Source organism: Zingiber officinale, chromosome 4A (assembly GCF_018446385.1).
Source record: "Zingiber officinale cultivar Zhangliang chromosome 4A, Zo_v1.1, whole genome shotgun sequence".
Taxonomy (NCBI): Eukaryota; Viridiplantae; Streptophyta; class Magnoliopsida; order Zingiberales; family Zingiberaceae; genus Zingiber; species Zingiber officinale.
In genome coordinates, this window is record NC_055992.1 from 88,934,867 (window position 1) to 89,006,955 (window position 72,089).

General features: G+C 37.3%; 3 protein-coding genes and 1 long non-coding RNA gene across 10 annotated transcripts; 2 read left to right on the forward strand and 2 right to left on the reverse strand.

Annotated features, from left to right (window-relative positions):
- The first annotated feature begins 23,347 nt into the window (after positions 1 to 23,347).
- On the forward strand, positions 23,348 to 31,296 carry LOC121970111 (AT-hook motif nuclear-localized protein 10-like). Of its 6 annotated transcripts, none has more exons than XM_042520578.1 (7): positions 23,348 to 23,483; positions 24,038 to 24,147; positions 24,244 to 24,647; positions 25,950 to 26,002; positions 28,299 to 28,430; positions 30,136 to 30,297; positions 30,801 to 31,296. In XM_042520578.1, the coding sequence occupies exons 3-7, from the start codon at positions 24,278 to 24,280 to the stop codon at positions 31,038 to 31,040; spliced, it is 957 nt and encodes a 318-aa protein (XP_042376512.1). In that variant the 5' UTR covers positions 23,348 to 23,483; positions 24,038 to 24,147; positions 24,244 to 24,277; the 3' UTR covers positions 31,041 to 31,296. The 6 variants fall into 6 exon arrangements, with proteins under 6 accessions (XP_042376512.1, XP_042376514.1, XP_042376508.1 ...); XM_042520580.1 differs by having other exon boundaries at positions 24,041 to 24,147; XM_042520579.1 differs by lacking the exon at positions 23,348 to 23,483 and adding an exon at positions 23,752 to 23,924.
- A 162-nt stretch (positions 31,297 to 31,458) lies between these two features.
- Positions 31,459 to 32,543, reverse strand: LOC121970112. Of its 2 annotated transcripts, none has more exons than XM_042520581.1 (2): positions 32,036 to 32,543; positions 31,459 to 31,896 (listed from the first exon to the last, which is right to left on the reverse strand). In XM_042520581.1, exons 1-2 carry the CDS (start codon positions 32,434 to 32,436, stop codon positions 31,578 to 31,580), a joined length of 720 nt encoding a protein of 239 aa, XP_042376515.1. In that variant the 5' UTR covers positions 32,437 to 32,543; the 3' UTR covers positions 31,459 to 31,577. The 2 variants fall into 2 exon arrangements, with proteins under 2 accessions (XP_042376515.1, XP_042376516.1); XM_042520582.1 differs by having other exon boundaries at positions 31,459 to 31,875; positions 32,036 to 32,541.
- A 9,319-nt stretch (positions 32,544 to 41,862) lies between these two features.
- On the reverse strand, positions 41,863 to 44,067 carry LOC121970113 (pentatricopeptide repeat-containing protein At2g03880, mitochondrial-like). The gene has a single exon (XM_042520583.1). The coding sequence runs from the start codon at positions 44,029 to 44,031 to the stop codon at positions 42,145 to 42,147; it is 1,887 nt and encodes a 628-aa protein (XP_042376517.1). The 5' UTR covers positions 44,032 to 44,067; the 3' UTR covers positions 41,863 to 42,144.
- Positions 44,068 to 44,188: 121 nt separating this feature from the next.
- On the forward strand, positions 44,189 to 45,407 carry LOC121973427. The gene is made up of 2 exons (XR_006109599.1): positions 44,189 to 44,536; positions 45,007 to 45,407. It is a non-coding gene; the product is annotated as an uncharacterized LOC121973427 (long non-coding RNA).
- Positions 45,408 to 72,089: the final 26,682 nt, after the last annotated feature.

Sequence of the window (72,089 nt, forward strand, 5' to 3'; positions counted from 1 at the left end):
AATTAATTTAAACATATAGATTCTTACTTGGAGCGGCAGGATGAAGGCTTGACATGTGTGTAGTGAAAAGGCTAAACCTGGCTCTGATACCAAACTGTAACGCCCCGCCCCTTCCTGCTTAAGCTGACGGGGGTTACTCATCTTTTCTTCTTAAAAACAGCGGAAGTCTTATCTATAGTATATATATATATATATATATATTAAACTTTTCTTTTTACTTTTCAAATCATCATCACTAACTACCTATCATATGATTCATATAACATACTTAACTTAAATTAAAACCATAATACTAAAGGGCATGATGAAGTGTCATAGAGTCATAAAAGAACAACATGAACATAATTCTTATTAACTAGAAGCAGGTCTTTCTCTTTAGCCAAGTCACTACTACACACGTCCTTCTTGCCCCCTCCTACTGCTCCCTTAGTACATCCAATCCTTGCGTTTATCTGTGGTACAAGAAAAGTAAGCTGTGAGCACTCAAGGCTCAGTAAGATCCTTTCCTACTCACAATGACCGTATAGCATAAATAAAACTCCAAGGCATAAAGCATAAAGACAACTCATCATATCATGTATAGAAACATCATATCATAACATAATCGTAATATATCATGGCATATCATAATAAAGTCATAAAGTGCATTCTAGCATAACATAATCATGATCATAACATATCCTAACATAATCATAAAGTTCATCCTAACATAACATAACATAATCATAAGCATTATGACATATCATGATAAAATCATATGGTGCATTCTAACATAACATAATCATGATCATAACCTATCATAACATAATCATAAAGTTCATCCTAACATAACATGTCATAATCATAAGCATCATGGTACATCGTAACATAATCATAAAGTGTTATGCGAGATGACTTTCAAAAACATGATTCATGCAATAGTGTATGCAACATGTCCTTTGAAAACTTATTACTTACATACTTAAACATAATCATAACATGGTTAGGGCCCCGGCTTGTACCACATACATAAATACGCGCGTCCTATATAGGTCCAAGGTAGCAAGTCTTGAACCCTACAAGGCATACATACTAGGCCCGTTTCTTAGTCCATCGACCTAGGGGCACTTAGGAGCCCATCCCTAACGAGGCCCGTTTCTTAGTCCATCGACCCCGGGGCGCTTATGGAGCCCACCCTTGGTACAAGCCATATAAAGTAAAGTAGCATGTCATACATATCATGGTTCTTATCATTTCTTGCACATCGTATTTCTTATCATATCATACCATATCGAATTTGGGCACACAGCTCATCATAATGTTATGTAAAATTTGGGCACATAGCACATCATAAATACATGCATAGTTTGGGCACACAGCTCATCATAAATAGCATGCAAACTTGGGCACACAGCTCATCATATATATCATGCATAAGTTGAGCACACAGCTCATCATAAATAACACACAGCATAGCATAAGGGTTTCCATCATGTATAGATCATAAGTGTGCATAATTAAACATAGAAGCATAGCAATCTCATAAAACATGGCATATAAGATACATGGGAAACATAATTAGATTTCTCACCCTAATGTCTTATAGTGACCGAAACATATAGTTGGGTTTTAGGTAAAACTCCATACCAACATGTGAACCCTAAACAAGTATCATTTCTTATACCATAAGAAAAACACCATGAGCAAGTTTAGGTAGAGTTCTAGGTTCCTCAAGATTACAACTTATCATGGTCGAACCTTATCAAGCATACATTGGGTTAAAAATTATCATTCAAGCTTGTGAACCCTAAACAACTTTCATAGCAATTATTTCAAGGAACAACATGAGCATAGTTGAGTTAGGTTCTAAGTTTCCTAGGCCCTTAAACATAATGTGGCCGAAACATGTAGGGCTTAAAGCTAGGGTTCAAGTGTCATAAAAGCATGAGAACCTTAAACAACTTTCATAGCAATTATTTCAAGGAACAACATGAGCATAGTTGAGTTAGGTTCTAAGTTTCCTAGGCCCTTAAACATGATATGGCCGAAACTTGTAGGGCTTAAAGCTAGGGTTCAAGTGTCATAAAAGCATGAGAACCTTAAACAACTTTCATAGCAAATATTTCAAGGAACAACATAAGCATAGTTGAGTTAGGTTCTAAGTTTCCTAGGCCCTTAAACATAATGTGGCCGAATACATATGAGCATGGAATGAAGTTCAATCATCATATGAGCATAACAAGTTAACAACTTCCTCATCATGAGGCACCTATCATAAATCAACAATAAAAGACATGCTTGGTTTGAGTCTTAGCTTACCTATTTTTCTTTTTATTCATGTTTATCTGAGAGTCTAGGGGTGTGATTCTAAGTTCTAATCAACATTCTAACATATGAACATGAGATAAATCCCTACCATAAAAATACATGTCACAAGGAACATATTGAGCATGTCAAAATTTAGATTTTTACATTTCCTAGGTCCCTCTTTTTGGTCTTATCTTGGCCGAAATTCTTCATGAGGTTTTTCTTAGATTTTTATGTAACCAAATCTCATAGAACACGCAAAATCTATTGTACCACAGGTGAGGGAAACTTACATCCTTTCGCTTGTGGTTTTTCTTAAGGAGAAAAGTATTCTAAGTGCCAAGGAAGGAGAAAGCTTCTTCTTCTTGTACCTCCTTTTGCTTCTTTTTGATTGGAAGGGATAGACCTTGAAAGCTTCTTCTCGGAAATTAGTTTTCTTGGAGGAGAACTTAACTTAGCTATTGGAATGAGGAGAGGGAAGGGGTTCTTGGTTCGGTGAAGAATGAAGAAGGAGGAAGGAGGAAGAAAGAAAAGGACTTAATCTCTTGTTTTTCTTCTCCCAATCTATTTATTCCTTTTGCCAATGAAACATGTCTTCATTCATTCACTCAACTCCTCTTTTCCCCCACTCTTTTAATTCCCACGAAAATAGAGAGAGAGGGAGGGAAGTAGGCAATTTACCCTTTGCTTGCTTCTTCTCTTAACCAAGAGGAAGAGGAGGTAAGCCACTTGATTTTCTCTTGTTATTTTATTTAGTTTTCTTTTATTTCCTTCTCACCTTTAACTAAATTTTTCATTCCTTTCTATCCAAATATTATTCCTTATCCTGGTGGTTATCATGCATCAATTTATCTCCATTATTTGTGGGAGGTTCAAGGTTCAATCCTTGACCTCACCTCTTCTTATTCTATATTTATTTCTATTTCCCCTTTTTTTTTTCCTCTTATTCTTTTTATTTCTATGCTCTAAAGAAAACAATACTTATATACTTATCTTATAATTTCGTGGGTGTTACAGAAAAAGTAAGGAAAAAAATCTTATTTAAGCAATGATAAACATGTTAGGAGGTTTAAAAAAAACATATGTTAATATTATAACTTGTTTTGCTTGTAATGAACTAGGACATCTATCTTCTTCATGTCCAACTAGAAAAAAAAACTTATATACAAGAGTGGCTAAGTTAGTCTCGTATACTAATTTGGATTTAATAGAAATACAAGAGGATGTGTCAGATAGCTCCTCTATCTATTCTATTATTTTTTTAGAAGATATAGAAGAAATTATTAAATCAAGACGCATGTGAGAGGAGGGGGGGTGAATCACGTGGTTTTCAAAAACTTTTTATTTTCATTTTCAAATCAAAGTATGCAGCAAAAAAATACAGGAAAAAATAAGTAAAAGGACAAGTTCAGTTTTACTTGGTTCGAAGTCTTCGGTGACTCCTACTCTAAGACCCAGGTCCCGCGGACCTATTGACGGGTAATCCACTAAATAACTTCTTTTGGAACCACCGAAAGAGGGGATCGAATACAAAAGAATCAGAATAGTGTAACAAGCTATACTTTCCGCTTGCAGAAATTAATTACAAAACTTTAATTTTTATTACTAAACACTTTTGCAGACAGTCAGCTTAAGCTCGATGTTTGGACAATTTCTCAGCGGTAGTCAGGTATATATATAGTAGAGTCATAGCAGGAAGATAGAGTAGTTAGAAAGCCAATTGAATACGTAGAAGCTCGTATATAAGTTGATGTTGAATGCTTGATCGAGACACCCTTATAAAGAGTGTGAAAGGTGTCTTCCATAGTCTTGAAGGCGTCTTCCATAGATAAAAATCTATCTAGAATTCGTTGCTCTTTATCGCCAACGAGTTTTAAATTTTTTCCATTGGAAGGTATGTTCCATAGCACTGAAGGTGCCTTCTATGAACAGTACTAAAGGTGTATTCTAATGCTTGAAAGTGCCTCGGGTACTGTTCACCTGAGACCTTTTTGCTCATTTTACCCTGCAGTTAGGTTAGTCCAACACGATAATATCTAACCTATAAAATAAAGTTACCACAATAATAATATGATTAATTTATGACTTAAACCCTATCCTCGAGAGAGGATTTAGTCAGGGTCTCAATTTTATTTTTCGGAATAAACCTAAATTGGACCGACGTCAATTGTCCCTTCAACTGGGACGCGTCCTCACTTAGTCACTCTCCTCCAATGACTTACCTTCACTTATCGTGTGTCAAGTCACCTCCTTGACATCAATTTGACCCACCAGGTCTTCTTGCCAGAATCGCACATCTAAACTTCCTCTTGTCGGGAATCAAATATCCCGATCTCCTGTCAGAATCGCACATTTGAACTTCCTCCTACCAGAATCCCACATCGGGAATCACATATCTTGACTGGACTTTCTACCTGGTGTCAAGTTCTCTTGACCCGTCAAGTTAGTCAACTGTACACACTCAGTAACAAAGTTAGATTATGATAATACCTAACTTAACTCAGTTGTCATTCATCAAAATCTGAGTCAGGCCGTTAATACAAATTGTACCAACAATCTCTCATTTTTTGATGTAATGACAATCTGAGTTAAAATTAGGAAAAGATATGCATGAATGAAATATTAATGACATGATTCAAGAGAACTTAAAATTAAGTAATTTAAAATTTTATTTTATTCTCTTGATCATTTTAGGGTTAAGATTATCAAAAGATTTAGTTGTCTCTTTCTTACTTAACACTTACCCTCTCCCTTTGACATTCATCAAAAACAATGCATATAAACATAGCAAATTAAAAATTGTACCGAAACTCTAGTAAATATAGAATGTACAAATAAAACACTTTTAAAAAAAACACGAATATTGTAAAATAATTTAAAGTGTGTCCAAAGAAATTTTGCTAAGTAAAATAAGTTTGAAAGTATTAGAATCCACTTAAATTTTCTGATTTTTCAAAAAGTTTTCAATATTTTGAAATTTGACTTTGTAAAACCAACCATTTTGTACAAATAAATTTTGCAAGATTTATACAAAATAGAGTTCAAAATATATGTTAAAAAGAATAGTTAGTTTGAAAGGTATGTTTTAAAATTTTAATTGTTCAAACCTCCTTTTGAAAAGTTTTGCAAAGAATTTGTCTAAGTAAAATAGTTTTGGAAGTATTTTCAAAACTAGATTTTTCAAAATGGAAAAAAGCACATGTTAGAAAATAAGAAGGTTTACAAAGTAAATATCTTAAAAGTATTTTGCTAAAAAAAGTTTGAAAGAAATTTTCAAAGTAATTTTTGCAACAAGTATTAGGAAAGGAAATAAATTATTTTAAAAATTATTTTTAATTATCCTCCCCTGACTCTAATATATTTTTAAAAAATATTCAAAAAATTTAGCCTTAAATGTCTAATCATTAGTTACTAACTAACTATCAGAAGATAGCAGTGTTCACTTGGTTAGTCAAGTTAAGTACATGTATTCAGTTAAAATTTGACTAAAATGGATTACTCAACCTTATTACTCTAATTTTGATATTTTTTTTTATCCAGACTTATGTTGATGCACTGATATAAGCATCTGAAGTCCAGACAATAGGTTTATGTATCTCACACCGTTCTATGTTTTTGGATACACAATCAAGATAGACCTAGTGTGTTTGTGAGATGCTTGATACATAGATCCATCAGAATATATTTTCTATGGATTTGATCTAGTCTAAGGCCGAAATTAATTTTGAAATACTAAGGAAATGATAATTTATAGAAAATATAAGTAAAAAATTGTCCTAGAATTTGCAAATCATTTGAAAATTATTTTAAAAATAGCAGTCCTAATCTAAAAGGGAATTTCCTAGATTATCCAAATAAAGTGGCAAGAAGCAGCTAAATGTATAGATGAAGTCAAGAAGATAAATAATGTATATCATCAGCAGGAGGAGGTGGGGGCTACTTAGGTACTCGCAAAGCCCGAAGAATCTATCGAAATATAGTGGTCATCTCCTCCCGAAGAGAGGTAAATTCAGTGGTCATCTCTCCCCGGATAACACTTAATCTGTCCGAGACTGACTGCTGAATCTGTACGAGAGACTCCTTAAGTCGAGCAAGTTGGTCCTCGACGAATAGTGAAGTTAAGGGCTAGGTCGGAAGACATCCAAAGAACTCCTCAGCCGTAAACGTTGGCATCTCCTCCCCCTCGTCCGGAATGATAGGTGGAAAATCATCCTTGGTCTCGCCTAGAATGTCTAGTTGTGGTCCCACTCTTCAAGCTAGTCCCCCCTGAGCGGTGACATCTATATGCACTAATGCAAGCTGGCGTTGACCAATCTCATCATATGCACTAAGGGAGGTGGACATACCCTGGGTCATATCTACCCCTATGATCAAGAATATGTAAGTCAAAATATGACAGTAGGATATATGAACCTATCGTCTAGTGATGAGACTGGATGCATGGATGACATTCTAAAGAAAGAGTGCGAAGGCACAATGCATATAGGAAGAAAGAGTGTGAAGGTCACATCATCACAACATTGCGAGATGTGATCGGCAAAATACAAGCGGTCAGGACTCGATATAGGATATAGTCCTGAATCCTAAGAGTGACGACCTGAAATCAATCACAGTAGGTAGTCTTTCCTCCCCCAAAAATATATATAGATAGTATGCAATGTAATATGGGAGTAGGGTTTACCAAATGGTAAATCCCTACTAGGATAATATAAAAATGGACATGCAAACCTCCTAAAGCTTAAACTATCATACAATAGAGAGGGTGAGAACGTAAAGTCCTTACCATCCACTCTAGTGGAATATGCCAGGTCGTCGATTTTAACTAGGTTGTTGTAAAATTGGGCACATAAATCTAAGTTTACTGGAATGACTACAATAAACTAGCATATCTAACTAATAATAGTCAATAATCTCTATGATAGGGGTATAGTATCATGTGAAAAATAATCTACTCATAAACCTATATTTAAGTGCTATATATGAATACTCTAGGAAATCTAGCCTAAGTTGCTCAGTGGGAAATCTAGCATCGGTAGAGGGGATGCTACTCAAACTAGGCTGGGATGGAATAACATTTCATTGTTTCCTAACGAAATTTATACATGCAAACATTCACAAAAAAATATACAAGTAGCCACAAATAACTAGTTAGATTGAGTTAGAGTGTACCGAGGAGGCATTATTGGGAATCTTCGAAGAAAAAGTGTAGAAAAGGTGGAAAGATCCAGCTAGAAGGCTCCTTGAAGGAAGAAAGTTTATGAACAGAGAAAGCCTCTGTTCGCTATAAAAATCAGGGTTGAAGGCACCTTCAACCCGATGGAAGGCACCTTCCATGCGCTATGGAAGGCGCCACCAACCCACTGAAGTCACCTTCAGTCGGTTGGGGCGGAATTTTTTCCACCCTTTCGAGGGTGCCTCCGATGGCAGTTTTTTTTATTTAAGTTTTAATTTTAGTTAAGTTTGAAGTTAATTTGTTAAGCTTATAATTGTAATTTAATTTTAATTTAAATTAAATTTAAATTTATTTTAATATTTTAATTTAATCTTAATTTTAATTTAATCTTAATTTGAATTTGAATTTAAATTTAATTTGAATTTTAATTTAATTTAAATTTTAATTTGAATTTAAATTTCATTTTAATTTAATTTGAATTTGAATTTAAATTTAAATTTCATTTAAATTTGAATTTAAATTTTATTTAAATTTAAATTTAATTTTAAATTAATTCTTATTCATCTTACCCGATCTATATTTTCAATCAAGGAAACTTATAATTTTATGAGATGAGTTAGTTTGAATTTTAGGGTTTGGTTTAACTTGTGTTAGATTCAAGTTTAGCTTTGAGTTCAACAAACATGCATTCTTTGGATAAATTTTTAAGCTGTGGCGAGTCACCTGGATATCATTAAAGTAACCACGCTTTTGAAAATTTTCGAATAATTCTATCCACTGAATTTAATACAAAACTTTGGTCCAACCAATTAGAATTAGTAAGGGTAGGTTCAGTTAGTTCCATTAAGTCAAATGCACCAGGTCGAAGATATATATTTCTAGACATGCATATGTAGAGCTTCCCTAACCTACTATTATCCAAAACTTCTCTAGTACTGTTTATCAAGTTAAACTTTTATCCTTATTTATGTTAGTCTTGATTACCAGTCGGATAACTTATTATTTTTGGAGGTGTCAACTAATTTGGAGTCTCCTCCTAAATTACTAAACTTTTAGATTTTAGGTTTGTGTCGATTTGCTTTATAGTTATAATAGACTTGGTTATAGTTTGAGTTTAGATTGATTTTGTTTTTTTGTTTAATTTAGATTGATTTGATTTTTTTTAGGGTTTAATTTTTGAGGTTGAGAGTGATTTATTTGATTTATGTAGTGAATTTTATTTTTGGGTACATAGTATTGATTGAGTCTTACTTGTGTGGTTAGGCATGTTTTCGGAACCCAAGCTTTAGTTAATTTTAAATTTTGAGTTAGGGTTAAAAATGATTTAAATGTAGAGTTGGACTTGTATCCAAGTCCGATTTTATTATACACAGCTCTTTGGGATCCAAGTGTCATATTTATATACTTGGATCCTGAGGTAAAATTTTCCAATTGTTCCTTTAACTCTTTAACTTAATTTTTCAAGATAGATTTTTCTTCCTCAAGATTTGTAGTTTGAGTTGAATTTTTGTTTTGAATTTGGTCAGTTAAGGAGATCAAGCTCAGTTGTTCCTTAAAGATGTTATTTTCCTTAAGGAGGAGTTTAGCGTGTTCCTCAGTTTTTTTTATTTAGGCAAGAAATAATTTTAAAAAATTTTACGGTATAATTAAATGTTACCCCAGTTGGTTCATTCGAATTGGATGTGGATCCGTTGCTTGACTCGTAGTTGGACTCTTCTTTTGGATTTGATTTGCCTCCGGTTGCCATCAGCGCGAGGTAGCTAGCTTGCTTCGGTTCGTCAGCTTTTTATCCGTCCGAAGAAGACTTATCCCAAGTCACCTTTAGTGCTTTCTTTTTCTTTGTCTTCTTAATCTTATCTTCATTCGAGCATTTGTGTTTGAAGTGTCCCTTCTTGTTGCAATCGTAGCATGTGATGTTTGAGTTGTTGGATGCATACTTGGGCATCTTCTTCATGTCGTGTTTGGTGAAGTTTTTCTTGTGTCTAGTGAACATCTTCCTTACCATGTTCACTAGTTTTTCTTCTTCATCTGATTATGATTCAGATTCAGTTTTTGCTTCGGGTTTAGCTCCATTCAAAGTGCCTGCAAGAAATGCAATTCTTTTCTCGACTTTTGGGCTGTTAGTTTGTTCGTGCAGCTCCAATTCACAAAATAATTCATCTAACTTTAATTTTGAGAGGTTCCTCGAAACCTTATAGGCATCTATGATCATGCCCATAGTGAGTTTCGAGAGAACGAGTTCAGAGCGTACCTAATAACATCGTGATTCTTGAGTTGATGTTCGATCATGTGTAGACTATTGAGGATATCCTTGATCCTTGCGTGTAGTTGGCTTGCGGTTTCTCTGTCCTACATTTTAACATTAAGTAAAGAATTCAAAAATCAATCGCGCTTTATTACCCTTTGATTCGGTAGTTCCTTCATGTAGTTCAATGAGCTTGTCCCATAGCTCCTTTACATTTTCGTGCAGACTGACTCGATTGAGTTCTTCTTTTGTGAGTTCACACTGAATCATGTTCAATGCTTTTGAGTCGATCTGGGCTTTCTTCTTATCTTCTAGACTCCATCTTTCAGGATTGAGGGGGTACTTTTGTTGCTTCTTCTACAAGCGCCCGATATCCTTGTCGGATGATGAACCTTTGTTCGATGTCTGTCTTCAAGTAAACGTCCATCCTCTTCTTTCAATATGAAAAATCATTTTCATTGAAGAGAGGAGGACGAGTGGTGTTGAATCCTTCAAGTTAGGCCATTGATTACTGAAAATAGAAAACAAAAAAGAGGTGTTAAGGTTTGGTCTTGGATAGTAGTGCTTGAGAGAAAAATATGTCGACGATTCTAGTAGTGTTGCACCAATTTCAAGTACAAATCGAATGAGAAATAATTATTTGAAGAGGTAAACTTTACCAATTCAACTAAAGTATAAATAATTGAATCCAAAAAGAAATAGAATAATTCCCCTGGCTTGATTGGTGGTTGCACCAATTCATAACATAACTTGCTCTGATACTACTTGTTGGATCGAGACGCACGTGAGAGAGGGGGGGTGAATCACATGGTTTTCAAAAACTTTTTCTTTTCATTTTGAAATCAAAGTATGCAGTGCAAAAACAAAAAAAAACAAAAACAAGTAAAATGACAAGTTCAATTTTACTTGGTTCATAGCCTTCGGTGACTACTACTCCAAGACCCAGGTCCCACGGATCTATTGATGGGTAATCCACTAAATAACCTCTTCTGGAATCACTAGAGGAGAGGATCGAATACAAAAGAATCAAAAGAGTGTAACAAGCTACATTTTCTGTTTGTAGAAATTAAGTACAGAACTTTAATTTTTGTTACCAACCACTTTTGTAGACAACCGGCTCGAGCTTGGTATTTGGACAGCTTCTCAGTGGCAGTCGGGCATAGTAGAGTCATAGCAGTTTAGCAACAACAGGAAGCCAAAACAGTTGGAAAGCCAATCGAACGAGTAGAAGCTCATATAGAAGTTGATGTTGAATGCTTGGTTGAGACACCCTTATAAAGAGTGTGGAAGGTGCCTTCCATAGCCTTGAAGGCGCCTTCCATAGGCAAAAATCTATCCCTAATTCGTTGCTCTTTATCGCCGATGAGTTCTAAATTTTATCCATTGAAAGGCGCGTTCCATAACACCGAAGGCGCCTTCCATGAACAATACTAAAGGCGCCTTCCAATGTTTGAAAGCATCTCGGATACTGTTCACCCGATGCATTTTTGCTCCTTTTGTCCTGTAAGTTAGGTTAGTCTAACACGATAATATCTAATCTACAAAACAAAGTTACTATAATATTATATGATTAATTTATGACTTAGACCCTATCATCTAGACCAGGATCTAGTTAGGGTCTTAATTTAAGTTTTCTGAAATGGATCTAATTTATACTGACACCTACTGTCCCGTCAACCGGGATGCGTTCTCACTTAGTCACTCTCCTCCAGTGACTTACCTTTACTTACTGTGTGTCAAGTTACCTCCTTGACATCAATCTGACCCACAGGTCTTCTTGTCGGAATTGCACATTCAGACTTCCTCCTGTTGGGAATTGAACATCTCGATTTCCTGCTAGAATCACACATTCAGACTTCCTCCTGCCAGAATCCCACATCTGGATTTCGCCACTCGGGAATCGTACATCCTGACTGGCAATGTTTGAAAACATGGGATAGGCGGCCGCCTAGGCGCTGTGCGGAGGTAGGACGCGCCAGAAAACCCCCAGGCGGGTGACCTAGGCGGCCCAGCCGCCTAGGCGGCTCTCGGCAGGCCTCAGTGTAGTTATTTAGGTTTTAACTTTTAATATTTTGTACCAATTTGCTATTTCCGTCGTCGTCTCTCAGCGCCGCTTCATCTTCTCTAATCGTCACTGCGAGCCTGCGTTGCTGCGTCGAAGGCTTCGTCACTCCGGAGCTCCGGTAAGTTTTTACACATTTTTTTTTCTTACGTTCTGTTAATTTTTGTATTCCTGTTGAGTCATCGTCACGGGCCTCACAGCACGTCTCCGGCGGCACCGGACATGTCCGCAGCAGTCGAAAGCGACGCAGGACGCGTCTGACAACATCTCGTGATGCTTCCAGCGGCACTGGAAGCTTTCCGCGATGCTTCCGGCGCCGCTGAAAGCAACGTTGGACTTCGCCGGACGCGCCAGAGAAAGTTAAACAATGGCATAATAAATTTTTTAAAGATATATAAAAAAAATATTTTCAGACTTGTTAATGACTTAATGTTATATTTCATTATTTTGTATTGTATGCCTGTATGGTATAATTAAATTTTATTATCATGTTATGTCTTGTTATATATAATTTTTCAGATTATCTGTTATCAATGGCAAACAATCCATCTTCGACAGCATCTGTCACTCAACCCAAATCTGAGATTCTTAGAAGAAAGTCAAATGACATCGGATGGGAGTTTGGGATATTGATTGATCCTAAGAACCTCAACAAAATTAAATATAAGTTATGTGGAAAAGCAATGTCAGGGGGAGTGTATAGGATAAAGGAGCACATTGGAAATATACCTGGAAATGTATCTGGTTGTCGAAAAGCATCTCAAGAAGACAAAAATAAGTGCAAACAAGCTATTTTAGAAGGGAGGAATATTAAAAAGAACAAAATAATGGAAGAACAAAGTTGTAGAGAAGAGTTATTTCTCTAGATGAAGAAGAAGGTCTTGAAATTGAAGGGATGGATGGAATTAAAAAACCTCTTCCACTTGGCCCCATGGATAGATATGCATCGACAATTGCTCAAGAAAATACAGGCTCCAGTGGAAGTAAAGTGTTTCGCCAAAAAAATATAAATGAGGCTCTTTTCAAAAAGAGAACTCAACAACTTCAACAATATGTTGGGAGATGGGTTTATGAAAATGGAATCTCATTCAATGCTATTAATAATGATAGCTTCAAGCAACTAATGGAAGCAGTGGGTCAATTTAGACCAGGATTCAAGCCTCCAACTCAATATCAACTTAGGGAGCCTCTATTGAAAGCCGAAGTTGAAAGAACAAAATAATTGCTGAAGAAACATGAAGAAGAATGAGTAAAGAATGGATGCTCGATCATGACAGATGCATGGAGTGATAGAAAAAGAAGAAGCATCTTAAATTTGTGTGTTAATTGCAAGGAGGGTATTACATTTTTAGAGTCTAAGGAGTCTTCAGATGAGGCGTATACAACTGAACTTATTTTTGAGTATGTTGACAAGTGTGTTGAACAAGTAGGAGCTCAGAATATTGTTCAGATTATAACAGACAATGCCATCAACAATATGGCTGCAGCTAAATTGATGAGAGAAAAGCGACCTGAGATTTTTTGGAGTTCATGTGCAACTCACATGGTTAATCTCATGCTTGAAAATATTGACAAACTTCCACGATATAAAAAGGTTATTGAGCAATCCAAGTCTTTTACCATTTTCATCTATGCTCACCATAAGACTTTGTCATTGATGAGAAGTTTCACGAAGAAGAGAGACATAGTCCGACCAGGAGTTACCAGATTTACATCAAATTTCCTCACATTGTAAAGTTTGATTGAAAAAAAAGCTAGTTTAAGGGCCATGTTTGCAAGTGATATGTGGGAGAAATGTAAATGGTCAAAAATAAACAAAGGAAAATTGGCTTACTCTACAGTGATGAGCATGAGTTTTTGGAATGGTGTGACACTTTGTTTGAAAATAATTGCTCCTTTGGTAAGAGTTCTTCGATTGGTAGATGGAGATAGAAAGTCATCGATGGAGTTTCTATATGGGGAGCTTCTTCAAGCTAAAGAAGATATCAAGGTGGCTTTGAAGAACATGGAATCAAATTATCAGCCTATCATAGCCATTATTGAGTCAAAAATGAAGGATAGACTTGATACATCATTGCATACCACTGCTTTTTTGTTGAATCCTTATTTTTACTATAAAGATAGTTCTATTGCTCTTTATGAGGAGGTCGCGATGGGGATTTTTGAATGCATGGAAACATTGCATGCCAATGAGTTAGATCTACAAGATACAATTAGTAACAAAGAATTTCCAAAATATAGAGATAAGACAGGGTTATTTGGGAAAACATTGGCAGCAAAAGCATGTGAAAAAAATGATGATACATTTGATCCATGTGCATGGTGGAGTACATACGGTGCTCACACACCTAACTTGCTAAGGGTGACATTGAGGATACTTTCATTAACTACAAGTTCATCTGGGTGTGAAAGAAATTAGAGTACATTTGAAGGAGTAAGTTTTAAACTTTCAGTCTTTAATTAAATTAGCTATAATTTTTAATGTCTATACTCTATATTTAGGTACTAACTATAATATTTACTTTCTCTATTTTTTTTAGATTCATACAAAGAAAAGAAATAGGTTAGATGCCAACAGGTTAAACAATCTAGTATTTGTCCAATTTAATGCTAGATTGTTGAATAAACAAAAAAGAGAAAAAGAAAGGAATGTCGATGTCCTTCTTGCAAAAGATGCTTCAAATGCACAAGGTTGGATTGTGGATGGTGAGGAAGATGATGAAGTTGAACTAGATTTCGGGCTCACTTGGCAAATGGTTGATGAAGCAAGTGGAGTAGATGAAAATCTACAACCTCGAAGAAGCTCTAGAGTGAGAGAACTTCATGAAGATGATTTTGAATCTGAAGAAGAAGACGAGGATCACAATAATATTATTGAGTTTGTGTCTGATAAAGAACAAGTTATTGAAAATTATGGAGAAGAAGAAGTAGAATAAATATGAGTCTATGAGATATTATTAGTTGTGTAATTTTGAACTCATTTTGTTAGGACACGATTTATGTTATTCAACAATTATATTTTGCTTAGTGGTTAGTGGTTACTGGTTCACAATGCATTGTAATCTTGAATTGAACTATTGCTACTATTTTCTAATGTTTTCCACCACTAAAGTTGTTTTAGCTTATAACAAGGTTTTAAAATTTGAGTTGGATATATGTTCTACTGTTTACTACATGATTATGATAACTTACTTTATGTTCTACTGTTCAACTGTCCACAGTCCACATGAAACAAGGGATACCGAGTGATCCGGCGGTTAGAACGGGGGACCCCCATTCTGAGGGGTCCATGCCACGCTGGAGTCAAAAGGCCAAGTGGCCGACCGGATAGGCAGACCAACCGGTGAATAGCTGAGGCAATAGGCGCCCCGACTAAAGTTGGGGTTCCGACGCTCAATGAAACAATGTCTAAGAGCCGAGCGGAAGGCACTCGCCCGGAAGTCTCCCCAGTATTTCAACGCAAGCGACAGGCGAGACGTGAGGGGCGTGCCGCCCGGCCGGCGCAGGGGATGAAGGCCGTCCGGACGATGGTCTCCGTCCAGCCGGCCGGACGTACGTCCCGGCCGGCGGTGGGTAAAGGAGAACAGGAACATCTTCTGACAGCCGTCAAGTCATATGGCTAAGCCATACTCCTAGTCTGACAGCGGGGTGTCTTGTTGTCCCATCGAAGGCGCGATGGGACTGTTGCAGTATGGCGTCAGGTAAGCTTTCTGACAAACACATACCGAGGTATGGGTTGCGGACACATACGCGCCTCGGTGGGCATGTAGAGGCTCTTTCACCGCTCTATATAAAGAGCCGCAGACTTCGCCGGAGGTACGCATTCTACAAGTTTTGGAGCCATATTCTTTATCATTTGCTTGCCTGACTTGAGCGTCGGAGGGTCGCCGCCGGGAACCCCTTCCCGGCCCGACTTCTGTGCAGGGTCGCCGGAGCTTCGTACGACCAGTCGAAGACCCACATCCGCAACCGGAGAGCGCCACGTGCCCAGCGTCCGTTGAGTCAGCCGTTCGGACAGGATCACCGAGGAATCCACCTAGTGGTGCCTAGTCCCCGCCTAGTCGACCTAGGCGCTAGGTGTTGGTCTGCCGCCCGACTAGCGCCTAACAAATTTTAGAACCTTGCTGACTGGACTTCCTGTATGGTGTCAGGTCCTCTTGACCCGTCAAGTTAGTCAACTCTGTACACTCGATAACAAGGTTAGATCATAGTAACACCTAACTTAACTCACTTATCATTCATCAACACCTGAGTTAGCCCGTTAGTACAAATTATACAAACATAAATAAATACTTCCTTTGATTATAGATGTTGGTGCAACCTTAGGTCAAGGTTGACCTGGTTGACCCGACTCGAGTTGACCTGACTCGAGTTGTATTTTGATGTTTGACAAAACCAGAAGAGTTGTATTTTGATGGGAGAGTGTTGGTGCAACCTTATGGTCAAGGTTGACCTGGTTGACCCGAGGTGAATTGACCTAACTGGGAAAAGTCCAAGCAGGGAGCTTGGCACGGGAAAAGTCCAAGCAGGAAGCTTGGCGTGGGAAAAGTCCAAGCAGGGAGCTTGGCACGGGAAAAGTCCAAGCAGGGAGCTTGGCATGGGAAAAGTCCAAGCAGGGAGTTTGGCATGGTGAAAAGTCCAAGCAGGGAGCTTGGCACGGGAAAAGTCCAAGTATGGAGACTTGGCACGGGGAAAGTCCTAGTGAGTGAAGCTAGGCAGTTGGAAAGTCCTGGTGAGTGAAGCCAGGCAGTGGGAAAGTCCTGGTGAGTGAAACCGGGCAGATTGGAAATCCTGGTGAGTGAAGCCAGGTGAAAACCCTAGTGAGTGAAGCTAGGTGAAAGTCCTGGTGAGTGAAGCCGGGCAAGGGAAAATCCAGATGGATCAAGGATGATCGGGCATCTGGTGTTGAGAAGGTCAAGTAGGTCAAGGGAGTGACCGGATACTTGACACGAAGAGAAAAGTCCAAGTGGGTCAAAGGGATTGACCAGACACTTGGTGGGGAGTCTTAGCAGGTCAAGGGAGTGACCGGATGCTAAGCATGATGTACCAACAGGTCAAGGTTGACCGGATGTTGGTTTGGGAGACTTGGGACTTGGTTTGGGCAAAAACCAAGCTTTGGATCGGTCTGCGCAGACCGATCGGATACGTTGTGTATCCGACGGCCGGTGACCAATCGATAACAAACGAAGACGATCATGGTTCTATGGGCTTACTGATCGGTCCGGGGCCCGATCCAGCGGGACCGATCAGGGACGCTACCACGAGGTGGGATCGGTCCAGGACCGATCAGATTCCACGCAGAGTTGGGCAACTCTCGCTGAGCCTTCCGATCGGTGCCGGGACCGATCAGACCTGGCCTGATTGGTCCCCACGACCGTCAGGAGGCCCGATCAGGGTGAAGCACGATCGGTGCGGATCTAGCCGTTGTGAGTAACAACGGCTAGGTTCTGCGTCTTCTGTCTTCGTTGCAGGTTCTTCGCAGACACAGGTAATATAAAGAGGTCGAGGGCTACAGGGCTGACTCTCTCTTCTCCCTCTCCTTCTTCTAGCTTGCTGCTGCTTGCGATCTGAGCTTTGTTTGAGCTCTCCCCAGTAAGCTTCGTGTGAGCTTCCAGTCGACGGTCAGCTGCTGCTGTTGTCCGAGAAGTTGTTGCTTCACAGGCAGTCGACGAGAAGGCGAGTTAGTGTTTGTACATTGTTCTTGTCTTTCTACTTGTATTTCTTGTACTCCTTCTTGTTGTTGCAAGTTTTGTGGCGAGGTTTCTCCACCCAGAAGGAGTTCATATTAGCCGGTTTTACGGGGGCTCATCCACCGACGGATTGACTGGACTCGTCCACCTTACGGACACGTCGAGGAGTAGGAGCCCTAATCTCCGAACCTCGTTACATCCTTGTGTTAAGGTTTGGTTTTCTTCTCTTTCGTTTCTTTGTTGTATTTTCCGCTGCGCTAACTTTGAAGGCCCATACCTATTCCCATCATCACTAATAAGGATATATCTTCAGTATCCACCTCTATTACTGATAATGATACATTCCACTTTATAAATAAGACTTCCTATAAGGTTCCTGTTTATTAACGCATGCACTATCATATGCATAAGCATTCCATGAACTATAAGAAAACTAACAATACTTAGATGTACAAGCTTTTATAAACAGGAAACTCTTATAGAAGATCCTAGCAACTCAGACCTTCCAAAAGATTTACTCTCTCCCACATATTTACTGAACTTAATAAAGACATTACCAGACCTAGATACTTTAATATCTTGATTAGAGCCCCCAGGGCGTAGTACAGACGGTGGACGTATGACATCTCTGGCATAATGGTCAGGGGTCGATTCTTAGAAACTAACGACCTGGGATTTATCTCACCATGCGCCTGAAGCTTGTGTACCTACATGTATCTCCCTCCATATCCATGGGGTCAGCACTAGGGGTGTCGTTAATGTAGCGGATCTACATTTTTTAATATCTCGATTAGAAAAACTAGAAATCATATGTGAGAATCTTACTAAATATTAAGAACGAGATAAGATCTATTATAGATTAGCAATAATAAACCTAGACCTTACCATAAAAGCCCAAGACTTAAGATAAACCAATTGGGAAGTAGAAGAATGCACAATGCATATCAAACAATTACTAGCTCTCGGAGCAATCCAAAGATCTACTTCAAGGCATAGAAGTTCAATTTTTATAGTAAATAAAGGATGTGATTAAAAATATTGACAACCCAAGATGATTTTTAACTACAAAAGACTTAATGATAACTGTCAGAAAGACAGATATAAGATACTTGACAAAGACCAACTTCTAAACAAAATACAAAACTTAAAATGGTACTCAAAATTTGATATGAAATCAGGATTTTGGCAAGTTAAAATGCATCCTGATTCTATAGAATGGATGACCTTCTCATGGTCAAAAGAATATTTTGAATGGTTAGTCATGCCATTTGGACTTAAGGTAGTACCTCAAATATTCCAAACAAAAATGGATAATATATTTAGAGATATTTCTTTATTCACGTGTGTGTGTATTGATGACATTTTAGTTTTCTCAAAAATAAAAGATGAACATTGCACCCATCCCCATATTATCTTTAACCTATTTGAAAAACATGACTTTATAGTATATCCTGTAAAAAGATGAAACTAGCCACTAAACATATTGAATTTCTAGGAGCAAAAATCGGACAAGGAAAAATTTCACTTTAACCTCATATTACCTCCAAAATCTTAACTTTCCCTAACAAAATGGAAGACACAAGCACACTCAAAGCTTTCTTAGGACTTCTAAATTATGCCCGGTAGTATCTAAAAGATATAGAAAAAATTAGTATACCATTATACAATAAGACGACAAACACATGACAGAAATATTTTAACCAACAAGATATCGAACTAGTAAGATAAATCAAATCAATGGTTAAAAATATTTCAGTCTTAGTACTTCCATTCAACACTAATTACTTGGTGATAGAAACATATAGATGTGAATTAGGATTAGGGGAGTGTTATTGAAAAAAACCTCAAAGAATGATCCTAAAATCACGCAAGCTTTATGTAGATATGCTTCAGGAAAATTCAAAGAGAAAGACCACTTGACTTTCTTAGATTATAAACTCTTAACGGTAATTTATTGCCTTGATTTATTCATGCTTTTCATTTGCAATAAGTAAGAAATTATCATTAGAACTGACTGCGAAATAATTGTGAAATATAGCAAGCAAACAAAATGATTAAGAAAAACTCTAAGCACCAAAATATGACTTAAATTTATAGATACAATTATAAACAAAGGAATCAATTGGGAACATATCAAGGGAATAAACAATTTCCTAACATATACTTTATCTAGACTTTTACATTAAACTTCACTAAATATATCAAGATTATGGATAGACAAAAGAAGGTACGAACTTTTCCCAGAAAAAACCTAAAGTTTGGCAACCAGGACTTACAACAATTCACGCAATACAAGGACCAGTTCCACTTCCCATTAAGAGAAAAACATGACCATGTACAAAACTGTCTACTCAACAACATCTAGAACATCCCTACAATACCAGGAAGTTCTAGTTACAAAATTGTTGTGATCAATGTATTATCCAATTACTTCTTGACAATAATACAAAGACCTATGGGTAAAAAATTCTCTTGTTTCTTATTATTTTTCAGAACACAAGCTGGAGTCTACCATGATTGAGATGAAGTCCACCTAGCAATACAAGGATGTGAACATCCCTCTTACAAAGGCTTTTACTCTCTTGAAGAAGTTTTCACTTATGTCAGGGCTAGGCTACGCCCTAACTATTTCATCATTACTTTACTAAACACAGAAAAAAAATCCAATGACAACTATTCAGACAGATAAATCATATGCACAAGTTACTGTTGAGCCTGAGCTTGAGCTTGGAACAATGGAAAAACAACCTTCAGGCCTAATCCATAGGCCAAATTACTTGACTTTAGCACAACTTAAAGCCAAAGTGACCAGTACATCAACTCAACGAACTTCATAATCTATACTATTGGGCTTTCCCAACAACTTTCCTGAAGACATTAATACATATGTTCATAGTTTAGCATAAAAATCAACATTTCAAATTTTTCTGGACTTATGTGAATTACTCGAAATCCTATATACAAGTCCACTAGAAGGTATGACCATAGTTTATGAAGCCGAGTTTAGTTATAAACTTAAGTGTCAAAAACTTTTGAAAACATTTGACCAAACCATGAATTATGGTTATCCATGCTAGTTACTTTACTCTTTCAGAAGAGCAAATATTGATTATGAAAAATATGTTCCTCGGAACATTAGGGGAAAATTAATTACTCCCTTTACTCTAATGGACTATGAACTTTTATATGAACTTTGGGTTCATGATTTGGACTCTGTAAAAGACTTTCCTAAGAAATTAGGTGATATCTTGGCTCAGGCCCTTGAAGAAGAAGATTTTGTCATTTGTACCTTTGACAATTATCCTCCAGAATTGATAGATTTAAAAATTGAGCCAGTTAGACGCCTGATTAAAATTTATATTCATGAAATGAATGGACTCCAGCTAGACATATCATAATATCCTTCTGACCCAGATTTAAAATGGATAACACCTATTGACCCTACTAATCAACTAAAGCACCGGTGAGCTCTGTCTAGGGAAACAATTGGTTTTGGAGATCAAGTTCATAACCCCTCAAAATATCTTCTAGTTGGTGAAATATATACAGAGAAGATCTATTATTCCACAGATATGGATACATAATTTTTTTTCTTTTAACTTTGCTACTCAACACAAGATTCTATACCAACACTCTAAGAAGAAAAATACAAAATGGATAGGAAAGAAAATAGCTAGCTCAGCCATATATGCTACAGCCTAGTTAGAGGCCCAAAATAGAGATGATACTCAAGCCAAGGCCACCAACTCCAGAGCTCTGTCATTAGACTCCATTGGAGAACATAACTTGGATAATATGCTGGAACCTTGAAGAAGGCATAAGCAATGACATCATGATATTAAAAAAGTAAGCCATGACGACAAAAAATGATATTTTCTACTACAATATTACCTAGTAATGGACAATTTTACTCACGGGTAGCAACTTTATTCTTCACTATCTCACTTCATTTTCTATTTTTCTAACACCTCATCTCTATTAAAATTGTCCTCCCTTCAACTCATCTTTTCTCCACCTCAAAGCAAACTCTACCCCTCCTTCTATAAATACCTCTCTTCTCCAACCACTGAAGGTATCCAAGAAGTGTACAAGTGTGTAAGAGTGTAAGTGTGTTTCTAGTTTTTCTATAATTATCTCCTATAATGTCCTTGTATTTTCCTTATATAAGTAGCTAAGTTAATGTTCTTGTAATATTCTAATGTAAGTCAGTAACTAGCTTTCAAATTCCTAGTTTGTATGCTTTCTTGTAAAATTTTTATGACAACTTAATAAAGATGTCTTCGAAAATTAGAAATCATCTCGTGATTTAAGCTTGTAAAGCCTGTGGCAACTAAGTTAGGCAACAAGAGCTACTAGAAGCTCGTTATAAGACTCATAAAAGTTAGGGTAAAGTTTGAACAATTAGATATAACTAAAAATGGAAGAAAAATGAGAAAATATCCTAATTTAGCAATCATTGTTGTTTTTTATTGTTTATAATTACTATTTAAGATTACTGTTTATTTTTTTCAAACATTGTTTAAGATTACTATTTATAATCACTATTCATTTGCACTGTTCACAATTATTGTTCACAAACATAAAATATTAGAAAACATAACTCTTCGACACGAACTAAAATATCGATTTCACCTTCGCGCGTAAGGGTCGCCCACGCTGATTGCCCAATGTGTACACCCATTCAATGCACACTCCTGGGCGACCTTCATAAGTCTGTCGCCCAGAGTCACTCTTGAAAGCCCCAATTTATTTTTGGAGGTCCAGATGTCTGAGGATGACTTTGGGTGCTCGGACTTGGAGTGTGCACTGAATGAGTGTGCTAGTAATATATATATATATATATATATATAAAAGAATTTGATATCCTGCACTCGCACAGTGCGCGTGCGCAGGATATCACTAGTTTTAGTTTTTTATTTTATTTTTTATTTTAATTTTTGAATTAAAAAAAATAATTAAAATATTTTTTTAAAATTTTATTTCTAGGGTTCAGGTTTTGGGTTATAGTATCAAAGCTATTTTTTTTTAAGATTTTACGTCTAGGGTTCAAACTTTGGGTTATAGTATCAAAGCTATTTAGGGTTCAGGCTTTGGGTTATAGTATCAAAGCTATTTTTTTAAGATTTTACCTCTATGTGGTTTAGACTTTGGGTTATAGTATCAAAACTATTTTTTTTTTTATATTTTACCTCTAGGGTTCAGGCTTCCCAATTAGGTTATAGTATTTGGTTTAAAAAAATTAAAATAAAATTAATTTAAGTATTTATTGAGTATTGTAATATGTTGAGGGGATAAATTAATGTATTAGAAATTTATATAAGGAAATGTTAATTTTTTAATTTAAAATATTAAAAAATAAAAAAATAAAGCTATTAATTAAGCTATTAATTGATCTCTTGCGTGACGTGCATAATCAATACTATATATATATATATATATATATATATATATATATATATAATTTTAATAAAATGTTTATGATTTTAGATTTTTTTTTTAATTACTGACCTATTTATCAAATTAAACAAATTTAGCATCTGGGCAGTGGAAACATTTATTTCGGAACCTGCACCCGTCGTAGTCCTCGGCATCCTCGAGATTCGCGTTCACGGATCTCAACGCAAAAGTCCGTGGAAGCCAAAGTAATAATGGCGTGTTATGACCCCACTCGGTCATTGAATACTAATTAATTAACTTAAATTAAGTTTGTTTTTTTCTTTAAAATGTTTTTTTTCCTGGAGCAAGAGTATTTATCTATCCAAAAAAATATATATATACAAACAAAAATAAAAAATAAAAAATAAAAAAATCCATATTCATTTTTTCACTTTCTATTATCTGCTAAGAGGGGTTTCAAAATTAAAGATATAAAAAAAAAATTACTTTTTGAAAATGATTAAAAAAGTAATTTTTGATAATGGAGTAGGAGAAATATTAGGGCAGGATTTTGCCCTCTTTTATTTGCCTCATCTAGTCTGATGTGAGTGAGTAGTCTCGGCGAGGATTTGGAGCGCGTACACGAATTAGGTTTTTCTATTTACTTCTGTTTATTTCCTTTTTTTTCTTCGCGGAGAAGTATTTTTTTCGTCACACTTCCGCTATTTTTTCCGTATTTCTCGGCATTTCCCCCTCAAAATTCATAAATTTCTGACTTTTACGGGAAAACTCCGTGAAAAAATGGAACTTTGGCGATTAATTTCTTTTTTCTTTTGTGTGGTTGAGGAATTTCTGCGGTTTAGACATACTTCAGGTTTGTTTTTCTTTTTCTTTTCTTTTCCCTTTTTCTTACTGTTTCTCGCATCAGGTCTAAGCGTATAGAATTATTTTAACTTTTTCGGTCCAGTTTCCACTGTATTTTGCACTGTTTCTTGTGGTTTGATCTTCCGGTTGTTGCTAGTTACGCCGCTTTTATGGTTCTTGTTTGTTACTGATGTGAAGATTGGACTTCGGTGCTTAGGGTTTTTGAGGGTACTTGAGTTACTTCTTGCATCTGTGACTTTGAGCTTGTTTGAGTAGTTTCTTGTGGTAAAAATTCAAACTTTCGACTGATCTCTCTCCTTGGTTGCTGGATGTTCTCTCAGTAGTGTACTTTCTGGAGCCAGTGGAAACGTCTTCAAAATTAGATCTTTGGCTACGCGCACGAGTCTGGGGCGTGCACTCGGTTCTGTACTTCCTCGGGAGTCTTTGGCTGGTAGGACTTTGGTTTGACCTTCTAATATTGTTCGAGCTTCGTCGTCTTTCCCATGGAAGTGAGATCAGAGCCTGGAATTATGCCGTTCAATTCCAGTGTACAGAAAAGCCCGGTGCAAACCCAGTCGCCGATGCAGAGTATGCGATTGGTTTATTCGCAGGATGGCACGGCGTTGTACAAGCCAATTACTACTACTGCCAACACCTCGCCTCCTGCGCCTGCACCTGTTCCTACTCCTGCTCCAGCTCCTGTACCTGTTACTTCCACTTACGAAGGCGGAGGCGGGGGGAGCAGTGGGAGTCTTGATGTTCCCTCGTCGGGGTTGCCATCACAAGGCTTGAATATCAACACCGGGGAGCCGCTGAAGCGGAAACGAGGGCGACCCAGAAAGTACGCACCTGATGGCACCATGGCTCTTGCTTTAACTCCTTCACCCACTGGAGCAACAGTGAAGCGCCGACCTTACAACTCTAAAAAGAAGCAGCAGTTGGCTGCTCTAGGTAATCCCCGTTGTATATTTATATTTCATATCTTTTATCCATAGGTCTGATTAATGCTTGATCCACTAGGGTTCCAATGATGCACCATAGGAACTGATTTGAGTAGTCATTCTAATGCTGCATCTGCCTCATGAAAAAAACAAATATTTCTAATGAGAAATATAATCTCAAATTGGAAGAAAAATTATATAAAAATGTGTTCGCCAATTGCCATCACCCTTTAGATTATATATATATTCACAATGGCTGATCCATTTCTTTCCAAAAAACAAGAAAAAATTATTGTTTTGTATGTTAATTGCTCCTATATTTTTGGAAAATTTATCCCAAGCATGTTTTCGCAATATTCAACCTGTGAGTTTATATAGACTGAAATAGCCAAATAGGAGGGGAAGCAGGAAAGCAATAAAATTTCCAATTTCTCTTGGAAAGAAGAGAGGAGGAAGGTACTTTTTTTTTCCCTCCATTTTATGTCACACATATCAGATGAAAATGGAGGCAAAGGAAGCTTGAGTTTCTAACAAATACAGCACAAGGAGCATTAATCTTTTCTTTCCAGTTTCATCCAAGTAAACAAGATGGGTCAAAGTGAGTGGAAGGAAGATAATTATTCTTTTCCCCACTTAATACTTTCTTTTTCTCCTACTTCCTCTTTTGGGAAGCACAATATATACAATAATTTGGAAAATAAAAGGGGTATTCTAAAGCAGCACAAAACCTGGATATTGGTATAGTTGTTTGGTACCTAACTGATTGCAGAATATTTTCTAAATATGGTTGGAAACTTGGAACGAGTGGTCTCATTCAAATGAGTAAACAATGCTGATTGAATTTGGTGGTGACTCAAATTTCTGGTGGATCTGAGAGTCTTATTGACACATCTAAATTAAATTAGTCACATATTTTATTTTATTTTTTAATTGTTTGATTTGATGATATAATGCAGTAGTTGCTTACAAAATCTAATAGTTTGTAGTAGTATGCAATTTTAAGTGAGATTGTACATCAGCTATAGAAGTTTTATCACCGCTGAATGTTTTGTTGTTTTAACTAGCAAACATTTTAAACTGCAACTTGCTGAGTGTTGTTCTTAGTAAGACTTCAATTTACTTAGTTTTGTTGAAAATCATTTTTTTCTTTGTATGCATAACATTAAAATGGGTTCACCTTAAATTCCTGAAAGATTTAAATTTTTATTAGCTAAATAAGTATTTTTGGTTAAGATCTTTTCAATATTTCCTCATATACCTTTTTTTTTTTTTGTAAATTATAATAACATAGGGAATTTTATTTCACTTGCAGGATCAGCTGGCATTGGGTTTACACCTCATGTTATTACTGTGAAGGCAGGAGAGGTATCTCAATTACATAATTTTCAGGATGACTAATTTCTTTCAACATTTGTATTGTTGGCTGTCTGTTATTATGTTGAATTGGGTCTACATTTCCTTTAAATTCTTTGGTATTTTCTTTATTAATGACAATCATTTCATCATTAACAACCGTTGAGTGTCTTCATCTATGATAACTCGCTTCTGAATGCCACTTTTTTAAATGCCTTTTTTGTTTGCATGCAACATACATAACAATAATTGCTAGCTACGCCTCTAGCTCACTTCCTTGTTTATCTCAACAGTAGATGCTAATAGATGAATTTAACTGCAAAACTGCTATTAGTTAACAGTTCTATCTGCTTGTCTCCAGCTAGGAACTTCAATGGTCCAGTTTAACCTATTGGCGAAACCAGAATTTGTCTTCAACTCTGAAGATTGTCTATTAATTCTTTTTAACTTATTCTGTTCCCCATTAGAATAGTGGACGAACTTATTCCATGAAGACTTTAATAGCATATTGAGTATCCATATGAATGTGGTATGCCCAAAATTTCCTTGACTATATTTTGTGTGCATCAGAGATATGCATGTTTTTTGATGCCATTCAATGTTTTGTTGCTATGTATTCTTAATTGTTGTCAAGAATGCAGACAAGTTATGTTTAGGATTTAATATGGTTCCTAATTATTTTATAGTTTAAGCATGACATTTTGAATTTGCTATGTTGATTAGCATCAACTAATGCAAAATATGATATGGTTTGTTCTTTTAATTGGTCATCAAATTTTTAGTGGACAAGTAAAATTTATAATTGTCAAAATATAATTAAAATTGGCTAATGTTTTTTAAAAGAAGGGGTGCCTTTACATAACGATAAATTTGCCTCCATGTGTTTTGATGGTCACGGGTTCCAGTTGCAGAAATAGCCTCTTGCAATGCAGGTAAGGTTACATACAATAAACCTTCTCTGAGATCCTGCATTGACACACTGTCTTTTTTTTAAGAGGTGGCAAATGCAATTGTGTTAGTATGTTTGCTTCTAGCCCAATTGAACTCAAATTTTGTTGGGCTAAGGTTCTAATCCTCCACTCTCAAACATGCTTGACATGGCCTGATAGCAAGTTGAGGTTGCATAGATAGACTTGGGTAAGCCCGGGCCACGAGCTCAACTTGGTCTGCATTCAAAATGGGTTGGGCTTTAGTTGAGTTAGTTTTTTTCTCATGTGTTGAGCATTGCCTAACATTAGGCTTGGTACACTTTTTCACCTCAAATTCCCAAAATTGTCCCTCTTTTTTATATCAGTATTTCACTTTTTGATAAATCAATTTATAAAATTCAAAATTTTAAAAAATATATAAAAATACTAAACATTCTTCTATCAATACCCTCTCTACCAAATTATTTTGGAAGTATGTTATTCACATCTCTCATGTGTCTCAATCCCACAATACCATTACTTCTCATTCTCTAATTGTTTTAACTCTTGTATTTTACATTTCTAATTTTACTCCTGAATTTCTGATATCTTCCTCATTCTTTCATATTCCATTAGTCAACAAGACTATTCGTCAGGAGTCTTGGGGTTGAGTTAGCGTCATCAATGTGGACACAGGTATATCACCTATGATGTGAGGACGACAAAGGATCATGGTGAATGGAATCTTATGATTAAGGTTGCTTTAAAGTCTTTGGCTTCACCATAAGTTTGGAACATGATTGTACCACTTCTTGGATAGCCTGATAGGATATCATTTGTAGATCCAAAGTTTGGGGATATATTTTTCAAATGGCTGTTAGGCTTAATATGTCCAAGCACTTAACTAACTGTCCAAAACTCTGAAATCCCCACCAGTCTTTCACTATGACTATAACTACGTATTCAATAGAAAATGGGGTTACACTAGCGACATCTTTTCGAGACTTGTTCATCCATGTGGATAGAGCTATCATTCCTGATCTACATATGTATATTTGTATCTATATTAATACACACACATATATTTTTTTGCCTTTTATTTTAATTTTTTTTATCAACTAGGCAGGCCTGGGCCGAGCATGGTTCAACTTGGCCACGCTTGTGTGCATGCTAAGCCAAGCAAGGAAATGAAGAGTTTCCTTTATGTTTAATACTGGCATAATCCAATACTCTATGTATGAAAGTTTCTTATGTATGATTTCTATTTATCTAGTGGATATGTTATATAGAACAATTTGTGTCTAATGTGTTGATATAGACTATCTTGCCAAAGTTTGCATCACAAAACAATTTCTCTAGGCATTGGTCTGGTCTACTAACAATATGATATTTGCTTTCAGGATGTATCGTCAAAAATAATGTCTTTTTCTCAGCATGGTCCTCGTGCTGTTTGTATTCTTTCAGCAAATGGTGCAATCTCTAATGTAACATTACGTCAGGCAGCAACTTCAGGTGGAACTGTAACTTATGAGGTGGGTGATTTAAATGTCACATGATTTCTTTATATGGTTTTTTTTTTTTTTTTTCACATTTTCTTCATGATTTGATAGTATTAAGCATGATCACTGTTCTAGTCATCTTATCAATTAACTTCTCTACTGTTTTTAATAAATTGTTTTTATGCATGAATAAACTAATCCTTGATCTTGATAATATGCATTGGTTATATAAGTCATAAAGATGAGACCTTTGATGTATCTTTTATCACTTTGGAAGGAGCTACGGTGCAGCGATAAAGTTATTGCTGTGTGACCTTGTGGTCATGGGTTCGAGTTTGGAAATAGCCTTTTGCAATGCAGGGTAAGACTGCTTACAATAGATCTAATGCAGTCCAACCCTTCCTTATGACCTCGCATTGGTGGGAGCTTAGTGTACCGGATTGTCTTTTTTATTTTTGTCCTATTGGAAGTGAAAGTGAAAATTGTTTTCAACTATCCCCATTCTTCATCCTCCATAGCATATCTTCCAAATCATTAAGAAAAATCATAGTTGTCAAAAGCATGAGGCTCAAAAAAGCGCTCAAGGGTCTTGGGGCTTAAAGTGCAAAATGAAGTTCACGCTTTATGAAAAAAGCATAATAAACAAAAGGGCTATTATAACTATTAAAAGTTTTTGAAAACCCAAATAATCATAAACAAAAGATTCTTTGATGGTGTAGATTATTCAAAAAATTTAAAATAAATCAAAAGTTTTTGAAAATGTGATAGAATTTTTTAGAATATAAATCTGATTGATATGAATTAATAAAATTTATTAGATTTTTTTAATTTTAAATATATTTTTTATATATTTTATTGGGATAGTTTATTTAGGATTTATGAATAATGAAAGCCTATTCGAACTATCTCATTTAAGTTGGGAGTTGATTGAATTAATTAAATCAACTCCAAAGTTTTTCACAGTGCTACAGTAACAATGGGCATCATGATGCTTCCAGGATGCCAGAAGCGTTGTGAGACACCAGAAGAGTTGTGGGACACATTAAGCGGTGTTGAAGGCATCGCAGGACTCCTCTGGAAGTGTCACGGGATGCCCCCGACGCCGCTGGAGGTGCTCCACGATGCCTCAGGGACATCGAAAGCGTTGCGGGAAACGTAAAAAAAAGAAAAGTTTTTGCGCTTTGCGCAAAAATGAACGCTTGTGCTTTTCCACGAAGCGCAGCAGAGACCTCATGCGCTTTCAAGGTCTCTGAAGCGGAAGGCTTGTGCCTCAATGTGCTTCGCGCTTAAGTGAGCGAAGCGCTCGCTTTTAACAACTATGATAAAAATAATATAAAATCTCTTCATCTTACTATTGAGTCGTATATGGCTTAATGGTAGCAAGGGTGGTACCGTAGCAGCCCTATACGGTTGGTCTCATGACCATATGTGAGGAGGTAAATCCGGAAGCTGTAGTTGACCAGTACGGGGAGGGTTTTTTTTCTCGGCTTTGTTGAGATTCGAACCCTTGCCCTATGGTAGCAACTCTTTCTCGCTCTAGCCAACTCAACTCTACCTCGGCGGCATCATATATTGCTTAAGGCACTTTTATAATGGTCACACAAGTATATTTGAGTATCCATAGTAATTTTTGCTTAGCAGGACCATGCTATTATCTTCGAAAAGTGGAGATCTTTTCCTCAGTCTGATACATGAGTTTGCTCTCTAATATATTTTTACTTCTATATCTTACATGCAGGGGCGATTTGAGATATTGTCACTGTCAGGCTCATTTCTGCTAACAGAGAACGGAGGCCAGCGAAGTCGTACAGGTGGATTGAGCGTTTCACTTTCTGGTCCTGATGGCCGTGTGTTGGGTGGTGGAGTGGCTGGAATGCTGACTGCAGCCTCTCCGGTTCAGGTCATCTACATTCTGTCATTCGGTCCTCTGCTAGACTAGTATCATGTCAAGCAGGTCTTTTGTGTTTTGTTTTCTGAAAACCTGATTTAACACAAATCTCATAGTTATCGAAGCCAATTTATAGCCAAATGCAGGTAGTTCCCTGAGACAAATAACCCGAAACTGGAGACAGCTTCTCTACAATCAATACAATAATACTCTCTTAAAGCTTGTTTGATTAACCTACTGAATTAGAAGCGTTGTACCAGTTTGTGAACTTTAACCTGCTGAAGTCTGGATAATGACAATCTCCAGCAATATTTCATAGTTTACTGTCACCGACAATATGGTTGATGCCGCAAGAGATGGATGTTTTCATCCTTATGGGAGCTCTCTTATGTTGGATACTCTCTGAGTGTCGCGTTAAGACACAAAACCTGAAACTGATAGGAGTCGATATATCTTTTTAAACAAAGACAGTTTGCATTAAACTTGCCATTCTAAATGTTTATGTTTCTCTGCAGGTTGTTGTAGGGAGCTTCATTGCCGATGGGAAGAAAGAGCAGAAGCAGAGTATACCCCTCGGAGAACCAATGTCTGCTCCGGAAAAACTTGCACTGGTAGGGGGGTTGATGGCTCACAGCCCACCTTCGCGCGGCACCTTGAGTGAATCTTCAGGTGGACCTGGGAGCCCACTCAATCACAGTACTGGGACATGCAACAATGGCAGCCAACAGGGATTGCCTAGTATCCCATGGAAATGAGCTGCTGATCCTTCTTTAGCCCTAGCTTTTAGCGGTTATCGAAACAAATAGCTGCTGTTCCATCTGGTTGGTCCTCCGTTCTTGTTGTTGTGTTAGTTGATCCTAGTTGTTTGTTTTCAGTTGTAGCCTATTAGATTTCATTAGGTCATGTTTTAGTACTAATCCTGTAAGTCGCTGAACTTTTGTATAAATGTTGTCGGTATCTTGCATATGTATTAACGTTTGACACAATCTAGTCGTGTGTTTTGCTAGTTTAGTCTTCGGTGAGATTTCTAGCTTAATTTCTGACATTCATTATGCTATGAACAGTGAGAAAATTTTATCAGTGATTTTATTCAAACTATATCAATCAAAATACAATCTGTGAAGCCTCTTAATTCAGCAATTCATCCAGAAATATTTGGATTAAAAACTCAGATGATATAAAATATTGATCCCTCAAAACTGTCAAGAAAAAAAAATAAAAAATAAAAATAAAACTACTCCGAGTCTACCTACAATGCATCGAGATGCTTATGATCTATGATAAAAGAATGCTTAAGAGCTCGCAATATTGTCACTTGGGAAAAGATCCTTGAGAGGTACCAAGTTGGTGTTCTTGATGCTATCGTCGAGGTTGGTTTCTTTCATGGAGTTAACGCGGCCGCCGCCGCCGCCGCCGTTGTTGTTATCGTCGATTTCGTCGTCATTGTATTGGCTGATAGTGATTCTTGTAATGTGATCGAGAGTGCCGTCGCGGAACACCAGGATGCCTTCGTCCTCCATTTCGCAGTCCTTCATTGGCCGGTAGCATTTCCCGAACACGCGGTCCAGCCTTCTCGACAGCGACATCGTCCTGGAAAAGAACAACCGATCGCTTGACCAGTTAAAGATTCAGAAAGATGAGTTCTTGCGCAACTCGATCAAAATCATGGATTTGACTCATTTCATTAAAACAAAAGTTGTAATTTTGCTTGCAGAGGAGATCGGGATCGATCTATGTCTCTGGTCCTCACCTGACGTGAAAGAGATTGGGGACGCGGTTGGGGCCGAGGTAGAACTCGAGGGCCAAAAGGAAGGCCTTGTAGGCCATCAGATGGAGGCCATCGATGCGGGGGTAAGGCAATCTCGGCCGAGGCGGAGCCCCTGAGGCGCGCCGCCTCCCCTTCCCCTCTCCGCCGCCGCGCACCGCCGCCTCCGACTGCGACGCGTACTCCTGCCAGACGACCGCAGCTGACTGCTGTTGCTGTCCTTCCGGAAGCTGCGGCGTCGGGGCGAGGGGGAGGGCGACGAAGCCGAAGGCGGCCATGAGGGGCTCTAATTCGTTGTGGGTCATGATGGGGCGGAACGTGCGGGTGTGCCACAGCGCCAGCTTCTTCGCGACCGTCTCCTCTAACTTGAACGGTTTAGACGCCATGGCCGTCGAAACCCTCGTTTCTCCGGCTATCCGCCTTGCTGCTTCCGGAAGTACGCGAGGTTTTGCGAAGGAGGGAGAGGAAAAGAGAAAGGGTTTCCATTTAAGTAGGTAACGAAAGAAGACAACAATTTCATCTTACCCGTGTACAATTTACAAATAAAATTCTCTTGACCTTAATGCCCTTCATAATTTAATCACATTTTTTTTATTTAATAAGTAATTGGAAAAAAAATTCAATACAAATTAAGTTAAAAGAAAAACCAAAGATATAAAAATGAGAATATATATTTAACCATTAAATTTTAAACAACTAATTAGATCAATAAGATATTATTAAAGTTTATATAATAAACGCAAAGGAAATAATTTGTATTGTCTCGGGATTAAAATGCAAAATTCTCCGATCAGTTGATTTCATGGATTTCTAAGAAAAATAATCGGATGAAATTAAAAGAGCACCCCGGTTGAAGAGCAATCATACGAACATCTATCTTCTTCTTTTTTTTTTTTTTTTTTTATTTTTTTATTTTTTTTTTTATTATTATTAATTAATTTAAATAAGCGCTCCATATCCTGAAAATATTCTTAACAGAGCGTTGTTGTAACACGTCTGTTTGCTAGTTTCTATACATCATTTGAAATAGAGGAGATTTCATAAAATTCCGTTAGTTTATTTGTTTAATTAAAATATTATTTTAATCAGATTATTTGTCTATGATGAAATCTTGACCGTCGGTTATAAGTTATCCTCATAATTTATATTCTTTCACATAACATAGGGATGCACTGTGAAAAATATTTAAGTTAAGTATAATCTAATAAATAAAATTAATGTAAGATAATAATACTGTTGTAGAAGTTAACAACCAACTACTACACATTGTATTAGCCTATAGATAATATTCATTTGAAATATAGTAAATATCATAAAGTTCTCTTAGTTTGTTTATTCATTGAAACATTATTTTAATTAAGTTATCATTCTCTAATAAACAAAATCAACATAGATGATATTGTTGTAGAAGTTAGTAACTAGTTGCTATATATTGTAGCAACTATTGCTAGTTTCTACACAGTTGATCATGATTAAATAATGTTCATTGAATGTAATGGGTGTCTTGAAATTCTCTTAATTTGTTTTGCTCATTAAAATATTATTTTAACTAAATTGTCACTTTCCAATAAGTAAAATTAACATAAAATAATAACATTACTATAGAATCTAACAACCAACTACTACACATGGTAGATATTACAACCTAAATCTTAAAATCAGGGTATTTCGAGCGTCCATTTAACTTTAATTAAAAAAGGAACATCCATTTGACGATTATAGACACCCTTTTGATTTTTATCCAAAAAATATTATAAATGATGTAAACAATGCGATATTGATGGAACAGCTAACAACTCTTCAATCCAACTGACACTACAAAAATACATAAAATATAGATGGAAATTATCCGTTGCTATTCCGTCACTAAATACATATTGCAACAGAATAGCGACAGAAAGCATCCGATCGTGTAGATTTTAGTCGTTGATACTATAGCGACAAATATTTATATTTCTGTCACTCTATATAGCGACAAATGTCTTAAATTCCATCGCTACTAGCCAAATGGAGGGAAAAACTCTGTTAAAGTATTTGCGACCGAAAATTTAAATATCCGCCGCTATTAGAGATGAATATTTAAAATTTTCATCGCTAATACTAACGAATATTCAAATTTTCTGTTACTAATATCTTGTTTTATGTATCAAACGTATCGTAAAAGGTATCGCAATCGTGATAGTAGCAATGGGCATTTGACCTTCCGTCGCTAATAGCGATGGATATTTGAAAAATCCGTCTCTAATAGCGACGTTCTTTTTAAAAAAAGTCTGTCGCTATTAGCGACAGAAAGTTAAACGTCCGTTGCTAATCTATTCTACATTTTACTAATTCTATTTTTTATTTTTCTATTTTCCCTGTTTATATAAATCTAAATCACTCCAACCATCACAAGTGATGATTTTCACAATAACCTCATAATACTTAACAACAAAACTCACTACATATCAACAATTACAACATAATAAACACACAACATATCACAAACAACACAAAAATGTAGCTGAACTAAAATGAAGTAGATATATAATACTAAATCAAAACACATATCCGAATCTAATACAAGATAAAGTTTGTCCAATACAAAGTAATCCAACACATTACATCATGATCAAAATAAGGAACAAAATCATCTGTACGTCCTACATGAAATTTCATTAAGATTAGTTGTTTCTTAAACTAATAAGTAGTTTAGCTAGCGGAAAGAAAATAAAAATACATACATGCGTCCCTGGAATAAAAATATGCCAAATCTGAAAATGATTTTGGAAATATATAATACAATTAGATATGCATATAATTATTAAAAAAAAATTATTTTTAACTAAAATTAAAAGTTAAGATAAATGATACACACATCAAAATAATCTACTTTACAGGGGAATGACCGAGATCTTGGGTGTTATGAGACTTCAAATGATATGAGCCAACCATCTATGAATCTGGAGAGAACGTCATTGCAAATGCTTGCATATCATGAACTATCACCTCAGTCCGAGCCTATCACAACTACATGTCCTGTATCTCTGCGTCCCTCCCAGCCATTGACTGCTCTAATGATGATAGTCGAGTTCGCAAATCCTCATTTTCCTTCAGCAATTCTTGTACTTCACTATATGAGGAGAAGGAAGTAGGACGACTCCTGATCTTTGAGTCCTCATCCACTCATACATAACTTTGGCCTGAGAGCCAGACCCGTAGAGGGATGCCTTCTTCTTTCCACCGATGATATCATAATAAATATCATTAACTGTATCGATGGAAAGAGGTTGTGACCCCTCTCCCTTTGCCCAAGGCTGAGACACCTCAACAACTCTAGTGAATATTACTTTCTGTGTCAAAATAATAATTTTAGTAACCTCCACATAAAGTGTACAAATATATTCACAAAATTTAATATTCTTACGTTAATTGCTAAGGAACCCCGATCGACAAATGACCAATCTTTATTTTTATGAGTTTTATTAAATATCTCTCAATAAGTGGGAGGTATTTGTAATTCAGCAGACTATGTATAGAAAATGCAAATACATTAAAACTAATAACAAAACATATGTAAGAAATATTTATATAACTTAGAGACATGCTCTCCTATCTAACGGGATCCAGTAGTATGCTTTGTGAATCCGGTACTCAGCCCAGCAGGTTCTGAATTGCGATTGTTGCGTACAATTGCTAAATTGTCCTGCCAATGTTGGGCAACCTAAATGACTCTCTAAGACTGCTAAATTACATCAGGGATCTCAGATGGCCTGGTGCTCCTTTACCTTCATTTGTACAATATGTCCCTGTACGGTTTAGAGCAGTAGGCATTCCAAATTTTTTTGAACATTTCCTCCTAGTCCTCCTCCCAAACATATCTCTTCTGCAGCAATATATTTTGACAATTAATATCATGTTAACTAGAAATATGTTTCTATTCTAAATACTTACTAAAAATTCTCCGTAATAAAAATTCTTCATATCCTGGTCTTTGAACCGCCATGTAGTACCAGCAGGAGATAATCATTCTTTAAACTTTTTTTTAATATATATAATGCTACCTAATGACCATCTAGGATAAAACTGCATGGAAAAATATTGTATTAAATATGTTTGATTATTAAAAACAAGCTAAAGTATTGAAATAATTACTAAATACATAATTACTTACCAGTTACCAACAACTCGTAAAATAATCTAGTCACCATGCGGTCTCTTTGCTGGCTGCATGACTATATATGCAAAATCACAGTATAAGATATACACAGTTGATATAATATTATCAACTAGGGAGATAAAAAAATAAAAAGAAAATTCATAAAATATACCATGACATTGTTAATAATTTTTAATCATCTGATGTCATTCTACATCAACTAAATTAACATCTTGTAAGTTATCATGGCTAGACTCTATTGGTATATCAACTTTCTCATTGCTAAACATCTCACTATCATCTATTTCCTTGTAAGTAACATTAATATCTATAAGTAATTGTGATGTAAATTATATTTCTGAATCAACTGAGTATATCTCGACTTCTTCATTTTGAAATGCATCATGGTTTTGGCTAGTTATGGTGTTCGACATTTCTATGATTGACTAAGGCTTTATCTGACACACTGCTAATCATTCACTAGGTTTTCTTCTCTTTGTGGGGTACTCAAGATAGAATACCTGACCAGCTTATACCGTAAAGATGAAAGGCTCAAACTTCTTGAATTTTTTGTTTGCGTTAACCTCAACTAAATTATAGAAACGATGCATTTTAGTATATGTTCTTGGAGTTGGATTATACCATAAGCATTTGAATAATATGTTGGATCGAGACGCGCTAGAGGGGGGGTGAATAGCGCTCGTGGCTATTTTGATCGTATCGGAATCGTAAAACTATCAAAGTAAATATACGCAGCGGAAATAACGAATGCAATCACAGAGGGACACAAGAAGTTTTACTTCGTTCGGAGCCTAAGGCGACTCCTACTCGAAGACCCGCGATCCTTGATCGCTTTCCGTGGGCAACAACTATAAGCTCGTAAAATGTACAATAAGATATTACAATTGAAAGAACTAAAAAAAATTATACCGACAACAATAAAGTAGCAGAATCTGAAGCTCCGGGTTGTCGGGGACTTGTAACAGCACTTCTGGGTGTTTCTAGAGCAGCTTGTAGCGTAAGGATTGCTTGGAGTTCATTATACTGGTGCTGCTGCTCGAGACCCCTTATAAAGGGTGTTCAAGGCGCCTTGAAGCCCTTCAAGGCGCCTTAAACAGGCCGAGTCACCCGCGGAGATCAGCACAGACTTGGTCGAACTTCATCCAGTTCAAGGCGCCTTCAGCCTACCCAAGGCGCCTTCAACCTTCGACCCAAGGCGCCTTGAACTTCATCTAAGGCGCCTCCAACCTTCTCTACTGCTTTTCCTGGTTAGCACTCGAGGCGCCCAAGCTCCATGGGCGCCTCGAACTTATTCATCCGAGTTGTAACTTGCTCCTTTGTTCCTGCAAAATGTGTTAGTCCCAAACACATACCCTGCAAAGCAAAGTTAGCACGAAACATAATGAATGATAATAATGAAAGTTTTGACAACATTCGAACTGTCCGGGGACTTCGAGTTTCCCGGAAACCCTAGGTCGACTGGACGCCTAGTTCCCTCTACGGGAACACGTCCTCACCTACTCCACTCGGAGATTTACTTGCATGCAGGCGATCCTCCGGATCGATGGACTTTGCTCAAGACTCGACGCCTTGACTTTCTGCTGGACATCCGCTTCCCGGCTAGTCCAGTCTGGTTCGCGACACCGGGACTTTCCACCTAGGGTTACCACCCCCTAGGACTTTTGCCTGAAGCCACCGACCTGCCAAGACTTTCCGCATAGGGTTACCACCCCCTATGACCTAGGGTTACCGCCCCCTAGGGTTTTCCCTTTGCCTAACCGCAGCTAGGACTTTTCTCCACCTAGGGTTACCACCCCCTAGGACCTAGGATTACCACCCCCTAGGGTTTTCACCTGCCTAACTGCAGTTAGGACTTTCCTGAAACACTCAACAAAGCTGTCAGATCACAAAACCCCTTAACTTTGAATCCATTGCCATTATCAAAACTCGGGTTTGATCGTCGGATGCTTCCCGCACCAACATAATACACATCTATTTAAAGGTAAAGTTGGATACTCAATCTCAATGATTTTCTCAAGTCTACCATAATAATCAAATTGAGTATCATTATTGTTTATGAATCCTTTTACGCAAACACCATAATTATACGTACACCTTTGTGAATCGTGTTGGGTCACATAAAATCTGAAGCCATTAACATAATAACATGAGTAGACTGTTATATTACAGAGGTTTTGATGCAATATTTTTTAGTCTTTCATCTTGCACATTTGATATTCTATGGTATATATATATATATACACATTTGTATTGTAAAATAAATAATTTAATCGCTAACTTACATAAATTTGAAACTAATATGTAAATTCATCATTTAATTTGGTCTCTACCTTGTACTTATTGATAGATTTTATGGATGTAATTGTTATTCATATAAGCTGTCAAATAAGGTAATTTCAGGACATAATAGATAGCATATCAAATATTTTTCAATACTATATTATATTTATACCTAAACTATTACCTTATGTATGGTTTGATCTCTTCTCAGTTCAAGAGTATGTATATTCTCGCAGTATGATATTCTTATTCATTTAACCATGTGTAATAGTTTCACCCATTGTCTTACCATGAAACTTGAAAATAGAAAGCATCTCTAGGTCTGCTGGTTAAGTATCATCAGAATTTCGATGACTCTTACGATGTCTCATTTTCACATGATCAACAAAATAATAAGAGCAGAAGAAAGTTGCTTCTTCAACTAAATATGTATTACATATTGATCCTTCAATTATTACTTTGTTACAAATATTATTCTTTAATTTTCTTAGAAATCTTTCAAATGGGTACATCCATTTATATTTCACAGGACCATCTAGTTGTACCTTATAAGGTAAATGAACATATAAATGCTTTATAGAATAAAAAAACTAGGTGGGAATATTCGTTCAAGCTTATAGAGTATCATTGAAATGTCTGTCTAAAGTCGAAGCATATCTGCAAACATAATAAAGCTTGAATTCAAATCTCTGAAAAAGAGCCTTAACTCTGTAAGTGTTTGCTAAACATTGTTAGGAAGTAGATCATGGAATGCTATTGAAATTAGTCTTTGCATAAACACATGACAATCATGACTCTTCATTCCAAACATTTTTAACCTATTTGTATCAACACAATGATATATCAGGAAATTTGATTGCTTTTAACCAAGTACATAATGCTTGCTTACCTTTTTTATCTATTGTATAACATACTTTTGGATATTTACCAGTTGTTTTATTTTAATGCAACTCATGTCTGTTTACTAATTGTCTTAATTCATCGCATGATTTTGATGTATCTTTAGTTTTCTTATGAACATTTATCACAATATTAAAGATGTTATCGAAGAAATTTTTCTCAACATGTATCAAATCTATATTATGCCGAATGAGTAAATACTTCCAATATGGTAGCTCCTAAAATATGCTATTTTCCTCCAACCACACTTATTCATTCTAACAATATATTTATTTATATCATCAGAATCATTCTGATATATTAGAAGAAATCCATAATTGTCAATTTCATCAAGAACTTCTTCACTGATTTTGATACTAGAGGAAGTTTCCTAACAATTCATTCCTTATGAAAATTTTCTTATTTCTTCTTAATGGTGATCAACTAGTAAAATTTTTTGATGATTATCAAACTAGGATATCTTTCTACTATAAGGTAATGAAAATACATCAGACTCACTCATGCAATGTGGACATGCTAACTTGGCAGCCATGCTTTATCATGATAACATTAAGTATACTGAAAAATCACTAATTGTCCATAACAAAGAATCATGCATTGTAAAGTTTGATTTACTTTTAATGTCATAAGTCTCAGACCCTACATTCCATAAATGGTTCATCTCAACAATCAAAGGTTGTAAAAAAAATATCTATTTGTCCTTTTGGATTTTGAGGAAATGGAATAAACACAGTGAGAAACATGGATTTGTCTTTCATACACATCCATGGAGGTAAATTATATGATATTAATATAATTGGTCAAGATGAATATTATTGTCCATAACTTTCAATTGGCTGAAATCCATCTACGGAAATTCCAAGTCTCACATTAAGTGGTTCCATTGCAAAGGAGGAAAATATTGTTATCAAGTTGTTTCCACGCTAGTGAGTCACAAGGATGACACATTAAATCTTATGTTTGTACACGATTTTGATACCACATCATGTGGCTTACTGTTGCAGCAGATGCATACAAGTATTGGAGCCTAGTAGTTAATGAAAAGTAATACATGACTTTCAAGGGTGATTGCACATTCTACATTCCATTAGTTCGCAATCTTCATTCTAAAAGATCATGCAATTATTGATACAATAATGAATCTTCTCTACTGGCAAACCTAAATCTCTAATCAATTTTTTTTTGTATTGTAGAAGCTATCAGTCATGCAGTTATCCGTGGGAAGCAACTCTGACATCAATTGACACATTTCATCATAACATTGTTCAGAGAAATGATGTTCTGCCTTCATGTTTAGTAATCTTACAGTAGCTGATAATTGAGAATGACCAGAAAGAATAGTTTCCCATAATTCTCTCTTACTAGCCTTCAACATGTCATATATTTTTTGAATTTCGTGCATAGGTGTTTCTTCTATATTTGATTGATCATATGCATTCATTCCGTCGTAAACTATTAATTGCATTGCATTCACATATATTGATGATTCCTCTGGAGCAATCAGACTGGATGATAAAACAACAAAATGTCCAATTTCTTCAAATACATACGACTCTCCATGATAATACCAGATGTAATAATTTGGAACAAATCTATATATGAATTTTCACTGTATCCTCATTATGGAAAGCTGTATTTTTACATCTGTGCTAATTACATGGACATTTTAACTTGGTACCATTCAAATATTCTGGATGAGATTTAGCAAAGTTCATAAACTCTTCAACCCTAGTAAAAAAGTTTTGACTGATAAATCCATTGTCTAACCTATTATACATCCAAGTTTTATTTATATACATTATATTCTAATGGAAATAAAATTTTCAACATGATCAATCATGTCAAACTAAGCATAATTATATTTTTGAACATAGTTAATCATGTAAATAATATCAATACGGTAAATCATGCAAGTAATATCAATATGATTAATCGTGTAAGTAATATCAATTTGATAATTATATTAATATTCTAAATTTGATAATTATATTTTTGAACAATGCAAATATAATTATATTTTCACCTGATTAATGCCGGATGTGGCCGACTAATGCCGGACGCGATCGATCAATGTCGGCCGAGCCCTGACACTGATTGACTACTAATTGGTAGTGGCCGACACTATCAAGCCACAATCAGCGTTAGAACAGTGCCGACCACGGCCTGGCAATGCTCGGCCAGAGCATGCAAGATGAGAACAAGGGGAGGAGAAGAATGTACCTTAAGCCGAAGGAGAAGAAGCTGGAGGAGGGGGAGGAAATCACCGGAGCAGTAGGAAATCATCAGAGAAGCCGAAGGAGAAGAAACACAAGCAGATAGAGAAGATCAACTACGGATAATTAAATTATCAGTCACTATTAATGACGAATAATTAAAACTTCGGTCGCTATTAGCGACGGATAATTTAACAGATAATTAAATTATCCGTCGCTAATAGCGATAGTCATACATCCATCACTATTCCGATGGCAAAAAATTAGTGTTTATCACCAAATCATTATTAGTAGCGACAGAAATTTTAAGTCCGTCGCTAATAACAACGGTAATTAATAAGTCCGTCAATATATAGAGACATCCAACATCTGATTGTTTTGTAGTGTGATGGAATACGATCCTATAGCAATTCCACATCTTTGCCAAAGAACCATTGCAATACCACATGCATGCAAAGAACCATTGCAATACCACATGGTCTCTTCAGCATTTACTCAATCAACGATCACCTGTACCTAAATAATATCGTTCTAATATGTTATTACCAATAATCTCCGCAAGAACAAGATCCATCCTTGAAGTGATGAAACCGAACGGGGTCCCTGATTATAATGGTCATGCTCTCCGACTTAGCAACTAGCTTTGCAAAGGTGTGGCAGTCACCACATATCCTCAAGTTCTTCATTATCCTGATCGGCTTGGCTCCTGTTGAGTTCATCACTCCGAGCGCGATAGCTAGCTTCTCGCTGTGATATCGAAGTGATTCTTCCTTCTGCTCTTTTCCTACATCATGCAACACAAAATCTGTGTCAGGAACGTATCCCATTGCAGTTGTTCTTGTTAGCAGTTTGCTTAGCTCCTTCTTGATGCCATCGGCTTGCGGATGCGACATGTCTCCTGCAATGAACACATGGATTTGCTTGCCGAGTTCGAGCCAGCTGCGACCTGGTTCTTTCTTCACTCGACAGTCTCTCATGGATCTCCGCACCTGTTCCGCTTCAGTCCATTGGTGAGAATCTGCATAGATGTTCGACAGAAGTATGTATGCTCCTTCGTCCTCGGGTTCCAATCTTAAGACCTGCTTAGCTGCGAATGCTGCTAAATTTGAATCCTTGTGCACTCTACAAGCTCCAAGAAGTGTTCTCCAGATGACAATATCGGGTTCGAAACTCATGTCAGCGATGAACTTCATAGCATCCTCCAGCTTCCCAGCTCTTCCAAGTAGATCGACCATGCAACCGTAATGCTCACTCCCTGGCTCTATGTCGAAAAGCTGCCTCATTGAGCTAAAATAGTGCCGGCCATCTTCCAGAAGACCGGCATGGCTGCAGGCAAAGAGAACACCAAGAAGGGTGATGTGGTTGGGTTTAGGGCCCAACACCTTCATGGACTCGAAGAGCTTCAAGGCATCAGTGCTTCTTCCGTTCTGTGCCAATCCTGAGATCATGGTGCTCCATGAGATCACATCCCTTTCCGGCATTCGATCGAACAACTCATCTGCTTCCTCGAGATCCCCACACTTACAGTACATATCTAACAGCGCGTTGTTAAGAATCAAATCAGGGTTGTACTTGAGCACATGGACGTGGAGTTGCCTTCCCATCTCGAGCAGAACCATCCCTGTGCAAGCTCTCAAAGCGCTGGTTAATGTGCTTTGGTTGGCAAAGAATCCAGCTTTCTTCATCTGGGTGAAGAGGGTGATGGCCATGTATCCATCTCCACCCTGCGCGAAGCCCCCGATGATGGAATTCCAAACCACCAAATCGCGAGTGGCCATCTCGTTAAAAATCCTGTATCCGTAGTCCATGTCCAAGAATTTTGAGCAGACGTCGATCAGAGAGCTTCTAACGAAGACGTCCGACTCCAAACCATGCTTCACTATACAGCCATGCATCGACCGGAGAGATGCCGAAGTCAGACAAGCTTTGAGAACCGATGAGAATGTATACCTATTAGGCGCAATTCCTTCTCTTTGCATCGAGATCAGAAGCCTCAGAGCTTCTTCAGCCTGCCCGAGGTTAGTCAGCGCCGAGATCATAGTAGTCCAAGACACCACATTTCTAACAGGCATCGCGTCGAACACCTTCCGCGCCTCGTCCGCGAGGCCGAACCGGACGAACATGCCCATCAGAGAGTTGGAGAGGAACAATTCCGGAGCGCGTCCGCCAGACGAAAGATGGCGATGCAAGAGCCGGCCTTGCTCGACGGCGCCGTGCCGGACGCAGAGTTTGATGAGGTCGGAGTAGGAGATGGAGTCGGCGACAAGGCCGAGGACTTCGAGAGAGGCCATGGCGGCGATGGCCTCGGAGAAGGCGCCGTGCCGGCATAATCCCGCGAAGGTTTGGAGCAACGGGTGGGGAGAGGGCAGGCTCGAGTGCGGAACCGCGTGATAGGGAGCTCGAGCCACGCACTTGGCGAAGGCTCTCATTCGACGGTGACCAGTGTGGGTGGATGACCGACAGGCCGAAAACGTCCCTTAAATTAATTGATGGGCTTTAGATGGACCTGAAACTATTGGCCCTAGTTCGCCTAGGTGTAATGATGTCTTCTATAAATAGCTGTGAATCCGGACCTTTCTCAAGCCTCGCCGTCAGTGCTTCCTTCTGTTCCAATAGGGCGCCGTTCTTTGCTTCTTCCTCTTTTGGCTTTTTTGTTTTTCTTCGCATCGTTCTCTTTCACGCCGGTCGCAGTAACGACGTCGCCGATGCGTTTCTGTCGTCGCTTCCTCCGTCGACGATCGTGCCCTGCAATCAGCCAAAGCTAATCTCACGGATAGCATGGCCGAGCGGGTGATAGTGCTTCTTTGATCTCGCCCTTGTAGCTGATTTTATAATCGTACTTTGATTATTGACGCTGGTTGCAGCGGCGACGTCGCCGATCCTCTTCTGTCGTCGGTTCCTCCGTCGACGATCGGGTCCTGCAATCAGCCAAAGGTAATCTCACGGATCGCATGACCGAGCTGGTGATAACATTTCTTTGATCTCGCTCTTGTAGCCGATCCGATAATTAAAATTTCTGCCTGTCTTCGATCTGGTTTCTCCTTCCTCTTTCTTTGTTTCCTTCCGCATATGAACATTTGGTTCTACGTGGATCTGAATATTTGTGATTGCAAATGTTGGTTTGATCTTTTGTTAAGCGTTTCCGTGCATTAGTCAGGTATCAGCCGGAGAAATCCATTGGCTGGTACAGTTACATGCTCGGGAAATCGACGGTGCTCTTCGTTACACGCCTAGTTTTAAACTTGATGGCCTTGCGTGTTCCATTGGGGCTCTAAATCCATCGGATATTATTGACCTTTTTTTTTATTTTAGACCTTTGCAAAAATCTCTTTCTAAACGAATTAACGGGATGAATGTAATTTTTCGTCGGATTTTTGTGGTAATTTATTGATCTTGTTGCGCAGCTCTAACTGGTTTTCATTGCCGGACGTTTCTCGTAGAGTTTATTGATTCGATTGGATCAACTTGACGACTTGATATCAGCGGTGTAGATCAAGTGATGATGTAGCTTTATAGGAGCACAGAGGGCTCTAGAACATGGAGCATAAGATTGAAGTGTGATTGTTGAGCTTGTTGCCTCAAAACTGCCTTGGATCAGGTCTCACGGAGAAGCTTGAGCTTGATGGACTGCTAGACGAGTAGTTGACCATATGAAAAATATTAGAATCTTGAGAAATAAAAACAGCGACGAATAAAATCTGAATAAATTTGGATCATAATCAGTCTCCACATCTTAAAATGGACATCTGAAGGTTGTATTTAATTATATTTTCATAATGTAATTTATTTCACAAATATTTATTAATTAAGAATGAATTTTAAATTATGGATTAAATAGAAAATATGTTATGGTAATTTATTTGAAAAATTATGAAAATTTTAGTAATGCAATAGTTAAATCTGAATGAATTTGGATCATAATCAGTCTTCACATCTTTAAATAGGACATCTGAAGCTTGTATTTAATTATATTTTCATAATGTAATTTATTTCGCAAATATTTATTAATTAAGAAGGAATTTAAAATTATGGATTAAATAGAAAATATGTTATGGTAATTTGTTTGAAAAATTATGAAAATTTATTTGAATAAAATTTTGTAATGCAATAGTTATGTTTTGATAATAAAATCTATACTATATTTAGAAATGTTTGCAAGTATATAGAAATGTTTGCGAACTTTTCATATTTAAAATTGATTTTTATATAAATTATTTTGAAGTTTGTAAAAAAATTAAAGTTACTGTCTCAAATTTAATAATTATTTTTAATCTTAATTTTTAATTAAATGATAATAATTTCTTAAATCATATCAATTAATTTTATAATTATCCAAATATAATTTTAATATATCAATAATGTGTTTATATAACTATTATTATATTTTGAATATTATATCAAATAAAATCATAACTTTCACTAAAAACTTTCTCCTTCTTGTGAACCTTCCAAAAGTTGAATTTTTTTTTACAAGCTTGAGCATAAATATATAATAAGAAAGGTAAAATTAGGGGTTTAAATGAATTAAACCGCTCTTGTGCTCCTAAGTTCTTGTATACTTAGACACAAGGTATTAAATACAAATATGACTTAACTTAACTCGATTGTGTTGGTGCGGTAAGTATCCGACGATTGAACCTAAGTTTTGATAATGACAAAGGGTTCAAAGTTAAGCGTATTTGAATGAGTTTGCAGAAAAGTCCTAAGTGTACTTAGGCAAAAGTTCTAGTTGTGGTTAGACAGGTGGAAAACCTTAGGGGGTGGTAGCCCTAGGTCTTAGGTGGTGGTAATCTTAGGCGGAAAGTCTTGGCGGATCTAGGGCTTTGGGCAAAAGTCCTAGAGTCGAGGACTCTAGGTGGAAAGTTCTGGTGCCGCGAACTAGGTGAAAGACTGGGCGGGTCATGGAGCGGACGTCCAGCGGAAAGTCCTGGAGGCTCAAGCGTTGAGTAATAGTTCAGTCGATCTGGAGGATCGGCTTGACAACAGGTATATTCTCCTGAGTGGAGTAGGTGAGGACGCGTTACCCGGTGAGAGAACAATAGGCGTCGGTTCGACCTAGGATTTTCGGTTGGAAATCCGAAGTTAGAATCGGACAGTCCGATGACTGTCAGATATTAATCTTAACCTTATTGTATTATGTCTAACTTTGTTTTGCAGGATATATTTTGTATTTTGGACTAACACATCTTGCAGGGAGCAAAAAGGATGTAAAAGCCTCAGATGAATAGTACCCGAGGTGCTCTCCATGGAGCTTGGAGGTGTCTTGGGTGCACTAGCCGAACACCTCCGTGCAGCTGGGCAGAGGGCGCCTTGGATGCTGGTGGAGGGTGCCCTTCATGCGGTTAGAGGCATCCTCAGGCAGATAGGTGGTGAAGGAGTTAAAGCTTATCATTGCTGCGGTTTCGGCGGGATTGAGGGCGCCCTCCATGGTGTTGGAGGTGACCTCCACAGGCTTTATAAGGCAAATTCGAGCAGTAGCTTAGACCAACAACGAAAACGCGATCCATCTTCCATGCACTGCTCAAATAACCACCTGATAAAGTTGTAGCAAGACACCGACGACCTGAAACTTCGAATTTCCTATTCTTAAGTTGTTGGTATATTTTCTTACTGTACTTAATTGTTGTACTCTAAATTGTAACTTTTGTGAACTTATAGTGATTGTCCAAAGTAAACGCTCAACGAGCGTGTGCCTTGGAGTGGGAGTCGCCCTAGACTCTGAACCAAGTAAAGAACTTGGTGTTTGCGTATTTGCAATTATTTTATTTATTTCCGTTGCGTTTTGCTCTTAGTTTTCCGAAACGTATGTGAAAGCCACGAGTGCTATTCACCCTCCCCTCTAGCGCTTTCGATTCAACAATTGGTATCAGAGCGGGGTTGCTTTAAATTGGTGAAACCACCATTCAAGCAATTTTTCGTGGTAGTTTTCAATTTTTCAGAGTCGATCGGAATCAGTAAAATTATCGTCTTCCGATCTATTTTTTCATAATCGAGTTTTTCTCTCGAAGTTGGTGCAACACCACTCAAGTTCGCGTCTTTATTTCTCTTTATCCCGCACTACTAAATCCAAGACCTAGTCTTGGAACCAAATTCCTTGTTTTTTTTGTGTGTGCGATTTTTTTTTTTAAATGACCCATCAAGAAGGCTATAGTACAGCCCGACCTCCGCTCTTCACCGGCGAAGATTTTGGCTACTAGAAGGGCCGAATGGATTCTTACCTTTAAACCCAGTTCGAGATGTGAATGATCATCAAAACTGGCATCTCACTTCCACTCGACGGCTCGGGAAAACCACTTTCGTGCGAGAACTGGGACGCAAGCATAATCAAGAAGGTTGAGGCCAACGCCAAAGCAGCCTGCACCCTTCAGTGTGACCTAACAAAGGAGAAGCTGAACCGAGTCGGCTTGTTCTCGAGTGCGAAAGAGCTGTGGGAAAAACTGATCGAGCTGCACGAGGGCACGTCTGATACAAAGATAAGCAAACGTGATTTGCTTTTGAATAAATTGTATAACATAAAAATGCAGGAAGGTGAGTCAGCGAGTCAACTTCATGCTTGTATACAAAACCTCCTCAACAGCTTCCACGCCATCAGACAGAAGGTGGAGAACCGCGACATAATCAGGTATACGTTAAACGCTTTTCCAAGGAATACCTTGTGGGCATCAATGGTAGATGCCTACAAGGTATCCAAGGATTTTCTTTAATTAAGTTAGACGAACTTTTTTCCGAATTTGAATTACATGAGCAGATTAATGCACGTCCAACCGAGAAAGGTGTTGCATTGTTTGCAGGTACAAACAAGGCAAAGGAGGCTAAAAGAAGCATCAAATTGAACCCGAGTCCGAAGAAGAACTGGACTCAGAAGATGATGATGACGAGATAGCAGCCGAACTCGTCAACCTATTACACAAGCTCTACAAAAAGAAGAAGGGGTTTACAAAGAAGGATATCAAGAAGGTGGTTCAGTCCAAAAAGGTTCAAATGAGTCCAAAGGTAAGGTTCGAAGTAACCTGCTACGGGTGCAATCAAAAGGGACATGTCAAGGCCAATTGTCCAAACCTAAAAGAAGCAAAGAAGTAGAGGAAAAAAAAGCACTACAAGCAACTTGGGACGAGTCCTCTTCAGAAGACTCCGACGAAGAGCTCGAACAGATGAACTTTCTTACACTGACGGCCCGAGAACACATCGACAAATCGGAGACCGAAAGCGAATCAAAAGCCAAGTCCAAACGAAGCTACGGATCCGTATCCATTTCCAAAGGACCCAAACCCACTGTAAGAAATTCATTGCATAATTTAGTTAATTATTTAATGTGCAAGTTAGCTAAATCAAATGTCCGGGGCAAATCACTTAAAAAGGAGGTAACATCCCTTAAAGAAGTGACTAACCCTAGCTCCTTGACTAATCTCATTCAGACTAGAACCTCAACTCAAGTCCAAAAGCTTGAGGAAAAGAATTCTAGCTTGAAAAATCAAGTCAAGGAACTAAAGGACACGTTGGAACAATTTACTTTGGGCTCTAAGAATCTTGATCTGATTCTTGGAAAACAACGAGCCGTTTACAACCAATCCGGACTCAGATTTAAGGCTAATAGAAATATAAATCTTATTTATCCCTTGTTAATAGAACTAATAGAAAATTAGTTCAAGCATGGGTCCCCAAGTCAAACTTGGTTAATCAAGTTGGACTTGGATACTATTGGGTCGCCAAGGATCAAATTCATTACCTTGATAGACCCTATCGAGGCTATGATCCAAGGGGAGCCAATAGAAAGACCATTTTTTATCAACAGATAGAATTGTTTGATGATTGCTTTTACTGCTTTTATTATATATGCTTAGATTAGGCTAGATAAGGATCTAGGCGTAATTTACACTTGACTAGTTAGACTAGGGGTTTCAAAAAGAAAATTAAATATCCAATTTCTTTGAAAGGCTTTGTTTAGAAGTGGTGGATGATCCTATATCCAAGAAGACCTAGTACCTTGTCACAGTCTGGAAGCCAATCCTTGAAATAGATATTTAATTGATTAATTGGAAAACCGAAGTCTAACTTAAATGTAAATTAATCCTTAGATGATAACCTAAATCAAAGATAAAATTAAACCATCTCACAAAATCCATAAGGTTCCCTGATTGATAATTTAGAAAAGAATGAGATGGACTTAGGTAAAACTTAGATCAACCTATTTAATTTAACCTAATTAATTTAATTTAATTTAACCTAATTATTTTAATTTAACCTAATTAATTAATCTAATTAATTTAATTTAATTTAACCTAATTATTTTAATTTAACCTAATTAATTAATCTAATTAATTTAATTTAATTAATCTAATAAATTTAATTTAATTAATTAATTAATTAGGCATAACCTAATTAATTTAACCTAACATAACTTAATCTAATTAAACAAACCTAATTAATAAATCAATTAACCTAATTAATAAATCAACTAATCTAATTAATAAATCAATTAATAAATTAATTTAAAACTAATTAATAAATCAATAAGCCTAATTAATAAATCAATTAATCTAAATAATAAATAAATTAAAAAAAAACCACATAGGGCGCTTCACGAAGGCACCTCCACATTAAAAGGAGGCACCATCGTGAGTGGCGGGAAAACTCCCACCGAAGCCTTGGAGGGCGCCTCCCACCAGTCGGAGGCGCCCCCCATAACCCATTGAGGGCGCCCTCCATGCAGTTGAGGGCGCCCTCAACGCTGTTTTTCCCAGCGAACAGAGAGCCTCTCTGTTCGTGTTTCTCACGATACAACTCACACCGAGGCGCCCTCGTCGACCAGATTTTCTCCCTTCCGATCTCAAAATGCCTCCTATGTATACCCTATTTCATTATATTGCTTCAATATGTATTTGTCTGTATATTTTTCTGTTATATGTTTGCATGTATAAAAATAGGAAGAGAAGGAATATAGATGCTGCTTCTAGTAGTACCCCATCCACTGATGCTAGGTTTCCTTCTGAGCAGCATAGGATAGAGTTCCTTATGCATAAATTTACTCCATTAAAATATAGATATTTAAGCAGATCCTTTTTTGCTAAATATTGTCTATCTATCATTCAGATGTTTGAGCATTACCAGCTAGATAAGCTGGTTTACTGCAACTATACAGTTAATCATGACATGTGTGCTCAGTTTTATAGATTAATTGATAGAGTAGATGATTTGACTTACTCCACCAGATTTGGTGGAAGGGATTTTCACTTTTCTCCCACTCTCTTATGCACTAGTCTAGGACTTATGCCATCCACATGTTCATTTTTGTGTTACCGTAGTAGGGACCTGCCATTTGGTGAGCCTTACTCCCATATCACCCTAGATACTATCTATATGTATATTTTTGGGGAGGAGAGACTACCTGTAGTGACTAACTTCAGGTCACTCTCTCTTAGGGTCCAGGACTATATTATGTACCGAGTCCTGACTTCCTGCATTTTGCCTATCGCATCTCGGAACGTTCCTACGATGCACCCTTCTCATTCCTTCTTTTTGTATGCTCTCTGTCAGCGCTTAGATATAAATATAGCATTACATATATTTCATAACATTATACGTGCATCCGGTCTTGTCACTAGGCTCGAGATCCATATGCTCTATTGTCATGTCTTGACATATATGTTTTCGACCTTAGAGATAGACGTGACCCAGGGGAGAGTTACTTCCCTTAGTCCTTACGATGAGTTCGGTCAGTGTCAGTTAGCCTTAGTGCATGTAGATATTACCGCTCAGGGGATCCTAGCATGGAGAGGTGGGCCACAGCCAGCTGCTCCAGCAGGAGATGATTTTTATGCCCCAGTTGAGGGAGAGGAGTGGTTAGAGTTACAGAGGCAGATCTCTTTGAGCATCCTCCTCCAACACATCCCTCGACCTCGACCCGACCCTCGACTTCACTGTCTATTGAGGATCGACTCACTCGTCTCGAGGAGTTCTCCGCGCAGTTACAACAGACAGTCTCGGATGGGTTCATCACACTCCGGGAGGAGATGACTGCTCTCTAGGATGATGTGACTACCAGACTTGACCAAATCCTTTAGTCTCTGCGGGACCTTGAGCGACCATTACCACCACCTACTGACGATGCTCCGACTTGATTAGTCCATGCTTTGTATATGATTGACATACTATATATAGATAGTTTGTTCTGGTTTGGTTGATGAACATGCTTTATAGACTTAGATTCGTTCTACTTTTCAAAATACATTTTCAAACTTTTAAAATTCTAGGAAAAATATTTTCAAAATTCTAATTTTATCAGTTTTTCAAAATATTGGACTTGGCCTAGGTATTTACCCCCTAGAAAGCATGCCCCCCTAGTTCTTAGCTAGGCATCTCACAAGCACACTAGGTTTACCTTGCTTGTGTATGAAAAACACTTAGAATGGTGTGAGGTGCATAGGGTACCGCTTGGGCTTCAGAATGCTTATGTCTGTGTATCGACATAAGTCTGGGCAATAAATATAAACTTTATATCAATCAAATTAAGTGATCCATGTTTAGTCAAAATTAATTAGAACATTTACTTAATTTGACTAACCAAGTAAAAACTACTATCTCTTGGTAAACAGGTAGTAACTAAAGGTTAGATAGTTGTTTGAAAGTAAATATTTTGTTTACTCATACTTAGACTCTAAGATTTTTTCATAACAAAATTATTTGACATTAATCAAGTGGGAGTGAACAAGGAATTTTAAAAAAAAATTAAATAAAAATAAAAAATTTGATATTTTTACTTAGTTTTTGATATAAACGTTTTTAATTTAGTTTTTAAAATGTTACTTAGTGTTGAAAAATTGTTTTTTTTATAGTTTTGAAAATGTTTCTAACTACATTTTACTAAGTGTTGGAGTTTTTTTTACTTAGTGTTAAAATAAATTTTTGATTTTTGAAATAAATATTTTTGACTTAGCTTAAAAATGTCTTTTGGCAAAATTATTTTAACTACATTTTACTAAGTGTTGGGATTTTTTTATCACATTTTACTAAAGTGGTTTTTGGGATTCTTCTCTTTCCGAGCTAGAGTGCTAAATTTTAAGATTCTTTAAACTCATTTTTGCTAAAGTCAAAATTATAATCAATTTTTTTTAGTATTTTATCAAAATATATTATCAAAAATCTTAAAGCTTTGAGTAAAGTACTTATTTGAACTTTTCTTTCACATCTTTTAAAAACTCAAGTACTTCACTAAGTTTTAGAATTTTTAAAAATGTATATAACTTTCTCTCTAAGTCATTTTAAAAAATTCAAAAATTTTGCTAAACTTTCTTTATCAAAGCTAATATTTCAAATACGAACTACCCTTCAGGAGGAGCTAATTATTCCCTTCTATATTTAGTACTTTTGATATATGACAAAGGGGGAGAGTTAGGAAAGTGAAAGTTAAGTTAAACGATAAATAAAAGTTAAAGTTGAATAATTAGAACAATTTGATATTGCATTACTTGCTATATTTTTATGCTATGTTGTATTTATCTTACTATGTTTTTATGCTATGATCTTGCTATATTTTTACTTAATTTTGAATTTTGTTGCCATAATAAAAAATGGGGAGATTGTTGGTGCGGTAAACATTCGACAATCAAACCTAAGTTTTGATAATGACAAAGGGTTCAAAGTTAAAGATATTTGTGATCTAATGTGTTTGAATGAGTTTGCAGAAAAGTCCTAAGTGTACTTAGGTAAAAGTCCTAACTGCGGTTCGACAAGTGGAAACCCCTAGGGGGTGGTAACCCTAGGTCCTAGGAGGTGGTAACCCTAGGTGGAAAATCTTGGCGGGTTAAGGGCTTCAGGCAAAAGTCCTAGAGTCGAGGACTCTAGGTGGAAAGTCTTGGTGGCACGAACCAGGTGAAAGACTAGGCGAGTCATGGAGCGGACGCCCATCAAAAAGTCCTGAAGCCTCGGGCGCTTAGCAAAAGTCTAGTCGGTCTGGAGGACCGGTCTGACAACAGGTATATTCTCCTGAGTGGAGTAGATGAGGACGTATTCCCCGGTGAGGGAACAATAGGCGTCAGTTCGACCTAGGATTTCCGATTGGAAATCCGAAGTCAGAACCAGAAAGTCCAATGACTATTAGATATTAATCTTAACCTTATTGTATTATGTCTAACTCTGTCTCACAGGATATATTTTATATTTTGAACTAACACATCTTGCAGGGATCAAAAAGGATGTAAAGCCACGGATGAACAGTACCCAAGGCACCCTCCATGGAGCTTGGAGGCGTTTCAGGTGCACTAGCCGAACACCTCCGCTCAGCTGGGAAGAGGGCGCCCTCAATGGAGCTGAGGGCGCCCTGGACGCAAGGCGCGAGGGTGCCTCCATGGAGCTGAGGGCGCCCTGGATGCTAGTGGAGGGCGCCCTCCATGCGGTTGGAGGCGCCTTCAGGCAGATAGGCGGTGAAGGAGCCAAAGCTTATCATCGCTACGGTTTCGACGAGATTGAGGGTGCCCTCCATGGTGTTGGAGGCACCCTCCATAGGCTTTATAAGGCAGATTCGAGCAGCAGCTTAGAACAACAATGAAAATGTAATCCATCTTTCGTGCACTGCTCAAACAACCATCCGATAAAGTTGTAGTAAGACACCGACGACCTGAAGCTTTAAATTTCCTATTCTTAAGTTGTTGGTGTATTTTCTTACTGTACTTAATTACTGTACTCTAAACTATAACTTTTATGAACTTATAGTGATTGCCCAAAGTAAACGCTCAACGAGCGTGAGCCTTGGAGTAGGAGTCGCCCCAGGCTCCGAACTAAGTAAAAAACTTGGTGTTTACGTATTTGCAATTATTTTATTTATTTTCGTTGCATTTTACTCTTAATTTTCTGAAACGTAAGTGAAAGCCACGAGCGCTATTCATCCCCCTCTAGTGCTTTTGATCCAACAAATTGACCATATCAAAACTACCACGGGATACTTACTGTTGGTGCAATTTGTACTAACTGTCTAACTCAGGTTTTGATGAATGACAAGTGAGTTAAGTTAAGTGTTATCATGATCTAATCTTGTTATCGAGTATGTAGGGTTGACTAACTTCACGGGTCAAGAGGACCTGACACTAGACAAGAAGTCCAGTCGGGATGTGCGATTCCTGAGTGGTGAAGTCCCGATGTGGGATTTTGGCAGGAGGAAGTTCGGATGTGGGATTCTGACAGAAGATCGAGATGTTTGATTCCTAATGGGAGGAAGTTCGGATGTACGATTCTGGCAGGAAGACTTGGCAGATCAGATTGACATTAAGGAGATAACTTGACACACAGTAAGTGAAGGTAAGTCACTGGAGAAAAGTGACTAAGTGAGGACACATCCCAATTGAGGGGACAGTAGGTGTCAGTCAAATTTAGGTCCATTTTGAAAACCTAAATTGAGACCCTGACTAGATCCTGGTATAAAGGATAGGGTTTAAGTCATAAGTTAATTATATTATTATCGTGCTAAATTTATTTTGTAGGTTAGACATTGTCATGTTGGACTAGCCTAACTTGCAGGGCAAAAGGAGCAAAAAGGCCTCAGGTGAACAACACCCGAGGCGCCTTTAAGTATTGGAAGACACCTTCAATACTGTTCATGGAAGGCACCTTTGGTGCTGTGGAAGGCGCCTTCCAATGGATAAAATTTAGACCTCGCTGGTGATAAGTGTAAGACCGTTGGATTCGATAGAGGGGGGGGGGGGTGAATATCGATTCGATAAAGATGAGTATAAACGCAGCGGAAAACTAAAATAGACACAGGTGTTTTTTACTTCGTTCGGAGCCTGTGACGACTCCTACTCGAAGGCCCGTACTCCGTGAGTACTTTCGTTGGGCAATCACTATCAATTCGAATGAAGATTACAAATAAGTACAAGAATTGACAGAAATAAAATACCGACAAGAGAAGAAGAGTTAGACTTTAAGAAAGCGCTTTGTCGGAATAGCCTCGTGGCGTCGCAGGAGCGTAGAGCAGCAGAGCAAGCAGTAAGTTTTCAGTGCAGACTTGATGTTTTTGAAGCTCCTACCTGGGGCTTCTTTTATATGCTGTCCCGGGCGCCTGGATCCCTTCCGGGCGCCTGGAACGTGACGTAGCTGCACGAACCATGATGCTCCACGTGGCGACGACTCGGCTGGATGAAATTTGCCTTCCGGGCGCCCGGATCCCTTCCGGGCGCCCGGACCTCCGGGCGCCCGGACCTCCGGGCGCCCGGACCACCTTGTTTCAGAAAGCTCCTTTTTCCTGCAAAACAGGGTTAGTCCGAGGCAAATATGTATCCTGTAAAACAGATTGTTAGCACAGTTAAAGTTCAATAGATGGATAAGAAAGAGTATGACTTAGATTCCGTCTTTCCGAGACCGGAATCTAGTCACGATCTCGACTTAGACATCCGAAATGGATCTAAGCCGGATCGACGCCTAATGTCCCCTTCCCGGGAACGCGTCCTCACAGTCACTCCCTTCCAGTGACTTACCTCACTTACCTGCCAGACGTCCGGTCAGCCCGTCGACCCGTCTGGACTTCTCGCCAAGCGTCCGGTCAGCCCGTCGACCCGCTTGGACTTCTCGCCATCTATCAGCCCGTTGATCCGTCTGGACTTCTGCCAGCGTCCGGTCGGCCCGTCGACCGCTGGACTTCTGCCAGACGTTAGGTCAGCCCGTCGACCCGGCTGGACTTTTCCTGCACACTTGATAAAAGTGTTCGACAACAAAACTAACTTAACCTATTTGTCATTCATCAAAACTGAGTTAGACCGTTAGTGCTAACCGCACCAACAATCTCCCCTTTTGATGGAATGACAACCTTGGTTAAGTTAGTGAAAAAATATGCAAGAATCAAGCATTTAATGATTTTTAAGTTAGTTTTTCAAGTTTGCATTAAGTTGCTCTAACTTAACCAACCTAACCCTCCCCCTTTGGCATACATCAAAAAACGAGGGTAAACAAACATAGTGAGAATTACTGAAAACAATAAGATTTTGAAAAATAACTGAGTTTTTAAATCCAAGAAAAGATCAAATTGACTTGGGGGAGTCTAAAGTTTGAAAACTTGTTTAAAGCATTAGCTTTTAGTTTTTTAGAAAAAATGCTAAGTGTAGATAGGTTAATTTTCAAACATAAGTGTATAAGGATTAAATTTTAAAAATTTTTTCAAAACAAGTTTCAACATAAGTTTGAAATGCTATATAAACATAAGTTTTCAACACCAAAATTCCAAAACTAAGTTTGAAAAAATCTATTTTTTTTTTTCAAAATCAAGAAAGATAATTTTGAGAAGCTTAGTTTGTAAACTAAATTTTGTAAGATTTTTCCTTCGAATCAAATTGTCAAAATTGAGTAAAATCAAATTTTTAAGAACTAGACTCAGGACAATTTTCAAAGTGAAATTAAGTTTAAATCTTTACTTTTAGTTTTCAAAGGAGTTTGGTAAAAGTAAGAACATATTTTTAGAATGTGTTTATAAAATTTGTTCTCCAAAATCAAATTTTCAAAAAGGTATTAGATTCAAAAGCGGTTTAAAATACTTGAAAAAGTCAGTTTTTTTTTTTTTTTTAAACAAGTTGTTTTTAAACTTTGATTTTCAAAATTAAGTTTAAAATTCAATTTGGAAAACTAAATAGTTATATTTCTCCCCCTGAATTTGATACCTATCTCTAACCAGCTGTCTAACCAATTAGGTACTAACTAACTATCAGAAGATAGTAGCGTTCACTAGGTTAGTCAGATTAAGTTAATTATAATCAGTCAGTGTTTGACTTGACTGATGAACTTTAATCTGATTAATATCTGATTTGTATTTAACGTCCAGACTTATGCTGATGCACTGAAATAAGCATCTTAGGTCTAGACAGTTGGCCTATGCATCTCACCCCTTTCTATGTTTGTCAAACACAAGCAAGGTAACCCTAGGGTGTTGGTGAGATGCTCAAAAACTAGTCCTATGGGTACATGCTTTCTAAGGAGGTAAACTTAGTCTAAGGCAAAAACTGTTTTTGAAAGTCTAAGAATGGAAATTTTGAAAACAAACAAGTTTGGCCTATAAGTTGATAAAATCATTTTTGAAAGGATTTTTGAAATTTCCTAGGCTATTGAGCACATCCCTAATTGTCGTCGTAAGTTGCTAAATTCACTTTCAGGGAGTGGTTTTGTAAAAATGTCAGCTAAATTTGATTTAGACTCAATGTACTTGAGTTCAATATCACCTTTAGTAACATGATCCCTGATGAAGTGATGCCTAACTTCAATATGTTTGGTTCTTGAATGATGCACAAGATTCTTAGTTAAGTTAATCGAACTTATATTATCAATTAATACTTTTACATTTGTGATATTTAAGTTGAAATCTTTTAGAGTATGCATCATCCATAATATTTGTGCAACACACTCGCCTATAGCTATGTATTCTGACTCAGTTGTAGATAGTGCAACACAATGTTGCTTTCTACTAAACCAGCTGACAAGGGATGGACCAAGTAGTTGGCATCCACCACTTGTGCTTTTGCGGTCTAATTTGCATCCGGCATAATCTGAATCAGAATATCCTATTAATTCAAAGTTGTTGGTCCTAGGATACCAAATACCTACATTCGTGGTTCCTTTGAGGTATCTAAAGATTCTTTTGACTTGAGTCAAATGAGATTCTTTAGCACAGGTTTGGTATCGAGCACACATACTAACTGCAAATAAAATGTCAGGTCGGCTTGCAGTTAAGTAAAGTAGACTACCTATTGCGCTCCGATAATGTTTTAAGTCTACTGGTTTTCCATTAGGATCATCATCTAGGATTGTGTTTACGGCCATAGGTGTTTTTATTTCTTTAGTATTTTCCATTCCAAATTTTCTGAGTAACTCCTTAGTATATTTTTGTTGATAAATATAATTTCCTTCATTTGTTTGTTTGACTTGTAACCCTAGAAAATAAGTTAATTTTCCTACCAGACTCATTTCGAATTCGTGTTCCATTAGGTTTGTAAATTCATTTAAAAATTCTGAGTTGGTTGAACCAAAGATGATATCATCTACATAAATTTGAGCTATAAAAATATCTTCTTTTATTGATTTCACAAATAGTGTTGGGTCAATTTGACCTTGATTGAACCCTTTAGAGGTTTAGTCTTTCATACCATGCCCTAGGTGCCTGTTTAAGTCCATATAATGCCTTTTTTAATTTGTAGACATAATCAGGGTGTTCTAGGCTTTCAAAACCTGGTGGCTGACCTACATAAACTTCTTCTTTTATCAATCCATTAAGAAAGGCAGACTTGACATCCATTTGGTATAGTTTGAATCCTTTATGGGCTGCATAGCTTAGTAACATTCTAATAGACTCTAGTCTAGCTACCGGGGCATAAGTTTCATCATAGTCAAGTCCTTCAACTTGACTGAACCCTTTGGCAACTAACCTGGCTTTGTTCCTAGTAATTTCTCCAGTTTCACTTAACTTGTTTCGAAATACCCATTTGGTTTCTATTATTTTCTTATCGTTAGGTGGAGGTACTATGTCCCAAACTTCATTGCGCTCAAATTGAGCTAATTCTTCTTGCATAGCTATGACCCAGTCTGGGTCAAGTAGGGATTCAGCTACAGTTTTGGGTTCAATATTTGAGATTAACGAGATTTGACTTAGGTTTCTGAAAGATGACCTAGTTTGAACCCTAAGGTCTGGGTCACCAATTATTTGATCAGTAGGATGGTTTGGGTTGACTCTTATGGTTCTAGAAGGTTGACTTTCTTGTAGTTGTTCTTCTTCTTCATGATTTTGGGTTTGGTTTGTTCCTTCAGAATTGATATGTTCATGAACAGGGTCAACTAGTTGAGGTTGGGCTTGTTCTAGGTTTTGATTGGATTCTTTGAATTTTACATTGGTGGTTTCCTCAATTCTTAAGGTAACTTTATTATAAATTCTGTAGCCTCTGCTATTCAGAGAGTAACCTAGAAAAATTCCATTTTCTATTTTGGAAGTGAATTTGCCTAAGTGTTCTCTAGTATTTAGGATAAAGGCTGGACAACCAAATACTTTAAAGTATTTTATATTAGGTTGTTTGTTGTAAAATATTTCAAAAAATGTTTTATTGTGGTTTTTGTTTAGTGTTGTTCGGTTTTGTACATAGCAGGCTGTACTAACAGCTTCTGCCCAAAAATATTTAGGTAAGTTATATTCATTTAGCATAGTTCTAGATGCTTCAAGTAAGGTTCTATTTTTCCTTTCTACAATTCCATTTTGTTGGGGAGTTTTAGGGCAAGAAAATTCATGATGGTAGCCATTTTCAAGGCAAAATTTATCAAAATTATGATTTTTAAATTCTCCTCCATTATCACTTCTGATTCTTTTAATTTTTATGCCTTTTTCATTTTCAATTTGTTTGCAAAAATTTGTAAAAATTTCAAAGGTTTCATCTTTATTTTTTAAGAATTTGACCCAAGTGAACCTAGAATAGTCATCTATTATAACTAAACAGTATAGACTTCCATTTATTGATTTAACTCCATGGGAGTCAAATAGGTCTAAGTGTAAAAGTTCTAGGACTGAGTTGGTTTGTGATTCATTAATTGGTTTGTGGGTAGATTTTGTTTGTTTGCCCTGTTGACAAGCATTACATATCGTTAAATCTAAGTTAGGTAATTTTGGTAAGCCTCTAACTAGACCATTTAATTTAGTTATGTTTCTGAAATGTGTGTGTGACATTCTTCTATGCCATAACCAGGTTTCTTCTTTTTGTGTTAAATAACACTTGACTGAAGAAGTGGTTAAGTTAATGGCATAAATATTGTATTTTCTAAAGCCTTTTAGGCTTATAGTTGGATTATCTAGATGTTTGATCAAACATTCTGTAGATAGAAATTTTACCTTATACCTAGTGTCACATAATTGACTTATGCTCAGAAGACTGTATTTAAAATTTTCAACAAGTAGAACATTTGTAATTATGAAATCTATTTTTAATTCATTATTACCTATACCAATTACCTTGAGTTTACCGTTGTTTCCAAAGGCAACCGTTCCTAGGCTTTTGTAGGTTAATTGAGTGAACTTGGTGTGATCTCCAGTCATATGTTTGGAGCAACCACTGTCCAAAATCCACTTGGTTTCCTACAATAGGTGGGATTTTTATGTTAGTCTTAGTTTATCAATTTTTAATCAATCATTAACAAAAAATCTTAATTTTGAAATTAATTTAAGTTTAATATTTTGAAGTTAATTTTTAAGTTAAAATTTCGAAATTAATTTTTAAGTTAAGATTAAAATTTTGAAATTAATTTTTAAGTTAAAATTAAAATTTTGAAAATAATTTTTAAGTTTAAAATTTTGAAAATAATTTTGAAAATAATTTTTAAGTTAAAATTTTGAAAATAATTTTTAAGTTTAAAATTTTGAAAATAGTTTTTAAGTTTAAAATTTTGAAAATAATTTTTAAGTTAAAGTTTTGAAAATAATTTTTAAGTTTAAAATTTTTGAAACTAATTTTTAAGTTTAAAAATTTTGATAATAATTTTTAAGTTAAAAATTGAAAATTTTAAGTTAAAATTTTGAAAATGATTTTTAAGTTTAAGTTAAAATTTTGAAAATGATTTTTAAGTTTAAAATTTTGAAAATAATTTTTAAGTTTAAAATTGAAATTTTTAAGTTAAAATTTTGAAAATGATTTTTAAGTTTAAAATTGAAATTTTTAAGTTAAAATTTTGAAAATGATTTTTAAGTTTAAAATTTTTGAAACTAATTTTAAAGCCTTATTCATCTCACCCGAACTATATTATCAATCAGGGAAACCTATGGTTTTGTGAGATGAAATTGGTTTGATTATAGAGTTTTGGTTTAACTAGTGTTAGATTCAGACTTATCTTTGGTTTCCACAAATAGGCATTCTTCGGATAAACTTCTAAGCTTGGTGAGTCTCATGGACATCATTAGAAGTAACCAACCTTTCGAAGTTTTCCGAATAGTCCTATCCACGGAACTTAGTACTAAATCTTGGTCTAACTGGTTAGGATTCGTTTAAGGGTAGCTTCGGTCAGTTCCACTTGGCCAAATGCACCAGATCGAAGCCATATCTTTCTAGACATGCGATGCCCAAGCTTCCCTAACGTACTATCATCCAAAAACTTCACCAGTACCATGAGTCAAGTTAAACTTGGTCTCTTTTTACTAATCCTAATTACCCTGTCGGGTTAGTTTGTTTTGGGTTACCCTGTCGGGTATGTTAGTTTTGGAGGTGCTAGCTATTCTGGAGCCTCCCCCTAAATTATTGGCCCTTAATTTAGATTTTGGGTTTGTGTCGATTCTTTTTATAGTTATCATCAACTTGGTGATAATCTAAATTTTGTTGAGTTTTGAATTTTGATTTTAAGTTAAATTTATATTTTAGTTTTTGATCTGATTTATTCAAGTTTATATAATGTATTTTATCTTTAGGTATATAGAATTGATTAAGTCCTACTTGCGTGGTTAAGCACGCTTTCGGGACCCAAGCTTGTTTAGTTGCTTTATGTTGGGTTAATAATGATTTAAAGGTTTTTTTTGAGTTTGACTTATATCCAAGTCCGGTTTTATTATAGCATGCCTTTTGGTTATTTAGAATTAAATCTAAATTTTTAGATCTTGTTGTGAATTTTTCCAACAATTCTTTTAACTTATTAATTTCATTTTTTAATGATAAATTCTCCTCCTCAAGTGTTCGATCTTGAGTTGGATTCGAATTTTTTAATTGTTCCTTGAGGTTTTGATTTTCCTCAAGAAGCGATTTATTTTCATTTTCCAACTTAACTACTTTTTTATTTAAACACGAGATAATTCTAAAGAATTTACGATTTAAGTTTAGGTATACCTCTTCGGAACCTTCGGAAACGAGTGCGGACTCGTGGCTTGATTCGGGTTCGGACCCGTCTTCCGATTCCTCTGATTCGTCTTCCGTTTCAGCTTCGCGAGCCATCAGCGCGAGGTGACTTTGGTGCTTTTGCCTTTCTCCTTCCGATTCGTCTGAGGAGGAGTCGTCCCATGTTGCTTTGAGGGCTTTCTTCTTTGTTGACTTTGGTTTGTCAAGTTTCAATCTTGGGCATTCATTCTTGTAGTGCCCCTTTTTGTTACATCCGAAACATGTGACATTTCTTGAGTCGGCTGGCGAACTGATCTTCTGAAGATCCTGTTTGCTGAAGCTTCTCTTTTTCCTGGTGAACATTTTCCTTACCAGGTTCACCAGGTGTTCTTCGTCTTCAGAGTCTTGATCGGAATCTTCTTCAGATTCGGGTTTGTTCTTCTTTTCTTTAGAGGAACCTGCAAATAAAGCTACACCTTTCTCGACCCCGGTGTTAGTTTGCTCATGAAGTTCTAATTCACAGAAGAGTTCATCCAATTTTAATTTAGATAAATTTTTTGAAATTTTGTAGGCATCTACGATTGATGCCCACAAATTATTTCGCGGAAAAGCATTTAACGCGTACCTGATTAAGTCTCGGTTCTCCATTTGGTGGCCTATCGCGTGGAGACCGTTGAGGATATCTTTGACCCTCGCGTGAAGCTGTCTTGCCGTTTCTCCTTCCTGCATTTTTATATTAAAAATTCTATTTAACAGCAAATCTCTCTTTGTTACCTTCGCGTCGCTTGTTCCTTCGTGCAGCTCGATCAGTTTATCCCAAAGCTCCTTAGCGTTTTGATGCGGTCCGACCCGGTTCAGTTCTTCTCGTGTTAGTCCGCAGTGTAGAGTATTGATGGCTTTGTTTTCAATTGATGCCTTTTTCTTTAAATCATTTGTCCATTCTTCAGGGTCTACTATTTTCCCGGAGTTGTCTACTGGAATTTTGTAAGCCTTTGTGACGCTCATCCATTGGTCGTAGTCTGTCTTCATGTAGACCTCCATTCTCCTCTTCCAGTACGAAAAATCATCCCCGTTGAATAGGGGAGGACGTACTGTGCTGAAGCCTTCTTGTTGAGACATCTTATCCTGCACACACTAAATTAACTGGAAAAAGAAAATCCCAAGACTTCGTCTTGGATTAGCAGTGCGGGAAAAAATAGAAACTCTAAGTTGGTGTTGTACCAATTTAGATTTTAAGTGCAATGGGAAAAAATCTTCCAAAAAGATAATAATATCAGTTTGGAATTAAAAAAAATTTTTCACCCCCTGTCTGATTGGTGGTTGCACCAAATCAGAGCGGTACCTGTTCTGATACCACTTGTAAGACCGTTGGATTCGATAGAGGGGGGGGTGAATATCGATTCGATAAAGATGAGTATAAACGCAGCGGAAAACTAAAATAGACACAGGTATTTTTTACTTCGTTCGGAGCCTGTGACGACTCCTACTCGAAGGCCCGTACTCCGTGAGTACTTTCGTTGGGCAATCACTATCAATTCGAATGAAGATTACAAATAAGTACAAGAATTGACAGAAATAAAATACCGACAAGAGAAGAAGAGTTAGACTTTAAGAAAGCGCTTTGTCGGAATAGCCTCGTGGCGTCGCAGGAGCGTAGAGCAGCAGAGCAAGCAGTAAGTTCTCAGTGAAGACTTGATGTCTTTGAAGCTCCTACCTGGGGCTTCTTTTATATGCTGTCCCGGGCGCCTGGATCCCTTCCGGGCGCCTGGAACGTGACGTAGCTGCACGAACCATGATGCTCCACGTGGCGACGACTCGGCTGGATGAAATTTGCCTTCCGGGCGCCCGGATCCTTTCCCTGCAAAACAGGGTTAGTCCGAGGCAAATATGTATCCCTGTAAAACAGATTGTTAGCACAGTTAAAGTTCAATAGATGGATAAGAAAGAGTATGACTTAGATTCCGTCTTTCCGAGACCGGAATCTAGTCACGATCTCGACTTAGATATCCGAAATAGATCTAAGCCGGATCGACGCCTAATGTCCCCTTCCCGGGAACGCGTCCTCACAGTCACTCCCCTCCAGTGACTTACCTCACTTACCTGCCAGACGTCCGGTCAGCCCGTCGACCCGTCTGGACTTCTCGCCAAGCGTCCGGTCAGCCCGTCGACCCGCTTGGACTTCTCGCCAGCTATCTGGTCAGCCCGTCGACCTAGCTGGACTTCTCGCCAAGCGTCCAGTCAGCCCGTCGACCCGCTTGGACTTCTCGCCAGCTATCCGGTCAGCCCGTCGACCTAGCTGGACTTTTCCTGCACACTTGATAAAAGTGTCAGACAACAACAAACCTAACTTAACCTGATTTGTCATTCATCAAAACCTGAGTTAGACCGTTAGTGCTAACCGCACCAACAATAAGGAGTAGCAAAATTGGGATAAACTTTAGCCAATGGAAGGCGCCTTCAAGGCTATGGAAGGTGCCTTCCACCCTCCATAAAAGGGTATCTCAACTATGCATTCAAGAATATCTCTCATACAAGCTTATAAGCGTCCGATTGACATTTTGACTGCTTTGGCTTCCTTTCGATGCCCTGCTACGACTCTACTATGCCCTGTTGGTTGCTACACCTGGATTCCATTCTGTTCCCCTGTACAAAAATTTTGTACAAGCACAGAACTTTTCCTAGCTACCCATGTGCTGTACTGAAGTTAAACTTGGATTGCAAACGATGCTTAACATTATTAACCCAAGTTGCTCTTTAGAAGTTAAACTTGGATTAGAAACAAAACTTAACATTTTTACTCCAAGTTCAACCGATGTGTTCTTCAGAAGTTAAAGCATATCACAGAAGATGATTAAACATTTATTTCAAAGATTGGCTTCCAGGTTAAACATGGCGAGGCACTAGGCCTTCTTGGGTATTAGATCATCCACCACTTCCTAAATAAAGCCTTTCAAAGAAATTCAATGTTTAAACTTCTTACAGTAACCCTCAGTTTAACTAAAGAGATCTCAATAGAAGCACAAGATCAAAACATGAAATCGAAATACAAAATCGATAATACAAAACCGATAGCCTAAATCGATAGCCTCTTGTGTTGGTATTTCAGGATCCATTCAAAGAATATGAACTAATTTTGAAGTAGAAACTAATAATTAGTTATACCTTTCTTTGATGATTTAATAACCTCTTGATCTTCTATTATATTCCTCTCCTCTTGGACATCGTGTGAGCGACGATCTACCAAGATGAAATCCACCCAAACCTTTTTCTTCCTTCCAAGCTTTTGGCCACCAAAAGGATATCACAACTAGAGAACCTCCTTTCTCTTCTTCTTCACCTCCAAGTATCCGGCCACCAATTGAACTCCAAGCTTGATGTCGCCGGCCACAAAGAAGAAGAAGAAAAGAAGATGATGAAGGGTCGACCACCAAGGAAAGGAAGAGGAGAATAGAAGATGTGTTAAACCACAAGGCACCACCTCCTCTTCTTTTATAATCCTTGGTGAATGCAAAAAAGGAAAGTTTTAAAATAAAATTAAAACTTCCTTTTATTCCTCTATCATGGTCGGCCACACCGTTATCATCAAACAAGGAAAGATTTTAAACAAAAATTAAAATATCTTTTTAAAAATTCCTTTTGTGGATAGCTATAAAAGGAATGTTTTATCTCTCTTTTAAATCCTTTTGTGGATGTCTATAAAAGGAAAGATTTCAATAATTACAATCTCTCTTTTAAATCCCTTATAAAAGGAAAGATTTTAACAAGATAAAAACTCCTTTTATTTCCTTTTGTGACCGATCTAAAAAAGAAAAGTTTTATAATTAAAATCTTTCTTTTAAATTTTTTTTATGGATCTCTATAAAGGAAAGATTTAACAAAAAAGTAAAACTTCCTTTTCAAATTTATGTGTGGCCAGCCCCTTGCTTGGGCACCAAGCAAGTCTTGGACGTCCCTAGCTTGGGCTCCAAGCTTAGTTTGGCCGACCCCTTGCTTGGACACCAAGCAAGGCTTAGCCGACCCTAGCTTAGGCTAAGAAGCTGGACTTTGGATGGATATAAGGCTTTATATAAGAGGCTATAATAGGGACATAGAGGAGGAATTGACTTTGATCTCCCAATGAGCTTGAGCTTCCTGTACTTGCCCCAAACACCCAACTTAAGTTCATCAATAATAACTCATACCACTAAAGACTTATCATTGAACTATCACACCATTCCTAAATTATATTATGGGATTTTTCTTATCATGAATGCGTTAATCTCCCTGTATTTAAGATGTCGAATGCCCATTAATTAAATGAATTACTAACACTCACTTAATTAAAGCTCCAAGAGTAGTACCACTCAACTTTATCGTCATGCCGGACTAAATCTACTTGCAGGATTTACATGACAATCCTTATGAGCTCCTCAAGGGGACATCATCAACCTAGATAACTAGGACACAATTTCCTTTTATAATCAACAACACACCATATAAATAATATTATTTCCCAACTTATCGACCCTATTGATTTAATGAACTAAATCTCATCCATTGATAAATTAAAGAAATAAATACTAAATATATGTGTTTGTCATTATATCGGGATTAAGAGTACGTACTTCCATAATAATAGAGGTCCTGTTCTTTTATGCAATCAGTATAAAAAGAACAACCTCAAATTGTCCTGCTCAATACACTCAGAGTGTACTAGTGTAATTTTATAGTCAAGATAAACTAATACTAAATCACACTATGATCGTTCCAATGGTTTACCCCTATCCATTTTGGTTGTGAACTACTGTTTATAATTTATAAGGAACTGATAACATGATCTTCTGTGTGACACCACACACCATGTTATCTACAATATAAATTAAATGAACAACTACATTTAATATAAATGAAGATATTTGATCAACGTGATTCTTATTTCAAAAATAAATATTTATACAAAAGCTAAGCTTTTAGTATACATTCTAACATGTCCGACTATCGCCGAGAAGCTGTCCAAACAACGAGCTTGGTTCGACTATCTACAAAAGTATTTGGTAACAAAAATTAAAGTTTTGTACTTAATTTCAGCAAATGAAAAGTATAGCTTGTTACATTCTTCCAATTCTTTCATATTCGATCCCCTCTTCGGCGGTTCTAGAAGTGGTTATTTAATGGATTACCTATCAATAGGTCCGCGGGACCTGGGCCGGGTCTTGGAGTAGAAGTTGTCGAAGACTCCGAACCAAGTAAAACTGAACTTATCCTTTTAATTGTTTTTTTGTTTCCATATTTTTATGTTGCATACTTTGATTTCAAAATGAAAAGAAAAGTTTTTGAAAACCACGTGATTCACTCCCTCTCATGTGCGTCTCAATCCAACAAGTGGTATCAGAGCAAGTTTCTGTTCTGAATTGGTGCAACCACCAACAAGCCGGGGGAATTGTCCTATTTCTTTTCAGATTTTAATTTTTTGTACCTTATTTGAATTGGTAAAGTTTACCTCTTCAAATAACTATTTTTCGTTCAATTTTTACTCGAAATTGGCGTAACACCACTCGAGTCGTTGATATATTTTTCTCTTAAGCACTACTAATCCAAGACCAAGTCTTGATAACTCTTTTTAGTTTTCTATTTTTAGTAATCAATGGCACAACTTGAGAGATTTAGCACGACTCGTCCTCCTCTCTTCAAAAGAAATGATTTCCCGTATTGGAAGAAGAGGATGGAAGTTTACTTAAAGATGGACGTTGAGCAATGGTTCATAATTCGACGAGGGTACCAGGCGCTTGTAGAAAAAGCAACAAAAGTACCACTTGATCCTGAAAGATGGAGTCCAGAAGATAAGAAGAAATTCTAGATTGACTCAAAAGTGTTGAATATGATCTAGTGTGGACTCATAAAAGAAGAACTCAACCGAGTTGACCCGCATGAGAATGCAAAGGAGCTATGAGATGTTGGGGTTCAATCAAAGTCCCACATTGGAAAGATTTGATAAAGATCATAGAGTTAAAAAGGATGGATGATATCTCTATTGGCATGAGACCTTTTGGGGAGAGCCCAAGAGCAAAGCCATAAGGGACTAGGCCCAAAGTGGACAATATCATGTTATTGTGGAGATATATTGACATCCCTTCGGTCGCAACAAATGGTATCAGAGCCATGGTCCAAACTAGATGCCATGTGGGGCGGCCTTGAATGAAGTTGATGGTGGGCCCGGAGTAGGTCAGGGTGACCGGATGCTTGTGAGGAGACCCGGAGTAGGTCAGGGTGATTGAATGCTCGCGGGGAGGTTTGAAGTAGGTCAGTATGACCAGATGGGGAGGCCTGGAGCAGGTCAGAGTGATCGGATACTTGCAGGGAGGCAAGTAGGTCAGGGTGACCGGATGCTCACAGGGAGGCCTAAAGCAGGTCAGAGTGATCGGATGCTCGGGGATAAGCTCGAAGCAGGTCAAGATTGATCGGATGTTTTTAGGAAAAGCCTTGAAGCAAGTCAAGGTGACCGAATACTCGTGGGGAGGCCCGAAGCAAGTCAGGATGACTGGATGCTATTGGGGAGGATTGGAGTCGGTTAGGATGACCAGATGTTGGCGAGGAGGAGAGTAGGTCAGGATGCCCGGATGCTCGCAAGGAAGCCCGAAGCAAGTCAAGGTGATCGAATGCTCGTGGGTAGGCCCAGAGTAGGTCAAGGTGATCGGGTACAGATGCTTGCGGGGAGGCCCAGAGTAGGTCAGGGTGACCAGATGCTCGCAGGGAGGCCCGGACCATGAGAGTAATTGTGATCCTTTGTTTGAGGGGAGGATTGTTGGGGTTTAATCAAAGTCCCACATTGGAAAGATTTGGTAAAGATCATAGGGCTAAAAAGGATGGATGATATCTCCATTGGCATGAGACCTTTAGGGGGGAGCTCAAGAGCAAAGCCATGAGGGCCTAGGCCTAAAGTGGACAATATTGTAACGCCCCGTCTCCTACTGACTAGGCTGCGAGGCCGGGGGTTACATTCATTATGCTAAGCTAAACTATTTTGTACGAAAAAAACTGAACTAATTTAAAACTCCATGCTATTTACTATAAAATCTGGAATTCAATGTTTAGAGTACACTTTTAAAGTCGTACATATGCTAAGAAGGGAACCTAAACTTTCTATTTGATCAAAAAGTTGAAATCAGACACTTCTAGTTGAAATTAGACTTTCCAATCGATCGGCTGATCGATTGGAGTGGTTTGATCGATCCACTGGTCGATCCAACGTGCTACTTGTAGGACCGTGATCGTTCGATAGAGGGGGGGGGGTAAATATCGATTTGAAAACTCGAGTGTAAAAGTACGCAGCGGAAAAGTAAATGAACACAGTTGATTTTACTTCGTTCGGAGCCTGTGACGACTCCTACTCGAAGGCCCGTGGTCCTTGACCACTTTCGTTGGGCAATCACTAGCAATTCGAATATGATTACAAAAAGCGTACAAGAAATGCTAATGAAACAAAGTGATACCGACAAGGAAATTAACCAAAGAAGAAGGAGCTCTTTGTCGGAGCTTTGTTGGCGTCGTAGGAGCGTAGAGCAGCAGGACTAGCAGTCGAAGAGTTCTCAGTTGTATTTGAAGCTCCACCCCTGGGGCTTCTTTTATATGCTGCTCCGGGCGCCTGGTGCGACGTGGCAAGTCCAGTCAGGATGCTCCACGTGGCGAGGTGACGCAGAGGATAAAAGTTGCCTCCGGGCGCCCGGACCACCTTTTTCCAGAGATTCCTTCTCCTGCAAAACAAGGTTAGTCCGAGGCAAAATATACCCTGCAACACAGATTGTTAGCACAATTTATAAAGTATGAATTAACAAAAAAAAGTATGACTTAGATTCCGTTTTTCCGAGACCGGAATCTAGTCACGATCTCGACTTAGATTTCCGAAATGGATCTAAGCCGGATCGACGCCTAATGTTCCCTTCCCGGGAACGCGTCCTCGCAGTCACTCCCCTCCAGTGACTTACCTTACTTACCTGCCAGACGTCCGGTCAGCCCTTCGACCCGTCTGGACTTCTCGCCAGCTATCCGGTCAGCCCATCGACCTAGCTGGACTTCTCGCCAAGCGTCCGGTCAGCCCGCCGACCCGCTTGGACTTCTCGCCAGCTATCCGGTTAGCTCGTCGACCTAGCTGGGCTTCGTGCCAGACATCCGGTCAGCCCGTCGACCTGTTTGGACTTCTCCTGCACACTCGATCAAAGTGTCAGACAACAACAAAACTAACTTAACCCATTTGTCATTCATCAAAACCTAGGTTAGACCGTTAGTGCTACCCGCACCAACAATCTCCCCCTTTTTGATGGAATGACAACCTGGTTAAGTTAGTGAAAAGACGCAAAAGATAAATAACACAGGTACATGGTTTTTTAAAGTTAGTTTTGGTGTTTTCAATTTGGTTTAGCTAACTTAACCACCTAACCCTCCCTCTTTGACATTCATCAAAAATAGGCAATGGTAAACAAGCATAGTGTAGAGTTACTGTAAAAATTTGTAAATTTAAGAGACAGCTAAAAAAGATACTGATAAAAGTACAATTTTTTAAAACCAAGTTAAAAATAGTTAATTTGACTTGGGGGAGTCTAGATTAAAATAAATTTGCTTTAAATTTTACTTTTTAGCCTATGAAAAAATAGCTAAGTTATGCAATAATGAATCTTTAAAAGTTATAAGTTTAAAGTTTATAATTTTTTCAAACGTGTAAAATTTTTCAAATCAGGTTTTTCAAATTTAGATGTTAAGTAACATATACTTTTCAAAAGGTAAAATCTAATTTTCAAATTCCAATTTTCAAACACTCAGTTGAATCTAGTTTTAAGTAAGTAAAATTTTAGCCAAAATAAATTTGTTAAAGCTAATTTGATAAAAACTAAGTTTGGAAAGTTTAATTTTCAAGCATATGTTACAAAACTGAATAAGTTTAAATTTGTAACAAATTTCAACTTTAAAATCAAGTTTTAAAAATTAGGTGGGATTTTCAAACTTTCAATTTTTCAAACACTCAGTTAAATTTAACTTCTTGAAAACTAGTGTTCAAAAATAAGTTAGTTTTAAAATAGATGTACAAAAGCATTTTTTAAACATACAAAATTTTAATTAATTTCTTCCCCTGAATTTGATACTTAAAATTAAACAGCTGTCTAACCAATTAGGTACTAACTAACTATCAGAAGATAGTAGCTTTCACTTGGTTTGTCAGATTAAGTTGATTATAAGTAGCCAGTGTTTGACTTGACTGATGAACTTAATCTGATTAATGTCTGATTTGTATTTAACGTCCAGACTTATGCTGATGCACTGAAATAAGCATCTTAAGTCCAGACAGTTGGCCTATGCATCTCACCCCTTTCTATGTTTGTCAAACACAAGCAAGGTAAACCTAAGGTGTTGGTGAGATGCTCAAAAACTAGTCCTATGGGTACATGCTTTCTAGGGATTCTGAACTAGTCTAAGGCTAAAACTTTATTTGAAAATCTAAAAAGAGGAAGGTTTTAAAAACAGACACATGTTTGAACTTATGAGTTAAAAACAATCATCTTTGAAAATATTTCTGAAATTCAAAATTCCTAGGCTACCAAGATAGAATATAATCAATGCAGGTCTAAAATATCACTAGATAGATCCAAAATATTTTACAGGTAGTGTAGCTACAGAAGTGAGTCATAACTAAAGCTACTGAGATGATGAAGGGGGTG

Bases quoted from the DNA above. Each gene is read 5' to 3' on its own strand.
- LOC121970111 (XM_042520574.1), top strand. From the start codon at position 24,200: ATGGAAGTGAGATCAGAGCCTGGAATTATGCCGTTCAATTCCAGTGTA. The intron at 24,648-25,949 runs GTAATCCCCGTT...TTTCACTTGCAG, and splicing joins GCAGCAGTTGGCTGCTCTAG to GATCAGCTGGCATTGGGTTT. The intron at 26,003-28,298 runs GTATCTCAATTA...ATTTGCTTTCAG, and splicing joins TTACTGTGAAGGCAGGAGAG to GATGTATCGTCAAAAATAAT.
- LOC121970113 (XM_042520583.1), bottom strand. From the start codon at position 44,031: ATGAGAGCCTTCGCCAAGTGCGTGGCTCGAGCTCCCTATCACGCGGTT.
- LOC121970112 (XM_042520581.1), bottom strand. From the start codon at position 32,436: ATGGCGTCTAAACCGTTCAAGTTAGAGGAGACGGTCGCGAAGAAGCTG. The intron at 31,897-32,035 runs GTGAGGACCAGA...TAACTGGTCAAG, and splicing joins CCCAATCTCTTTCACGTCAG to CGATCGGTTGTTCTTTTCCA.